The 66,927-nt window shown below is 33.7% G+C and overlaps 3 protein-coding genes and 1 pseudogene across 3 annotated transcripts; 1 reads left to right on the forward strand and 3 right to left on the reverse strand.

Annotated features, from left to right (window-relative positions):
• The first annotated feature begins 16,886 nt into the window (after nucleotides 1-16,886).
• Nucleotides 16,887-20,407, forward strand: LOC116114867 (disease resistance protein RPM1-like). Its single transcript, XM_031401006.1, has 2 exons — nucleotides 16,887-19,672; nucleotides 19,976-20,407. Exon 1 carries the CDS (start codon nucleotides 16,887-16,889, stop codon nucleotides 19,650-19,652), a length of 2,766 nt encoding a protein of 921 aa, XP_031256866.1. The 3' UTR covers nucleotides 19,653-19,672; nucleotides 19,976-20,407.
• Nucleotides 20,408-27,414: 7,007 nt separating this feature from the next.
• Nucleotides 27,415-31,528, reverse strand: LOC116114853 (nephrocystin-3-like). The gene is made up of 8 exons (XM_031400994.1): nucleotides 31,306-31,528; nucleotides 30,787-31,060; nucleotides 30,239-30,389; nucleotides 29,204-29,426; nucleotides 29,028-29,119; nucleotides 28,650-28,785; nucleotides 27,872-28,203; nucleotides 27,415-27,726 (listed from the first exon to the last, which is right to left on the reverse strand). The coding sequence occupies exons 1-8, from the start codon at nucleotides 31,422-31,424 to the stop codon at nucleotides 27,476-27,478; spliced, it is 1,578 nt and encodes a 525-aa protein (XP_031256854.1). The 5' UTR covers nucleotides 31,425-31,528; the 3' UTR covers nucleotides 27,415-27,475.
• Nucleotides 31,529-33,435: 1,907 nt separating this feature from the next.
• On the reverse strand, nucleotides 33,436-36,617 carry LOC116114885 (50S ribosomal protein L9-like). The gene is made up of 6 exons (XM_031401023.1): nucleotides 36,476-36,617; nucleotides 35,968-36,123; nucleotides 35,734-35,868; nucleotides 35,090-35,197; nucleotides 34,712-34,816; nucleotides 33,436-33,739 (listed from the first exon to the last, which is right to left on the reverse strand). Exons 2-6 carry the CDS (start codon nucleotides 36,100-36,102, stop codon nucleotides 33,575-33,577), a joined length of 648 nt encoding a protein of 215 aa, XP_031256883.1. The 5' UTR covers nucleotides 36,103-36,123; nucleotides 36,476-36,617; the 3' UTR covers nucleotides 33,436-33,574.
• Nucleotides 36,618-46,304: 9,687 nt separating this feature from the next.
• Nucleotides 46,305-49,542, reverse strand: LOC116114868 (annotated as a pseudogene).
• Between the last annotated feature and the right edge of the window lie 17,385 nt (nucleotides 49,543-66,927).

Genomic DNA, 66,927 nt, shown 5'->3' on the forward strand with positions numbered 1-66,927 from the left:
ACAGAGAGAAATCGTGAAAGAAGAAGAAAAAATTTGTATTATTTAGCTTAACAAAACAAGTACAGTAATGGCACTTTTATAGTGCTGAGATAACTGTAACTAACTATTAAAACAAACTGAAAGTGAACTGAAGTACACGGTAGATTAACTAACTCAACTCACTCTAATTCTTTACTAACATCCTCCCTTAAGCTGGACAGCTCTGACTCTTGCTCTTGACTCTTTTCCTAACATCCTCTCGTAAGCTGAGCTGAGGATTGAGAAATATTGTCACTTTGGTGAATCCTGTGAAGATGACAATCGGAGGCTTCAATTAAAAAAAATTGAAACTGATGCCTGATGCTGAAGCTGTTACAACAAAGTCAATCTGATGTTGATGCTACTTCAGCCAAACTGAAGCAAACTAAATCTAATGCTATTGTAGCCAAAAGCAAATTGAATCTGACTGGAACTACCGAGACTGAAACTGATGCTATTACAGCAAATTTAATCTTACTGGAACTACTGATACTAAAAATGATGCTAGTACAGCAAATTGAATCTAATTGGAACTATTGAAACTGAAACTGATGCTATTACAGCAAATTGAATCTGACTGGAACTACTGATACTGATACTAATGCTATTACAGCAAAGTGAATCGGACTGGAATTACTGAAACTGAAACCAATGCTATTACAGCAAATTAAATCTAACTAGAACTGATACTCATTTCATCAAGGTCAACTGTGATATTTCAGCAAGATTAATGCTGATAAGCTCGACCTGATACTACTGCAAAATCATCCTGATGCTCTAACACTTCACAAACTCAAGAACCTTTAGAAGAGGAAGATGCATTTTGTTCAGGAGAAGAAACTTTTACAGGAGATGGAACTACTGTAAGTTTTGCTCAAAGATACTCAAATCTGGAAGTGGACAGAGACTTGGTAAAAATGCCAACAGTCTGATGTTCTATAGGGACATATTAAACCTTTAAGTTGTTGACAGCAACTTGTTCTCAAATATAGTGGGCATCCAATTCAATGTGCTTGGTTCGAGCATGGTAGACTATATTGGATGCAAGAGAACCTGCACTCTGGTTATCACACTAGATGACAGGTATTTAGGAAGGTTCGAACCAATTTCAGAGAACAAGCTGCGGAAACAAGCAATTTCTGTAGCTCCCTAAGCAAGGGCTCTATACTCGGCCTCAGTAGATGACAAAGACACTTCTTTCTGCTTGTTAGAGCTCTATTGCAAAAGGTTGGGATTGAGGAATAAACAACACCCACTCGTCAATCGTCTGTCTTGGATGTTCCCTGCCCAATCAGCATCAATGAAACATTCAAGATGAAATCGCTGAATTTTAGTGAATTGAATTCCAAAATCAGTGGTGCCTTTAAGATAGCGCAGAAGTCTCTTACAAGCTTGCCAATGGAGTTGAGTGGGGGCTTTGAAAAATTGACTTAACTTGTTAACGGAGTAGGCAATATCAGGTCTTGATAGAATGAGATATTGCAGGGCACCAATTGTGCTTCTATAAAGAGAAGGTTTGTCAAACAATTCACTATCTTCAAATGTCAATTTTTTCCCTAGAGCCATAGGAGTAGAGCATGATTTGGAGTCACTCATACCAGTTTTTATTAGGAGATCCCCGAGCATATTTATCTTGGCTCATGTGAATGCTTGAATTTGTCCTATATACCTCAAAGCCTAAGAAGTACTTGAGAGAACTTAGAGTTTTCAATGCAAACTCAATATTTGGCTTGTGGACAATATCATGAACCAATTTGGCATCACTCCCAGTCAATAGAATGTCATCAACATAAACCACTACATACATGACTTGACCATTGTGTTTATAAATGAAAAGACTTGAATCAGCCACTGAAGAAATAAAGCCCCACTTGAGAAAAGCATTTTTAAGCTTCTCAAACCAAGCTGGAGGAGCTTGTTTGAGGCCATAGAGTGCCTTTATCAGTTTGCATACATGAAGGGGTTTTTTGCTATCAACAAAACCTTGGGGTTGTGCCATGGAGACTGTCTCGGTGAGCTGCCCATTTAGGAATGCGTTATTAACATCGACTTGCTAAATATCCCAGCCATAAGTGACAGCCAAGTTAAGTATAACTTGAATTGTGGATGATTTAATGACAAGACTAAATGTTTCAAGATAATCCACCCCAGGTGTTTGTTGAAAACCTTTAGCAATAAGCCTTGCTTTAGACCTTTGAATAGATCATCAAAATTATGTTTAATTCTAAGCACACCCTTTCACCCTACAATGTTCATGTGAGACTTAGCTGGTATAAGTTCCCACGTATGATTAGATATCAGTGCTTAAAATTCACTGTCCATGGCAGCCTTCCAACAAGGGTGAAAGGGAGCTTCAGCTACACTGACTGACTCATGGGCATCTAATGAAGAGGAAGGGCTGATAATGGTGGTCAATAGGGAGTTGTGATGTTTGGACTTTAACCGAGTGATCATAGGGTGAGTGTTTAGGGATTGTGAAGGGTCTATAAGGTGTTCTGAAGTAGGTTGACAACTAGAGGAAGATGCTGGCTCATACGACTCTGTTAAGGTAGTGTGAATGGATGAGTGTTTATCAAAAGGCAGCTCTACTACTAGATGAATAGACTCAAAGGAAGTTGGATATGGAGATTTAGGTGAGTAAGTGGGTTGTGATATTGAATTTGATGGTAGAGTATTCTGGTGAGAGGTGTGTGGAGTGGTTGTGCTTTGAGGGTTGGTAGGAGATAAGGTTGAGGAATCCGCTAATGGGGAGACAACAGTATAAGGTAAATGTGACTGAATTGTAGTATTAGGTGTGGAAGGTGATTGAGACAACTTTGTGTCTATTGAATTTTGCTGACCATTGGTAGGCAGAATAGGTGAAGAATGAGATATAGAAGTGGACACGGTAGAAGGATTGGAAGTGGGTGGTGATAATGAGATACAGGTAGGAGGAAGAGGAGTAAGCATTCAAGGAAAAGTTTCATCAGTAAATGAGGAATAAGGAGTATTCTTTCTGGAATTGAAATTTGTGTCAGTGGCAAAAGAAAACTTGGTTTCATCAAATTTTACACTTTGGTATATGTAAATTTTTCCTTTAGGATCCATGTATTTAAACCCTTTGTGATGCATGCTATACCCAACAAAAACACATGTTGTAGTATGGAAATCAAATTTGTGAGAGTTGTAAGGTCTTAGGAAAGGATAGGTAGCACATCCAAAGACTCTAATGTGGTTATATGCTAGAATTTGTTTAAAGAGAACTTGAAATAGTGAAAGACCAAACAAAACAGGTGTGGGCAACCTATTTGTGAGGTAGGTGGGTAGTATTGAACTTTTTTTCTGCCATGACATGAAACTGTTTGAATATGAGTTTCAGATTTGTTTTTCAAAGGAAAAAACCAAAGTGAATCTGTTGTAGTCATCTAGGAACCGAATGTAGTATTTAAAGCCTTCAAGGGATGGGATAGGATATGGGCCCTAGAGGTCTGAGTGAATTAATTCTAAAAGTTGAGAGGCTCTTGAATCTGTCTTAGGAAAGATGGATTGATGTAGCTTACCGAATTGGCATGCTGAGCAGAATTCAAAGGTGTGTGAGGTGGTGTGATGTAATTGTAAAAGATGTAAGATTTTGGCAAGAATTGATGTATTGGGATGACCCAAACGTGTGTGCCGTAGCATTCCACTAGTTTTAACAACAGAGAAGGATTGAACACTTGTATTATTATCAATATCAGCAGTGTTACAAGGAGAAACAAGTGCAAGAAAATTTGAAAACATATCATTATTCTTAGGACACAGCCAATATTGACATTATTCTTAATACAATCTTTCAGTACTGAAGAAAACAAAGGCTTTGTGGATTGTAGTGGACTAGGAAGTTGAGTTGAAGAATGAAAAGCTACGACATTGGATTGAGGAAAATCAGCAAGCAGGTTGGACTGTGGAGTGATTGGAATTGGAAGTTGATAAAGACCATCTTTAAGCTTTCCTTGAAGAAGAACCACTTTGGATTGTTTGTCCTTAACAGCACAATGGTCAGCAAAAAATTCAACAATTACATTGTTGTCTCTAGTGAATTTAGATATACTAAGCAGATTTTTGGTAATGTGGGGAACACATAAGACATTTTTAAGATAAAGAGACCTAGAATGACATGGTAAAGAGGTATAGTCAGTCTGAGATATAGTTAGAAGCTCACCATTCCCAACCTGAAGCTGCTCGCTGCCTGAGCAATTAGAGTTTCCAGTGAGCTGAGAGAGATCGGCTGTCACCTGATTTGTGGTGCCTAAATCCATATACCAAGAGGCATCTTGGATTATGAAGGGTGCTACAACATAATTAGCAGTGGGATTAGCATAATGTGATGGCTGATTTTGTGACAAAATCAGCTAATTATGAGGGTTTGGTGATGTGTTAGAATCATGAATCATTTGAGGTTGTCCAAAGACTACTGAATTAGATCTTGCTAAAGGACTGACTTGATTGACTTGAGTAGAGTTCTAGCCTCCAAGGTTATTGTAAAATGGTGCTCCAAAATAACCAATTGAGGTAGGCATTGGACTTAAGTGAAATCCAGCTAGTGAAGTCATTTATGCAAGATTGTAAGGAGGCTAGTGGGAATTTAGAAAGGAATACAACAATCTTGGAAAACCAATTGGTGGTCTGGTGGAGTAACCAGGAGTAAAATTAGATCACATCATAGAGTTGTTTCCTCCAGTAAAGCTTGTATCGAATCTATGATAACAATTTAGACCTAAATGCCATGTTTTACTGTAGACTTGGCAGATAAGCCTACCTCTTCCAGCTCCTCGCCCTCTTCCTCTATTTCCAACAAATTGAGGAGAGTAAAAGGTAGGATGTGGTGCTGGATTTACAAATTGACTGGGTACAACATTCACAAACTGACTTTTTGCTGAATTCACAAACTGATTAGAAGATGGATTTACAAGTTGGTTGTGGCTAAGTCCAAGAGTAGAGTTGTGCTGTGAAAAAATAGGAGATTGCATGGTTGAAGACTGAGGTTGCTCATTGTGATATTTCTTGTTACTATCACCAATTGTCAAGTTTACAAAATGAACAGAACCTCCTTGAAATTTAGTGTTCACGAGTGAGTTCAATCCAAAATTGGCTCTATCTAATCTCAATTCATATTTCTGTAAAATAACTTGTGCTTTTTGAACAGATAAATGATCAATTCTGGATTCTAACCTTGTGGTGATATTTACTACAGCGGCATCATACTCAGAACTGAGGCCATCAAGTATGTAATCCAATAGCTCTTCGTCGGTAACTAATGTTCCACTAGAATTCAGTATTTCAGACAAGTTTTTCATTTGTATGAAGTAATCATGCATGCTTAAATTGTCCTTTCTAGTGTTTTGCAACAGATTCTTGATATGGAGTGTTTTAGTCCTTGACTCATCGGGGAACTCCTTTTCTAATGTAATCCACATGTCGAAAGAAAATTGACATTTGAATACAATTGTAAACATTGACTCAAATATTGAACTAAGGAGCCAACTTACTAGAAGTTTATCTGTCTTTTTCCACTGATTATACACTGGATTAGGTTTCTTTTCTGCAATTTCTGCTTATCCTTCACTTTGAACTTTGATGAAAGCAGCTGGGCAAGATATCAAACCAGTAAGATGCTCTTCCAAGTCGAGTGAACACACAGCAAATAGAATCTATGATTTCCAGAATCTGTAATTATCCCTAGTTAGTTTAGGAGATATTATAGGTAGAGTAGAAGACGGCATTATTGGAGAACTTGCAGAATTGATGGTTTCATAGGTTAGTTTGTGATCTGAATTGTGTTAATTAGGAGAAAATTGAGAGAGATCGGCCATCTGTGACGTTTGTAAATCGGCTCTGATACCATGTGAGCTGTTAAGCTCTGGAACATAGAGAAATCGTGAAAGAAGAAGCAAAAATCCGTATTATTTAGCTTAACAGAACAGGTACAGTAATGGCACTTTTATAGTGCTGAGATAACAGTAACTAACTGTTAAAACAAACTAAAAGTGAACTGAAAATAAATGGTAGATTAACTAACTCAACTCACTCTAATTCTTTACTAACAGCCAAAAGTTGAAACTGAATGAAAGGATCAAAAGGAGGTAGTTAGAATTGCTTAACAAAATTGTGCAAAAAATTTAGAGAGAAGTTGTTTTTTCTTAAAAGGCAGAAAAAAGAATTACTTGACTCCAATAATAAGATACCATCTGCTATTGTCGAAGCTGAAAGAGATAGGAATGAAGCCTATGGTCTAATAACTAAAATGTTCTTCGCAACTCGAGAAGCTTGTGCTGAGGAATTTAAGTCAAGGTTTCCAAATGAAAATCCCGATTTCTTAGAGCAATTGCAATTGCAAAGAAAACAGACAAATCTTGTTGTTACTGATGCTTCCCTAGATGTTGATACTTGATCCATTGTATTTGATAAAATATGTACAAATACTGAACTTGTGTAATTTTTTTTTTTTTTTTTTTGTATTTTTGTAACAATGTTTATAATATATGTTAAAATGTTTTTCTTCTGGCTATAAGTAGTGTTAATATAGCTATTTTTTAAGCTTGATTGGTAGAGTTAATTACAATTATTCTCCATAAATCTATTTAAGTAAATAACAAACTTTTAACTGAAAAGAAATGGAGTTTGACAGACCATTTTTACATAAAAGTAAATTTAATGTAAGGATTTAATATTACTTGAAGACAGATACAAAACATTCAACATCAAAATGATTAGGGAAGATTGTTAAATAATTGTTATTTAATTTGCCTGTATAAGCATCCCTTCTTAATATCTGGCCATCTTCATGGCTTCCACTTTCAACGCCTATATCTCAAGCATCGGCATAATGTTAGAACACCTACCCCAAGATTGTATTTAAGACTCAACTCCACACAACACAACATTCATCCAAGCAAACACTTCAACATTTCATCATAGCTTCTGCTTTGTCTTCTTATTGCCATGATAATTTTGATGAGCAGATGTGTCATTTCCACTGTCATCTTCTTTTAGTTCATTTCGTTCTCCCTTTCGTACTGATATGTCTGTGTTGTCTAAAGTTGAATTGTCTATTGTTGTTTCCTGTTCATGACATTGTAAGCTTGATTCATTCTCTATTGACATGTTTTTGTTTGTTGGAGTAAATATTCCACATTTAGTAACATCTGCCATTGGTATCTGTAATTCATCGTCTTCCTCAGTTGTCTGGTCTGTTTCATCTTTTCCCCAAAGCATCTGTTGTTTAGTAAATCAGTTCATATTAGTTGAAACTGGACATATTAACTGATAAAGTGGATTTGGGTAGAACTCACTCCCAAAAGCTAGCTCAAGGGAGGAGGGAGCTCAATCACTTATATACACCATAACAGTCCACTATTAGGGCGATGTGGGATAAATTCAACTTCTAACACCCTCCCTCATGCTCAGGGTGCAAGGCCGGGGTCCAAACCCATCATCGCCGCAACCAAAGAGGAGAGAGAAACAAACGTGACTTTAATATCATGATAAAGTGGGCTTGGGTAAAACTCACTCTCAAAAGCTAGCTCAAGGCAGGAGGGAGTCCAATCACTTATATACACCATAACAGTCCACTATTAGGGCGATGTGGGACAAATTCAACTTCTAACATTAATAATTTCGGATTAAAGACTATACTAACCTTTTCCAATTCATGTAGCTTGTGCTTATTCTCCCGTTTATGATCGACTAGAAATACTTTTGCTACAGTATAATATTCAGAGCCTTCTTTCAGGTTGGAATCTCCCAACTTGATTTTGAAAACAAATGTCTGTCCACACAGTTCATACAAATGTTTTGGGATTGTTCCATGATCATTCCCTTGTTTGTTCAACAATTGAGGACATGATAGCCCAACTAATTTCTGGGCCACTACATGAAACAATATCAAAATTGCCTTTGCAGTTCCGTCTGTCACTTTCATATCTATCTGGTACCTGTTAGATCATTAACGATACAATATGGACAATCAATGATTTAAGTTGTGTGTATCAATGATTCCATTAACAATGAAATTGTAATCTATAATTTAGTTAAAGGGAAAAAATAATAATATACCTCATTTAAGGAAATTTCGATTCTTTTTTGCATTTCTGACAATAAAAATTACCATTATTGTCTTGAATTTTCTTCTTGCAAGAATTGCACAATAGGTAGCACCAGCTGAATGTACAATCAACTTCAATTAGTTTGGCCTTTATTGTTGTAATGACTTCTTTCTAATAGTATATTTTAGAATATATACAATAAAAACATACATACTTAGCATATGAAAATAGTTGGGCCCAAATTTGTTTCTTTACTTACAAAATATAATTCTTTACTTACAAAATATAATTCTTTACTTACAAAATATAATTCTTTACATATATCAAAATAACAAATATCAAAAACTTAGCAATTGTGGACAGTAATGCCAATCCTCTCTGCTTGTCGACGTCCTTCCGACCGCTGCTCCCCTATTTCCTACAAAAACATGGAAAAACAACGGGGTGAGCATAAAAATGCTCAGTAAGTAAATCCCTTAACTCTTCTCTTTCTTTGATTCTTTCCTTACTTAATTCTCTTCTTCTTTTCTTTCTCCATTTCTTTCTCTGTTTCTAACTCTCACTATTCTTTTCTTTCTCCATTTCTTTCTCTGTTTCTAACTCTCACTATTCTTTTCTTTCTTTCTACTTCTCTCTGTTCTTTCTTTCTTATTCTTTCTATTCTTCCTAACCATGATGAAATTCATTGCAATATGCATGAAGAAAATGCATATGCAATAATGCATAAAATGCTTTTTCTTTCTTATTTCTATTTTCTTGTTCTATTTCTTTTCTTTTCTTTCTTGTTTTTCTTTTCTTTTCTTTTCTTGGCTTGTTCAAGCCTTCTCATTCTTTCTTGTTCTTATTCTTATTCTTTCTCATTCTTTCTTATTCTTTTTTTTTTCTTTTCTTATTCTTTGCCAATCGGACTCGGTTGATGTATGGATTTGGAACCTTGGCCGTGTGAGTGAGTACAGTCCTTATCTACATGCACTCTTGCGGACCGTTCGAATTCTTCTTTCTTCTTTCTTCTGTCTTCTTAGGCCACTCAATTAAGGTGGCGTGCATGTAGGAAATTCTTCTTGGTACAACCCTCATCCACATACACTCTTACGGGTCGTACAATTCTTCTTCTTAAGGTGGTGTGTATGTGGGAATTTCTTCTTAACATTCACGGTTCCTCATCCCACCAACCTATTCTTTTCTCTTCTTTAACACTTTTTTCTTTTTTTAATTCTTTAATGCTTATTCTTTCTTTCTCTTTACTCTTAAAGTGTTTTATTCTAAAAATTCTTCATTCTTTCTTAAATTATTACACATATACAAATATATGCATATGGATGGCTCATGCTTAAAATTCTTACTTAAATGCACTCATGAAATGCAAATATGCAATGTTGCATAAAATTAAGGTTTCTACTCATATTCATGCTTCTCTTAGGCATTTCATCAAACAATAAATGTGCATATACAAAGCTTAATTTAATTATCATTCTCTTGATTTCTTAAACCATCCAAATTGAGAGAAAAACTCTCTTATATCATCACCATACCTACATGGCAAAAGCACTCCCAAAAAGTTTTCTCCAATTCTTCCAATTTCAACCCATCATCATACCATCACATACACTTCTCATACTCAAATATATCCAACAACAAACATAAATAATCATCAATCTCATCTCAATTTCTCAATAATCATAACATATGCATGCTTAAAAGAAATCTCTACTCATTTGATTTCTTAAACTTTAATTTAAGTTGGATTTTGAGTGGAATTTACTTACCTTATACTTGAGTAGTCTCTACTAAGCTCTCTACTCTTATTGGATTCAAACCTTCTCTTAACCCTAAGCATAAACTTCATAAAAACTCAACCTTTACACAAATAAATCATAGATAAAGAGCAAGAATTCTTATCTCTTGTTGTCTATGATCAAAACCCTATTAAAATCCACTCAAATGCCCTCAAAATCCTTGGAGAATTGAGAGAAAATGGAGAAGGAGAGTGGCGGTGGAATGAGAGAAATAAGGGTTTCAAACCCTTATCATTTTATTTTATAAACACATTTTCCCATTTTGCCCTTACTCTTTCTTAGAAATTTCATCTATGTCCCTTAGTCAATTATCATAATGCCCTCATTTTTATTGTATTCTCTATGAAATTCTCTCTTTTCACTCCCCACTTTTTCAACTAATTTTGAGTGAAAAGACCATTTTACCCTTAATGCAAGTTTAAGGCATTTTCTTCATATTCTCTTAAAATAGTTCTAACAAAAATTAACTAAGGGCTATAAAACATAATTTAAATCATGTACCTCCATGTTGGACATTATAATTGTGAAATCCATGGCCTATTCATATGTAATCCTTATGTAAAAAATAAAGTTAATATAATCAGTTTAATTGTATAATGAACATTGTACTTGATCATCATCGTTATACCGCATTAGACTGGTAATATGCTTCAACGATACTATATTCTGAAACATCTCCTTCTCTATCGAAATTTGTTCAAATTTCTCTTTTGCAATTGAACTACTAGCATATTTTCGCTACTGCAGTTATTAACAATGCATAAGACACCAATTTTATAATTATTTGACAACATATTATAAAATACAATTTCTTAATATCTTACATTTCTTGCAGAGAATGCAGCTCCTCAATATCAAGATTTAGATAAATTCTTGACGTCGAAGTTGTATTTAGAAATAATTGGCCTATATGTAAAAAAACATAAGTTAATTATCCATAATATATTAATTTTGTATAATATGTTTAAATTACCTTGGAACTCCTTCACATTGTTGGAGTTGTCGACTACTTCAGCAGTAATGGGTAACGGAGACGCACTCGGGGGTCCTGTTGACCGGTCAGCGGGCGGGTGCCCCGCTCCCCGGTGAGCGGGTGGGGGTCGCGGGAGCAGCGCCCCTGAGCCCGTAGGCGGTTTCGGGCTTTTCTATGTATAACCGCTGTAGGATTTCTTTTAAGTTATTAATTCCTTTTTGGGTTGGGCTTAGGAATAAGAATCCTTGTAAAACTAGGTTTAATCTCTTAAACCTAGTATATAAACATATTTTTCTCTTGTTATGAGTGTGAAAGCAATTCATTCATTGTAAACGAGAGAGGTGAGGCATATTGCAATAATATTGACTCAGCTGGACGTAGCCCACATTGGGTGAACCAGGGTAAATCGCGCGTATTATTTTCTTTGTTTACTGTTTATTTTGTTTTACTATTATTATTTTGTTCCTGTTGTTGTCTCTATTTCGTTCACACATTTGTTGATGTAACAATGATGACAATAACCTTGCTATTTTTCATCTACAAAGCTTCATTGATTTCTTCACAGATTTTTCCCCATAAAGATACGGTAATTGTTTCTCTGAAATTAATGGTGATGTAAGATATCTAAGTTGGTAGCAGGAGGTAAAGGTTTTGGAAGAAAAACTTACTGTTCAATCTGCAGCCTGACGTCTCTTTTTTTACTCTTTGTTGATATGATTTCTTGAGTCTTTCTTATTCCATTCAAAATGCCAACGACATCTGCAAATGGTATGGCGCTTACATTTTTTATGACATATATAGAACCTTCATGAATCTGGTTACTAAATTTAATAACCCTGTTTTTTGGTATTGTTCCATGTATCACATTGTTATGTAAAATCAATGGAAGTGAGAAACGTTAACAAACTTGTGTAATTTATAAATAAGAAAACTTTAAATTAATTTAATTATATTTTGTACCTATTCATCAATAAAAATCATGTCAATGCTAATCAGTTCATTATTCATTCTAAAATTAAGACATTCCCAAAATCTTATTACTCTAACAATGATTATCCAATCATCTACTGAATCGTTAAGATCTTTCAACGAACTATAAGACATTTTAATAGATTATCTGAAAAAAAAAAAAAAAAATAGAGGGGTAAACAATCAATTAATTAAGTGAAATTAACCCGAAAGATGGACTTCCAATTATAAATTTCATCATGTCACACAATATGTACTACATTTAATTCTCTTTTCCATCAAACAATTTTTAAATAAGAATAATTTGGGATGTAACTGTAATAATGATTAGGCGGTAAAATATGGTTCGGCACTGAAATTAACAACATAAATTCATTGATGTATTGCCACAATTATATAAATGTAACAGCATTAATAGTGCCGAACAATATATGGTTCAGCAATAAGAATATCAACATAAATAGGTTAATGCATTTCTACAATTATATCGCAGAAAAATGGTTCGGCATGGCTCGACACCTTGATTTGATGCGTATAATTCGATATGTCCAATATGGTTCGGCTTCTGACCCTTAAAATTCAGTATACAACATTATAGTTCAGCAAATAGATAACAGGACATTAAAGCACTTTTAGCAAGAACTACTACAATTAAAAAATCAAAACAGTTATTACCTTTAGTGGGATATATATTTCAACTGTGAGCAGCAGCTTTGTTTCTTCACAAATCGTATATACCTACATCAAATTCCAGGGAAAAAAAAATTATAATGAATCGGCATGGCTCGGCATGTGGATTTTATGTGACACAGTTGTGTATATGGTTCGGCTACTATCAAACATCCACGAAAAAAATATTTATAATGATAGAAATGGTTCGGCTACTGAACCTTAAAATGTAAAATAAAACAGTTGTGGGTATACTAATGATTCGATATGGTTCAGCTACAATCAAATTTCAGGCAAAAAATATTTATAATGAATCGGCATATACAACTATCAAGTGCAATTATTGTGGTGTCTCACAATAAAAAAATAAAAATAGTTATTACCTTTAACAGGATATATATTTCAACTATGAGCAGCACCTTTATTTCTCCCACAAATTGTATATACCTACATCAAATTTCAAGAAAAAAATATTGACAATAAAATGACATGAACATAAGATGTCAAATATATACAAATTTAATATGGAATACATATACCTCTTTTTCTTGCTAATAATAATGCACCAAACCATAAAAATATCTACAAATATATAGGATTCCAATCCATTTGAAATATACAACGTATCAATCCTTTCACATTCTCATTAATATCTCTAACCCTTTATATTGATTCCACATATACAGCCACACAAAACACAAACAATGTATCAAAAATAAAACTTATCAAACCCTTAATAGTCACATGAATATCTCTAACCCTTCACATTACATACAACATATAAATCCCTTTACATTCACATAAATTTATTTCTATATGAATGAAAATATTTAATGTGAAGGTGAAACATCAATGATTAAGGTTATTAAAATGTGTCATTAATAAGCCACATGTAACAAATAAACAACAACACATAAGATATACAATGTATCAAAAATAAAACTTATCAAACCCTTCATATTCACATGAATATCTCTAACCCTTACATTACACACAACGTATAGATCCTTTTCCATTCACATAAATTTATCTCTATATAAATGAAAATATTTAATGTGAATGTGAAACATCAATGGTTAAGGTTATTAATATGTGTCATTAATAAGCCATATGTAACAAAGAATCCAACTCATCTAAATCACCACCAATAACATACAACCAAATGTAAAAATGTCACATCATTACCAATTAAATAAGGCCACGTGTCTAACATTATTCTATCATATCAAAATAAAGAAATTCTAAAGCTTCAAAATGACAATCAGATAGTCTATACCTCAACTTTACATTAATATATAGATATTATAATCTAACATAAATTCAACCGATATATAATACAACTTACTGTAATATGTGGAGATACTATGAGATGATAAGAAATCCTAAATAAAATTTTGCCTTTTTTTATTAAATAAATCTAACTTAATGACTTTTTATATATCAGTATACTGCAACAACCGTAACAGAAATTTCCTTCTTTTATAATAAGAGTATTATAATTTTCAAGAGGTCCAGGAATGCATGTGCCAATTTGCAAGACTTGGAAGTTTTATTTATACAAGCGCAACTTGGATGATAAAGCCTCGTCTCTCATTTCGTGAATAATTAAATTCTTCAAATTGTATAAATAAATAGATGATAGCTAGTTCGTATGAAGTTTCTTACGGAAAAATATTTAAAAAAAGTCTTCCCTAAATATTGTATTATGTTTAAGTAATAAATCCATTAATTAGTCTATTCAACGTCCAATCTTTCTTAGAATGTGCCGGAAAGAACCCTAGTAAGTTTACCTAGTCTACCTCAAGAAATAAATTAATTATATAAACACAACAAAGTCGTCAAAAGAATATATTGATAATACCAATTCGACTTTTGGGAATCGTTCTGCACCACCCAATGGAAGAAATAAGAGAAAGAAACTTCTGGGGCTAATGCAAATGCCATGTAATGTAACAATTGGTGATGCAAAGAGAAAGAGAAACTGCTACTTACTAGTTTGTAAAAAGTCAAGGGTATGTGTTGCTAATAACTTAATTAATTAAATTAAAAATGGGATTATCATATATACTTGGACAGAAGGAATCTTATGTCTAATAATCGTACCAAAATGGTTAATGTATGAATTAAGTAATAATTAATCCAGAAACAAGTTGGAAGAACTAGTTCAAATTAAATTAAATGTATGATTTATTTATTTTTTTCAAGTTAGGAATTCGTAGACCATATCGATCAAGGTTGAAAACTTGAGTGCCAAAACAATTTTGGTATCTTAATGTAAGGTTTGAAGTTAAAAAAAAAAAAAAAAAAAAAAAGGAAGTCAAGATACTCTTCCTCTAGTCTAATAATACTTCCTTTTTTTTTTTTTTTTTTGGCTTTTTTAAAATTTACACTCAAACTTACAGTAATATTTGCAGATATTTTGAGTTGATAGTTAAGGAATAGTAAAACGTTGTCTTTTTTTGTTAAATATATTTTAAAAATAGACAAAAATTTATGAATTTTTATCAACAATATTATGCAACAACCAGGACTTTCCACTTTTAAAAGTATTATAGGCTCCATTTGGTTCATTATTATGATAGTTTTTAGAATAATCTTTTGAAAAAAAAAAAAAGGTTAAATTGGATGGATATTACGATGTAGGATTTGGAAATTAACAAAAATATCCCTTATGTTTGTTTATTTACTAAACACTCCTATAATAAAATATTAAAAGTTAATAAAAACACCCCCAATCCACCTATTAAATATGGACAACCGGCCACCACCGTCGGAGGGTGGTCGGAGTGTTTTTACAATTTCTAAAAAAAATATTTGGAGTTGTTTAATTAAATTAATAAATTTAGGAAGTTTAAACGAAATTAAAAAATATAAAATAATATTTTGTAAATAATGACATTTTACTGTTTAACTTTCTTGAAAATAGTATTCCCAAAAGCGAAACAAATGAAGCCATATTTTTTAAGGGGTCCATTCTTGCATGCGCCAATTTGCAAGACTCATAAAAGAATCGCATTGTCTTCGTCTCCAATGTTTTCTTTCTTTATTAATATTCTTTAAATTGTATTAAAATATAGCTCTTTCGTAAGAAGTTTCTCACAACAAAAAATAAATAAATAAATAATTATCATGTTAAGACACATTTATCCCTCTATCTATAAAGATATATATGTATATATACATTTTTAGCGATCGCAAATTAATATTTTCATTTTCATTTTTTATTTATATTTAATTGTTTGTTATTAAATTTACTATTTACATAATATATACATATTGAATTATGAAATGACCATAATATCACAAATTCTCTCGCTATTGTCATATAGTAAAATTATTAATTAAAAGAAATGTTAATGGTGGGTGATGGACCTTTTAGATTCTTTTTAATTGGCTATCCAACTTGGTGAATGCATGAATTAATTGATTAATCAAGTCTGATACAAGTTGGAAGGACAAGTTCAAATGTATATAGATTTTGTCATGTTAGAGTTCTATAGACCGTATCACTAGAGACAAGTATGAACTTTGATAGATATATGTGTGGTTTAGCTTTTGCATGCCAGCTATTTTACAGTTAAAAGAGAAAAAATAAATGTTATATCTCTTTTAAATTAAATGAACAATATAGATATACAATTTTTATACAAACTCATTTATATAAATTGATGTGACACAAAATAAATAAATAAATTTACATAAAAAATTAATTTTATAAATACTAGTTAATATAGATAAATAATATCACAATAAAAGAGTTGTAATACAAGAACTTGCATCAATTGTTTGTATACGTAACACTACTCAAATTAAAATTTTACCGGACGGACATAGTATAATCTTCATTATTTGTTTCTTAATTTTTCTCTCCGGACTTGTTAACTACACGCAATCTTGTCTCTTCAATTTCGAAAATGATCATATTCTTCAAATTTTATTACTAACTAATTAATTGTAGATCTTGCATATGAATTTTAGTACAGAAAAACATTCCAACAAATTAAACAAGAAAAGTCCCCTCTGGCCTCTGGGTACTGAATGATAAGATTAGGGGAAAATGTTTGATTATATACTTTGTTTTCAAGCTTGATAAACTTGTGTTTGTGATACTTTTCTCATGTCTAGACTTAAAATGGTTGAACTTTTCTTATTTTTAATGTTTTTAATTGCTGATGTTATCTAACCAATTTTGTAGGATAGAGCAGCGCGTGAACAGATATTCTTTGTCATTTATGAGAGTGGACTTCGTCGACCAGGGCAATTTCGCTGTGTTTTCTGACTTTCTCTTGAAGACTTGAACTGACTTTACAAAACAGAAATGCATACATGATTATTGTACCCCTGCCCAAAAAAAAAAAAAAAAAGGAACATCGTGAACCCTCAGAAAAATAAGCAAGAATGGCGGATATTGCTGTTTCAGCGGCGCTGGTTTTGGTCGAGAATGTCCTCCCCTTCATTGAAGGGAAAGTGAAGCTAAAAAAAGATGTGCGCGGTGATGTTGACCATGTCAAAAGTATGCTGAAAAATATAGAATCGTATATAAAAGACATGGATCGAAGAGAAGAAACAATGGAAGTGCTTAAAAATCAAATAAGCGAAGTTCGAGAATTAGCTTATGATATGGAGGATGTTGTTCTTGAGTTCAAGTATCATGTGTCCGATATATATTGCAGTAACAGATTATCCGAGTTTGCTCACAAAGTTGTTGATGGTGCCAAACGCCCACGAGAGCTCCACAAGATTTCCTCCACCATAGAAGGCATCAAGAGAAAGATGGAGATCGTTAGTGGAAACATGCGGATCAATACTAATATTCCCCATGAAGAAGGCACAAGTCATCACTCAGGGGTGGGAGATGGAGATCATGCGATTCACCAGATACATAGGGAGGATGAAATGATGGGCTTTGAGGAGGAAAAAAAACGTCTCCATCGGTTAATTTATGAAGATTCAAGTTGCATGATGAAGATTTCGGTGGTTGGGACTGGTGGCACAGGAAAGACTTTTCTTGTGAAAACTGTTTGCGAAAGCAAAAAAGTTCTTGCTTTCGGGAAATATGATTGCCATGCTTGGATTCACGTGTCTCAAACCTTCAAAATCGATGAAGTTCTAAGGAGTATGCTGAAACAATTTCGTGGGGGGAGGGAGAACCTATCCCTCCCTTCATCTGGAGAGGATTTAAGGGCGGAATTGACAAACATTTTGGAGAGAAAGAGTTATGTTGTTGTTTTAGATGATGTTTGGAGAGAAGATGATTATGAAGAAATTGTGAAGGCTTTGCCTGAAAGTCGCCTTCACCGTAGAATAATTGTTACTACTCGGAACCTGGATGTGGCAGCTTGCCGTAAATCTTCGGATCATAAGATTGAGCTGAAAGGATTAACGTCACCTTTTGACTGGCAGTTATTCTGTAAAAAGGCTTTCCAAGGAAGCGAATATCCCTCGGAGTTGAAGGATTGGTCGGAAAAGATCTTGAAGAAGTGTGAAGGGTTGCCCCTAGCAATTGCAGCCGTCGGTAGTTTACTAGCAAAGAAGAGGCAAACTCCTTACGAGTGGAAGACATTGCATGACAGTCTTGGCTCTGAAATTGCCCCTGACTCAGGTCTGGCAATAATAAGCAGAATATTGTGGCCAAGTTACAAGGATCTGTCAATCAATCACAAGAGTTGTTTCTTGTATTTTAGCATTTTTCCAGAGGAATACTCCATTCCTCGTGGGAGATTGATTCGCTCGTGGATAGCTGAAGGGTTTATAAAGAATACATCAGGCAAAACACCTGACAAGGTTGCAGAGGACTACCTCAACGAGCTCATTGGAAGGAATTTAGTTTCTGCAAGCGCATGGGATTTTGATGGACGAGTAAGTAGCTGCCGAGTACTAAACCTTGTCAGGGAATTCATAATTCAGATTTCTGAAAAAGAAAATTTTGTCACAGCACTCTCGGAACTAGGAGCAAGCTCAGGTGAAAAAATTCGACGCTTATCGATTAATCATTCTAAAATTAATTTGTCTCACTTGATGAAAGGTAAAAGCTCTGTTAGAACCTTGTTCGTGTTTGCATGGGGAAATTCAATTAGTCCCAGCATAGGAAAATTAATTCATCATTCCAGGTTGTTGAGGGTTCTGGATTTGCAGGGTATATGTTTTGAGGATTTTCCTGATAAAATTTTTGAACTCACCCTTCTAAGGTGTCTAAGTTTGAGGGAAACCAATATAGAAAAGATCCCAAAATATATAAGGAATCTAGCATTTCTTGAAACCTTAGATTTGAGACAAACTTGTGTAACTAAGCTTCCATTGGAGATCTTAGGACTCAAATTTTTGCGCCATCTTCTAGTTTACCGCTATAATGTAAGCAACTATGTGACTTTCAACTCAGTACAAGGAGTAGAGGTTCCTCCAAGTATTGGGAATTTATCTGCCTTAGAAAAGTTGTCATGTGTTAAGGCAAATAGTCGAAGTGGAGTTATAGAAGAGTTGAAAAAAATGAGTCAGCTGAGGAAGCTTGGAATAATAGATCTCAAAAGAAAAGACGGAAAGGCATTGTGTCAATCCATTGCAACAATGGAACACCTTTTGACTCTGGATGTTTGTTCAGCAAGTGAGGAAGAATACATTGATTTGGAATATGATGTGGTTATTCATCCTGATTGTGTTCTTCAACGACTATATCTAAAGGGGCGCTTAGAGAAGTTCCCTGGGTGGATTTCCTCGCTTAAAAGTTTGGTAAGACTTGGTTTGAAGTGGTCAAGATTGAAGGACAGCCCACTTGAGGCCCTTCAAGCTTTGCCAAATCTGTTGGAGCTCCACATGGTTGATTGTTACACGGGTGAGTTATTGGAATTCAAAGCTGCAACGTTCAGGAAATTGAAAATTCTGTATCTTGAACAATTTGAGCATTTACATACGGTGATAATGGAGGAAAAAGCGATGCCCGAGCTTGCAAAGCTAACCATTTGCAAGTGTGAGCAATTAACGATGCTTCCGTTGGGCATAAACCATCTCAGTCAGCTGGAAGAACTGTTGGTATTTGATATGAACAGCGAGTTTGTTGCAAGACTTAAAAAGAATAGTGAAGACCGTTTGATGGTTAGCCACGTACGAGATATTCGTTCTTTCACTCTTGCTAGCAACCATTCCTTTTCTTCACAAAATTTGACATGATTCTTTAAACGCCAGATCTGGTAAGCATTTAATCCTTGATTACTTTTCTTTTATTATCAGTAATTTCTAACCGGATAACACAAGTTTATTATATTACTTTTCATCTGTACGTTTATTTATAAATCTATCTATTAGATAGACGTATTGATAAGATGAGATGAGCCTTAACCTATCTTATTAAAGGCTTTCTTGCCCTTTTCTTCGCCACATACCACTTAAACGATTGGTGTATCACTAGATAAATTAATTATATAGTCTTCTTTAACTATATATGTTTACCGAGAATATAGAGGATTAATTTTCTTTATATTCGTTTCTTGCAGGTTATCATGGAAGATACAATACGCTGCCTCAGCATTTTGCATTCAGTCCTGGAAATGGAATAAAACATCATCAAAAGCTGCTTCTGCCATCTTTGATTTACAATTTGTTGTTGCTATCAAATATTTTTTCCAAGCTGGTTTTGTCTGGGTCGTCCGTCGACTAATGAACAGGAAACCCGCGCTGGTCGTAGGCCGGAATTTTGACATTTGAGGGACAAAGTGGGTTTATCATTGTCCGAATTCTGGGTAGCAAACGTGAGTCTAAAGATTGGGAGTGGTTTTCTTTTGTTCAAACTGTTTCATGTAAGTTGTTCTTGTATTAAGTGTTTCTAGATAAATTCAACCACAACATAAAAGCGAAGACAAATTCACTGGGTGATTTAAGCTGTATTAAGATTTCCAGATTTATTTCAAATTAAGTATTAACATCGATTGGTGCTTAAAAAAAGATTATGATTATGGTATGAATTGTTTTTCCCTCAAGGAAATTATATATGATTTTAAAAATAATTTTAGTTAAAGATAAAATTGTAATATTTCATAACAGGAGTGTTTATTAGATAAAAGAAACGGGGCCAAACACCAACACAATTTAAAAATAATTCTAGATTTATTTCTCATCACTAACAAGCACAATTACACCTATAAACATTTTTCTCATCATACAAACACACTCCATCACGAGCCTCACGCCCACCACCACCTTCACCTATTTCTCCTCTAATTGTAATCTTATAGAGTTTTCTAATCCTTAAAATATCAAGTCGTCCAAAGAAAATGAAGTAAAAAATCTATTGATTATACCAATTCAACTTCCAGCACCATCCAATAGAAGATTGCAGTGACTAATTAGGGTTTTCAACTATGCTGATCAAATCAATCAATGAGCTAACACAATCTTATCAATAAACATGCAATCAGTTCCAGAGATTAAGTAAAGCATGAAAGAACGGAATAGAAATTGACACAGGGGATTTATAGTGGTTCGGCTAAGGTAGCCTTCATCCACTCTTCAAGGCACACTATAGGGTATTTTATTAATCAAGGAAACCAAGATTACAGAGAGTATACAACCAGAGAAATAAAAGAAAGAACACACCCGATTAAGCCCTCTCACAACTCTGTTTTCTCTCGCACATATTGGTCTGATTTTATACAGATCAGGACTCCGTTGATCATCCTCCAGCTGTCCAATATGATCTACAATCAGTTGGAGAAGATGGGCACTAGAATCTTCTATCATGAACGAAGAGCTAGCGCTGAAATGGGACCAGAGAGAAAAAGAGATGAGCTGTGAATTCATTGCAACAGAATGGGTTTCGAGTGCCAAATAGGGCACTTAAGTTTGATAGCCAAAATGATGCCATCTTATTTTAAGTTGAATCTGATTTCTTTGACTGATGCTGACTCCACCGTGGCAATTTCAAGTCACATCATCATCACAATTCTCCACCTTGGCTTGTGAATTGACACCTTAAGTGGCCTTGGCAAAATTGAATTATGCTTGAACATGTAATAGGCTCATACAGAGCCTATGTTTATCTGCAGTTACTAGTTTGGTGAGCATCTCTGCAAGATTGTGAGTACCTCTTATCTTTTCAACCTTGACTTCTCCTTTTTCAATCATTTCTCTGATGAAATGCAATCTGACATCAATGTGTTTTGTCCTCTCGTGGAAGACTTGGTTCTTGGACAGATGTATTGCACTCTGACTGTCACTTTTGATCTCCACAGTTTTCTGTTCCAACTCCAGTTCATTCACAAACCCTTGAGCCATACAGCTTCCTTTGATGCTTCTGTCAGGGCTACATACTCAGATTATGTTGATGAGAGTGTAACCATATGCTAAAGCTTTGATTTCTAGCTAATCACATTTCCCCACAATGTAAAAACAAAACCTGAAGTGGACTTTGTCTTATCAAAGTCCCCTGCATAATCAGCATCAACATACCCCCTAATGCAGTATTTTTCTTCTTTGTTCTTACTGAATACTATGCCCACTGATTTTGATCCTTGTAAGTATCTTAAATCCATTTAAGTGCATACCAATGTAGTCTTCCCGGATTACTCATGAATCTACTTACTAAACTCACAGAATATGCCAGATCAGGCATGGTGCAAACCATTAGGTACATTAGGCTACCCAAGGCATTTGCATATGGAATGGTGGACATTTCCTTTTGCTCTTCTTCTGTTTTCGGGCACTGATCATGAAATAGTTTGATGTGTTGCCCTAGGGGAGTTTGGACAGCCTTAGCATACTGCATGTTGAACTTCTACAAAATTTTCTCTACATATTCTTCTTGAACCAGCTTAAAGCTTCCCTGCATTCTGTCTCTTATAATGGTAATACCAAGGATCTTTTGAGCCTGACCCAACTCCTTCATTTCAAACTTGGTGTTGAGGATTTTCTTCAATCGAGCAAGCTCAGTTCTGTCATGGCAAGCAACCAACATGTCGTCCACATAAAGCAACAAGTAAGTATGAGTCAAATCAGAATTTCTTTTAAAATAAAAAAAGCTATCAAACTGACATCTATTAAAGCCAATTTCAATCATAAAAGAATCAAATTTCTTGTACCACTATCGTGGTGATTGTTTTAGGCCATAAAGTGATTTTCTTAAGAGGCAAACTTTACCTGCTAGTCCTAAATATCCCTCTGGCTGTTCCATCAGAATATTCTCTTCCAAGTCACCATGTAAAAAGGTTGTTTTTATATCCAATTGCTCTAGTTCCAGGTTGAACTATACAACCAGAGAAATCAGAATTCTAATTGATGCATGCTTTACCATTGAGGAGAATATTTCATTATAGTCTATGCCTTCCACTTGAATGAATCCTTTTGCAACCAATCTAGCCTTGTACCTAGGTGAACCTTTTGAGGTTAGACCTAGTTTCCTTTTGAAGATCCACTTGCACTTAACCACCCTGCAGTTTTCTAGTTTATCTACTAAGGTCCAAGTATTGTTTTTCATTAAGGAATTGAATTCATCTTCGATTGCCCTTTTCCACTCAGTTTTATCAGATCTTAATATAGCTTCCTGAAATGTTTTAGGCTTATCATTCAGCTCTTCTTCTACTTGAAATGCATAAGCTACCAGGTCTGCATATCCTAGTCTGTTGGGAGGTTTAATGACTCTCCTGGTTCTATCCCTAGCTAGCTGATAGTTTATCAAGTCTGGCTCCTGTTCTCTTTGTTCTCCTTGCTCATCCAATTGATTTGTATTAGGATTTTCAGGATTCTCCTCTGTCTCATCAGCTCCACCTTGATGATTAGGAACTATATCCTGAATTTCCAGTTCTAGAAGATCTGATCCTGAGGCATTGTTAGCTGTTTTTCCAGGTTCACATTCTAGTCCAGGAAGAACCTCTTCCCTAAAAATCACATCCCTACTGATTATACACTTCTTGGTTTCTAGATTCTAGAACTTATAACCTTTTACTCCCTCTGGATATCCAAGAAACATGCCCTTTATAGCTCTAGGTTTCGGTTTATCATCCTTTACATGAACACAAGATAGACACCCGAAAACTCTTAAGTTGTCCAGCTTTATAGGATGTCCAGTCCATTTTTCTAAGGGCACCTTGAAACCTATGGCAGATGAGGGGGTTTTATTAATCAAGTACACCACAGTATGTGTAGCTTCTGCCCAGAATTTTACAGGTAGCTTAGAGTTTGACAGGATGCTCCTAACTTTGTCTAGGATTGTCCTATTCATTCTTTCATAGAGGCCATTCTGTTGTGGGGTATTTCTAACAGTTTTGTGCCTAACAATTCCATGGTTTTTGCAGAAACTATTGAATTCCTCATTCACAAACTCAAGACTATTATCAGTCCTAAGCCTTTTAAGTTTCTTCCCAGATTGAGTTTCAACCATTATTTTTCATTCCTTAAACCTAAGAAATGTCTCATCCTTAGTCTTCAGGAAGTATATCCAAACATGCCTAGAATAATCATCTTCAAAGCTAATGAAATACCTACAGCCCCCTAGTGAGTAGTGTCTAGCTGGCCCCCATACATTTGAGTGAACATATTCAAGTGGTGAGCTTGAGTAATGTTTACCAGATTCAAATTTCACCCTGCACATTTTGCCAAAAATACAGTGTTCACAGAAGGTTAAGTTTCCAGTTTTATCCCCTCCTAATAGATTCTGTTTACTCAACTCATCTAACCCTCTTTCACTAACATGTGCCAACCTTTGATGCCACAATAAGGTTTTGTCCTGTGTTACTAGAGACCCTACAACAGCTATGCCATAATTTGTCTTACCCTTTAACACATAGAAACCATTTTTCTTCTCACCTTTCATCACTACTAATGACCCTTTCATTACACTAAGACTTCCACTTGAAGATATGTAACTTAGTCCTATTGAGTCTAGGGTGCCTAGTGATATTAGATTCCTCTTGAGGTCAGGAATGTATCTTACATTGGTGAGAGTTTTGGTTAGGCCATTGTGAAGGCTTAGCTTAACAGTACCTATGCCCTTAATGCCACATACTACATTATTTCCTATCACAACTCTTCCACCATCTACAATTTGAAAAGAGCTAAACCAGTCCCTATTTGGTGTCATGTGGTAGGTACATCCTGTGTCTAATATCCATTCCTCACTATTTCTACCTTCAAAGATGACTAATACCTCTGAACTTTCATAACCTTCAGACACAACACCAGCACTGCCTTCTTCTTCCTCCTTTCCATACTTCTTCTTATTTTTTCTCTCAGGACAGTCTCTCCTAAGATGTCCTTCTTTGTGACAGAGGAAGCACTTCCATTTCCTGGTTTTGGACTTAGGTCTATTCCTATTTTGTCCCCCCTTTTTCTAGTTTCTCTTCTCTGATCTACCCCTTACCATGAGACCTTCCCCATCACTGCCTAATGTCATTCTGTTCTCTCTATCCTTAACAGTAATTGCTTGTACAACCTCTTCTAATTTTGGTGTCTGCCTACCATATTTTAATGTTTCTACGAAATTAGAGTAAGGTTTTGGTAGGGAATTTAGAAGAACTATAGCCTAATCTTCATTACCAACCTCTACTGATATGCTTTTTAAATCCTATATAAGTTTCAGAAAATCATACTTATTGTCTTTTAAAGATTTCTGCTCATCCATTTTAAACTCAAACAGTCTTTGTTTTAAATACAGTTTATTAGGAACAGCTTTAGATTGATACAGGGAGTCTAACCTATTCCAGATCTCAGCAGCAGTTTTCTCCTTCTTTACTTCTCGCAGGACTTTGTCACCTAGATCAAAGAGCTCTTAGCTTTGTTGAGTACACCCTGCTTCTCAGCTTTGGTCAAGGTGTCAGGCAGCTCAGATTCCCCTTTCAAAGCTAATGCTAGTTTAATCAGCATAGCTTCCATTTTCATCTTCCAGAGTCCAAAATCATTGTCCCCTGTAAACTTTTCGAGTTCAAATTTAGTGGACATGTTTTTGGAATAAGATTTGCAACGACAGAAAATAAATTTCAAATAACCCTAATTCAGATTTGAACTCAAGCTTTGATACCAATTTGTAGTGACTAATTAGGGTTTTCAACTATGCTGATCAAATCAATCGATGAGCTAACACAATCATGTCAATAAACATGCAATTAATTCCAAAGATTAAGTAAAGCATGAAAGAACAGAATAGAAATTGACACAGGAGATTTATAGTGGTTCACCTAAGGTAGCCTTCATCCACTCTTCAAGGCACATTATAGGGTATTTCATTAATCAAGGAAACCAAGATTACTGAGAGTATACAACCAAAGAAATACAAGAAAAAACACATCTAATTAAGCCCTCTCACAACTCTGTTTTCTCTCGCATATTGGTCTGATTTTATACAGATCAAGACTCTGTTGATCACCCTCCAGCTGTCCAGTATGATCTGCAATCGGTTGGAGAAGATGGGCACTAGAATCTTCTATCATGAACAAAGAGCTAGGGCTGAAATGGGACCAAAGAGAAAGAGAGATGAGTTGTGAATTTGTTGCAACAGAATGGGTTTCGAGTGCCAGATAAGGCACTTAAGTTTGATAATCAAAACGATGTCGTCTTAGTTTAAGTTGAATCTAATTTCTTTGACTAATGCTGCTCCATCGTGGCAATTTCAAGCCACATCATCATCACAAAGATAATAAGAGAGAAAAAACTGATGAGGCCAATTCAAGAAACTTCCGGTGAAAAGTCAAGGTGATGTGCATGTGTTAATATGGTAGCTTTAATAAATTAAATTAAAATGGGAGAATCTTATATCTAATACTAATAATGGTCCCGTCAGATTGTTTCAACTTGGTGAATGTATGAATTTAAATGTATTATTAAATCTTTGTCAAGCTAGGAATTGGTAGTGACAAATATCAACTTGCGCAATGGCTGTATTTACGTCAACTCAAAGTCCCCTACACCAAAGACAAATATTTATAAAAAATAATAAAGATAGATTGATAAACATTTCTCGTAACTTTTTCTCACAACACTGATATAGCAACTCGTAATTGATCAATTCACATTCAATCAAGCGAGACCCATTGTAAATTATACGAGCTAACATATTGCGTTTGTGAGAAAAAATTAGTAAAAATGATTTGTGAGTGTAATATTATTGTATGGAAAATGCACTAACTTCCAATGAAGAAGAAGTTTGATTCTCTTCCATGATAGTGATGCTTATGGATCAGAATCTTATTAAAAGAATTAAAATATAACTTATACAAATGATATCCAATCAAATTCCTAGTACCGAATCTTAAATATCATTGCTAGGTCTTCGCCAAATTATTCTCCTAGGTTCTGATTATCTTACCATCAGTGAGACAATTTTTTTTGTTTCATATTCGATTTGAATTATAAGATAAAACGTTATAGTGTTTAATATATATTACTTTTTGAAGTCTTCGCTTATACAATATTAAGATCATTAATTTTTCAACATAATACTAAGGCGTCTATTTGAATCCAATTCGCACACGAAAGTGTGTTAACACTAAAATATATGCATATATTATATTTTTAAGCATAACCAAGCTATTGGTATCTGAAAATATTTACGGAATTGACTCAAAAATATTTACGGAATTGACTCAACGTCTCGCATAACCTTCTCATCGGACATATACCAGAAGGACCACAATTCTATACATTTCCAGACAGCTCGTTCGATGCAAACCCAGGATCGTGTGGAAAATATGTATCAAGAAACTGTAATTCCGATTCTGAAGTGAGGCTCCAACTCCAAGAGAAGAAGATCAGGGCTCCAAGTCTCCATTTTCTATTAATCGACAAATGTTCATGATAGGGAATGCAGGCGTATTGATAACTGGAGTGCTACTTGGGCATACATTCACCACAAGAAAGCATGGATGGTTTGCTGAGAAGCAGCAATTGCAGGGAATTCGCTGTCTTTCATATTAGTATAATCTTTAGGATCTAAAGAGCGCAGATCAAATAATCAATCAAATCATTTTTTTTCCCCTAGAGAAGGTCATATAAAGAATAGAATTTTGCCCTTAATATGCAACTTTTTGTTTGTATTTCATCCTCAGAATGGACAATCTTTTCTGCAAGGGAAATTTCTCATCATTTCTACCTAGTTTGTTTAAATAGAACACAACTTTTTTCAGAGTTAACATAACCTCCTCACTATCATTACCAAATTCTTTTTCTTGAATTCTTAGAACCCTCTTCAGCATCTCCAGTAACTCGACCTCCTCCTTCCCTAATCTTGTCTGAATGATGACCAAACAGTCAAGAGCCTCGCCTGCCATATCAATTAAATAACATAAGATGGACACATGAACAGAGTTTGGCAAGTTGAGAATAAAATTATACCAAGACATGGCTGATCACAAATATATTCAGATCATAATACAGACAAAGCAAAATAAAAAACAGAAAAGGCATACCAACAGGAAGAGAATCTTTTCCAAAAGCCTTCTCACGGATGCACAGAACCTCCAGCACTAGCTTCTCAGCTTCTTCATCCCGATTCAACTGGTAGAGAGTGACTCCAAGCTGCAACATTGGAAAGGTGATGGACTGATCATCAGGCCCCACTGTCTTCATCATGATCTCCAAACTTGTCCTAAGTAGCCGCTCAGCCTCCACAAAATTCTTTGAATGTGAATAGGAGGTTGCAAGATTTATAAGGTGTGCAACTGAGCTGGGATGCTCTCTCCCTTTATAATTCTCAGTAATCAGCAAGCATTCCCCTAGTAGCTCTCGACCTTCTTTTCCTCTGAGAAGCAATCCAACAAGAGAAATACAATACTTATTCTCATAAGCTTAGCAGCATGCAATAGTATAAAACATAGCTGTATAACATAGCAGAATGCAATCTAGAGTTATGAGAGTAAAAAGACTTGCAAATGATAAGGTCAGCAAGAGTAACCACAGGTCATCAAACAATGAAGTTACAAGTTTAACTCCAAACTCAAAAAGTAAGTAGGGATATTCACCAAAAGATTCGACAAATTATCAATGAAAAACATCTACTGCATTGAGTCAGCCTACCAATTCCCAGTGGATAATGCCAATTGCCAAGACAGGCGATGTACATAACACAATATGAAGGCTGTTCCACTAAGAAATGAAAAAAATTATACAGCCTATGTGTGCTAATATTGGTCTGATCAGAGTGCATTCATGTTCCCTATAGAAATCCAATCTTGCATCAGACATTACCTTCCAACAGCATGAAGTAACTCCGCCAAATCAATCCTCATTTTCTCCATTATGCTGTCATCCAGAGCCATATATTTTGAATCCTTGATGACCTGGAGACCTTTCTTGTACAGATCAATGGCTTCATCTGTATTCCCTGCCAAATTTACACACAAAGCGATACTTGAGCTTCTGTAACATATAAACTTTCAGAGAGTGATAACACTAATTTATGAAACAGAAACTGTATAATGAACCTAAAATTCTAGAATAAAAGCTGTTACACTTACAAATATTGCTGAAATATATATAAACACATCAAACAAGTAAGTTCTGTCCAAAAGTAGGAAATCTGCCACGTATGGAGAGAGATAGAGAAAGAGAGCATAAAAAAGTTACCTTTTGCACACTTTGCATGGGCTAGAGAACACATAGCCATTCCAACTCTTCCATCATGTTCCCCATATTTCTTTGTATAAATCTTTTGAATTCTAAAAGGCAAACATAATAAAAAGGTGAATTATCAAATCCAAATTCTGCAAAACCCAAAAATACACATGAAAAAGAGATACAACCTTATTAAAGCACTTTCTGCAGCCACAGCTTTTCCTTCCTTAATCAAAAGATTGCCAAGACCAGATAAAGGTAGCACCAAATCCTCGCTTTCAGCACCTCTGTTTGTTTCCAAGATGGTAATCACCCGATGGTAGATTTCTACTGCTTTTGTGGCTCTTCCAACAGAGCCAAGAACTTTTGCTGTCCCCAATAATGGTGCGATAAGAAAAGTACTATTCTTCCCTAGAAGGAAAACATCATTTTGAGGAAAACATTGATTTCTGGTTTGCTGCTTTTAGTGAATTACAAAACAACAGAAGAAAACCCCAAAAATGCAACAGTAGTGATAAGACATTAAAATTGTAAAAGAATGACAAATCAGCAGAGCAGCTTAATGCTGGAAAGTGGAGGAAAAAACATATTACTTGTTCCAGTTTCTAGCCTATTTAAATATAGCATCTTAAGTAGCATAATTGCTAAAGTATTCTTTGTGAAATTGCAATTTTGTACCAAAAGCAATCAAAAGTCCCTATTTAACGAAAAAAATTATAGCTCCGAAAGATTTACAACCAGGTATGCGTGTTCCATCAAATGAAGGACAAATAGGCAATAACGTGACTTTCAATTTTTGAATTTGCAGTATAATTGTCAAGAATAAATAATACTCTAAGATCAAAGCAAGAAATTTCTTGTAGTTTTAACCATTAAAAAAAGAATGAATTTTGAGTTGGAAATTACAAAGAATTTAGAATTTCATGGCATACATTTCAAACTGTAAATGAAGGTTCTAGAAAACATCTTAAGAGTGCTTAATCCTAGTAAAAGGTTTATTTGACAAATAGCTTCTGCAGTACCTTTACCTTTAACAGAAATTACTAGAGATAACCAATGTAAAAATCTTAAATTGTAGCAATGCACAAAGAAGAAATATATTAGCCAACTTTATGTCAAAGAAATTGAAAGTCTGACAGCCAACAGAAGGCTAAGATTGAAGTTTTTATGCTACTCCAACAAGTAACAGAGACTGCACAGACTGGTTTCAAGGTTGTACTTACCATATCTGTTTTCCAAAATACTAATAACTCTTCGATAAACGAGCATGGATTTCTCAAACTTCCCCAACATTGAATACATACTTCCCATATGGATGAGTATTCCATCTAGAAGAGGTTCCTCATTCTTCAGACTATCAACAACTTCATTTATCTGACCATGAAGACAATGCAGCAATAAGAATGAGATGAAAAATAACATTGAGAATCTCAAAATCTACAAACCAAAAGCAACAAATATGTGACCTTTAATGTTAATGTAGGAAGTACTAAATGAATTGTAAGATGTACGCAGGTTTAAAAGAACCACTTTTTTTACACAAATCACAACACTATTTTTGAAACATTTGACTAAGGCACTTTCAATGGCTGACACTTAATGGAAAGTGCATAACTTATGCATCTTAGAAATGACACAATTTAGATGCAATCCAACCATATAAGTGCATTAATTTAACGGCTAAAAAATTGTGGTAAAACCTGTGTACAAAATATGGGACTCTTGAACCTAAAGTCTTTTTGGCATTACACACAGAGGAAAAGGAAGTTACCATATTCAAAAGAGACCCAACAAACTTCAAGTCTCCAATAGCCACATATCCCAAGGCTATGATGTCAAGAATTGCAGCTTCTTCTATGCCTTTAGTGCCTGCATTTATCTGTTCTTTTACAGCTTCATAATTTGCTTGAAGCAGGTCTATGGCATCATTTTTGTTTCCCTTCATAATCATAGTTTTCACTTCATCAAATAACTCTTGCAACTGTCTCTCAAAATCACTAATGCCATTCAAATGGTTACTTGAGTGGTCACGCAATGTTTTATACCTGTTAATTGCAGATTTCTGGTAGTAAATTTTCTAAGGGGATATTATGCAAATTAAAAATGCCCTCACATTTTCAAATAAACTAAACATACCAAAGCATTTATCTAGTGATAAAAATCAAATCTTAACAGCATACCCAGAGTCTTGATATGTCAAAATATGGATGTTTGAGGGATAAAAAAAAAAAAGCCAACATCAATAATTTCTAGAGAATGATACATTACTAGCACTTGAGAATGATCTCACCTCTGGAAGTCATCCGGATCACAAACACCAGAAGAAACATCTACATTGGTTTCTAATGAGCCAATTGAAGCAAACTGTCTTGACCAGCAGTGACGGGCAATGGCTTTACCAGGTATCATGTAAAGCTTAATATTACAGTTCTGCTTTTGGCGACAATTGTAGAAGAATGTAATGCAATTAAGACAATGTTCTGAATACAAACGCACACCCACTTGTGCCTTCCTGAAACCATATGAAAACATTAAGGCTTGTCAGCTAACAGTATATAGGAAAAGTGAATCTTCAAATAAGGTAATGACACCCTCAAAATTGATCTAAGCAGACGAAACTGTCTCAAACTAGAGCATCAAATTCGAGCAGATATTNAAAAAAAAAAAAGCCAACATCAATAATTTCTAGAGAATGATACATTACTAGCACTTGAGAATGATCTCACCTCTGGAAGTCATCCGGATCACAAACACCAGAAGAAACATCTACATTGGTTTCTAATGAGCCAATTGAAGCAAACTGTCTTGACCAGCAGTGACGGGCAATGGCTTTACCAGGTATCATGTAAAGCTTAATATTACAGTTCTGCTTTTGGCGACAATTGTAGAAGAATGTAATGCAATTAAGACAATGTTCTGAATACAAACGCACACCCACTTGTGCCTTCCTGAAACCATATGAAAACATTAAGGCTTGTCAGCTAACAGTATATAGGAAAAGTGAATCTTCAAATAAGGTAATGACACCCTCAAAATTGATCTAAGCAGACGAAACTGTCTCAAACTAGAGCATCAAATTCGAGCAGATATTCAATAGATGATCATAAAAGATCACGAAAGTAACAAGAGTAGCAAGCTGGCACTTTTCAAAGACCACTTAAAGAGTTGGAAAAATCAAGTAGTATTGTGCAGTACAAAGCGTGTCCAAAGACACTCAGAGAAACACAATCATACAGGTTACAAACTCCTCTTACAAATACTTTCTTTGTCCTCGACAAAATTTAACACACTTTAAAAAATAAAATAAGTAAAAACAAAAATAAACCGCTTCTCCATGCCATCACCGCAAAATTCATTGGAACTACACCAACCACAGACTCCAAACTAAGTTTTCTGCGATTCATTTCACATAATTCAATTTTTTTTTCTTTCGAATAGAATGTATAATTATTGAAAATGGTTGTCAAAGGTATAATGAAAGAAAGTGTAAGCATAAGCCCAAACCTAACAAGAATGTCCATAGTTCTAAGAGTAGCCACTTAAAACACACAAGAATATCATAATTCCGATTGTAGCAACAAGAAGAAACTCAAAACAAAAATCAATTTATATATACAAGAACTAACGGAACAATAGAGAGTTAAAAGTGTACATGAAACTGCTGAGAGAAGGAGAGGGGAGAAGGAAGGAGGCTGCCATGGGAGAGTTGCGAGGCAGAATCTGAGTACAAGCTCAATATTGCAGTGAGGGGCTAAGTGAGTCGACTCGGCTGGTCGCGGATTCTCCTTTTAAAAAGCCTCAACTCAAGAAACCCAATAAGGCAGAGGTACATAAGCTTATCCTAATTTTCCAATGAAATTTACAGTGTAGTCACACTCACAGCTCAATATTTTCTTAAACATAATATTACCAAAAAGCCCCTCGGATATTGGAAATTGCTCTACTGGAGGTCTTGAGGGGTGTTTTGAGATATATTACCAAAAAGCCCCTTGGATCCTCGTCTTTGTAACATAAAGCATCACCCTCATAATACATCTTCTTAACATGAAGCTTCATCCTTATAAGTTATAACATGTATGAGTACGAGAGCATTCATTGCTTAACGGCAAACTGTCGTACATGAAACGTCCCTCATAACATTTACAAAGAGTACTCATTGCTAAACTGCAAACATCCTTAATACCATTTACGAGGGTATGAAGTTCGATGTCTTCATTCTGCAAAAGTTTGGTTCCACTGATGTTACCTTCACAAGTAGTGTAACCAGAGCCAAATTATCTCAATCCCAATGGATTAAAGAAAAACTGTAGATCAAGGCTTTGGAATCAATTTATGTCAAGAGACAATTGCAGGAATGAAACTAACCACTAATAAGAAAAATAATTCATCATTACAAAAGGAATCATGGACATTACAACACTCCGTACCAACTTCTGAAGGTATCTATACTGTCACCGAAATTTTGAAGTATCTAGCTCATCATTTAGATTATTATCAATGAAATAAACAAAAACAAAAACAAAAATCCTCAGATGAAATTTGATTCCTCTCATCATTGTTTATTTGCCCCGGATTTTAAGTTTCAGCGTCCATTGAACTTTTCCTTCTGGTAAGGGGATGGACCTTGGCAACCGCAAAGGCAGCTCATACTCTCCATAAATTGATAAAGGAGATGGTAGATGAAGATTTTCAGGTTCAATAACTACCAATAGCTGCCTTGCCACCTGAAACATTATAAAATTGTATCAGCGCAGTAGAGGATAAAAGATAAAGAATAATGAACTTTTATCAACGGAATCTTGTGAGGTTCCAAGACCTAATCCTGAATTTTTATAGTTAACTACACATTCCTAATCTAAGGAAGAACAAAAGCTACACCTCAATGAAATACCAAGCAAATTCGAAGAAAATTGATAAAAAAATCATTAAAATTCAAACCACCATTATGTGATTCACAGGCCACAAATGACAACAAACACCATATTCTCTGAAGACAAACCAGATAAAATTACCATGAAACTCAAATTTTACTTGCACTTCCATATTGAATTTTCAAATTAGATATTCAAGAATTATACCTTCATAATGACTTTTAAAATCTGCAGCCCCATCGGTTTAATCATGATGCAGTAATGTTCTCTAATCACTAAACTATGCATCTTATCCACTTAAAACAAAATTGTTAAATCGTTTTTTCTAGTTTATGGATCAACACAGCAACTCTTTCTTCCTTATTTATAGTGCTCTGCATTCATCCACATACAACATACTTAAAAATTATGTTAAAATTTCAGTACACTGATCATATGCAATTTTCTCCAAACTTCACAAACATATGTTGAAACTTACCAAATATACTACATAGTAACCAGATTCCTATGACAAAATAGTTCAATTGTCTAAACTGGACAAAATTATCAGAAAAATAAAAGGGCAATCATTTCAATTATTGGCATGACCTTAACGGTTATCTACCTGACCTACATGTAAATGTGTGATCTATCCTAAGAATTATGTTTTCCTGTATCCTATATCAATGTTTAACAGCCATAAATAGAAATTACGAAAAACAGTTTCTTGGATTCAGGAGATCTCCAATTAAATGATTATTCATAGGTTGCACATGTCATTAGAACAAAGCTTGCTTTAGTATTCTATTAAAGAAAAAATTACAAACAAAGAAGAAAATATTACACCTCAGCCACAATCTCCTCTTTTGTCACAGGAGAGCGCACTTCTATTGGGTCATCTTTTGATGCACGAGAACATAATTTTTCAATATTGGGGAACCTCCTCAATACCTAGAAATGCAAACTTGATCAGATAGCTTTTACCTGAAATTTTTTTTGAAGAATAGCACCCCCAAGAATCACTAGTTACACCAATCACTATGTTCTATTATAACATCTTTATTTTTTTTTTTTTTTTTTAATGTTTGTAAAAGAAAACAAACCATATTGCTCCACCTCAAGCTTAAATTAGGGGAAGAAAATAAATTTCAAAAAGGCTGAAGATATGTAAGACCAAAGATTTATATGTCCAAATCTAAAAGATGTAAAAGAAAGGACACGAACCAGTCGAGTATTCTCTAGGCGTTTTGCTGCCTTTTCATATTCCTTCAACTTATCATCCTCAGTCTTTTTGACTACTTTAACCTCTTCCACTTCCTCAGGTTGGTAAATCTGATAAAAATAGATCACAAATTAGCAAGTTGCAATTAAAATTAAAAAGAAAGGATGACCTGGAAAGAAATAAAGATTATAACAAAAGTCAAATTTATAAAGAAGTTAAGTATGTATGCTTTTAAGTATCAGAAGAAACTGTGAAATTTTCTGCATAACTGAAATTAAGATCTCTAGACAATACGAGGTCATCTACAAATGGGAGAATGTCTATAAAAATAGTGTAAATAACTAACTCATGTACGATGCAGCTATGAAGATATTTGATATTTCCAAAGAGTAGTACAGCAGATAACATTTAAGAAATGGTATCACTTGCACCATAACCAGCACATAATTTGAAGCTACTGTCTAATAATGAAAATTCAACAACATTCTACCTAAGCCACAAGCTCAGGTTCTTTCCAAGCATCTTAAATACAGTTTCGTATTGCATTCCTCAAGATTATCTGTGGTCACACACATGCACATGCACATTTTGTAAGACAATAAGTGCTTGTTTGCACATTCAATATATTTAATAGATAAATGGATACCCTGCGTTGCTCTCTGATGAGATGAGCATACTTCTCAATGTTTGGGACTGCAAGCAATTTGGGCATCAAGTGATTGCGAAAATATCCAGGTGCAACCTTCACCATCTCTCCCGCATTTCCAAGCTTTTCTATTTTCTAAACATGTAAAACTAATCAACCAATTAGTTAAGAAAGCAAAATACAACTTAATATAAAAATAAAATAAAATCTTTGGTCGATTCAAAATTCACTCACCGTCGTAAGAATAACTTCTAATCGTCTATATCTGACTCCTTGACAAGCATACAATATGGGATGATGGAATGCACGACCAGCGCCCTCTTTAATAATCTGTCGGAGGGCATTTCTGCTGTGTTGAATATAAGCCATCCAATGCCTATTTCAAACTATCTACGTCAACAAAAAATTTCATAAATTAATCATTTAATCCAAACATTTGAACATCCGAAACATAACCACTAATTGATTAATTTTAATATCTTACGACAGCAAAATCAATTAACAATTTGTAAACATTCATCAAAATTTCTAGTCAAACTGATAAACCCACCTCAAAAATGATCTTTAATTTCTAAATATTCAATCAAATTTACTACTCACAGTATAAACGCTCATAAAAAATGTTAATTATAGTTTAAGAAAATTAAAAATTTTCTTCAAATAAAAAATCCAACATAAATCCCAAAAGAACAAATCATTTTAGACAAACGAAAAAAGCACAACCCCATTATAATAAACATACTTAATGGAGAAGAATATAAACCGGCAAGCAAAGCTCTTTCAATGGAGTGAAAAATTGAGTCTTTCTAGTGTTGTTGATGTGAGGTTTTCATTGATAGTGACACAAGGAGATTGAAGATGAGATTTGGAGAGGAGAGCTGTGACCGTGGAGTGTAGGTATTCGCCGCCGTGCTCCGTCGCCGGAGTGATGGGACAGTAAGAGGTGTAAGGCTTGTATGTTTGTTTGCGGCTGCTTGGGTTTTAGGTGAAATAAGAGATCGGCTGTAGGGTTTTTTTATTATAATATTAAAACATTTTTAAACAAATATTAATAAGAATATTTGTTTATTTTCGAGTAGAGATTATGAAACGTGGCTTATTTAACATATGATTTGATATTATAAAATAGAGATTTTATGAAAAGACTGTTAATTATTTATTTTAAAACATGTAAAAGAGTATTTTTGCTTAAATTATCTTTAAAAAGTTCTAATAATCTATAAAATATACGAATATTTTTTCTTTTTTTTTACATTCGAAAAGAGTTTATAGGTAACGATGGCAATTGAAGTGAAAATCGTCGCCTCATCCTCAAGTATTAAAAAGAGTTGTATTACTTTTCTCTAATATTTTATCTTATTAAACCTTAATTTTATGAAATTCTCATTAAAATTTCTAAAATTATTTAAATATCTAAATAAATCCCATATATTTTTAAAGTTACTATTCTTATTAATATTTAACTATTTATCTCATATATTATCAAACTTTTATTTTATATAGAATTTGATAACAACCATATTTTTTTTTTTTTTTTTTCATGAGATCTTGTTTTGATATTAAATCAGTTATAAGACAACTCTCAATCATTAAAAAATTATTGTAACTAATTTTATTTTATTTTCATGAGATCTTGTTTTGGAAGGTGCACTTGGTCAGCATGTAACCGTTGGTCGGTCATGTTAGGTGGTATCATAATCTAGGAGAAAAACTAGAACTTTTAGGTTAGAATTATTTTAGAGATGTTTAATTTCTTAAAGAGACTTGAAAGTAATAGTAGACAAAATGATAGTAGTAGTAGTAATGCTATTAAAATTAATAATCAACAACATATCTTAAACAATAATGAATAATTAATGAAATTAATTAACACTCAAGAGATTACTATGACAAAAATTGATCAACACTTATATAACTGGAACATACCACTAGTTAGGAAAGACACAACACAATATATCAAAAAAGTAATTTTGAATTCATGTCAGATTATTCTACTGAAACAACAATAGATATAATAATGATAGCTGAATAAAATGTTGAAGAAATTCAACTTTTTCTTAAGAAGCAATACATAAGCACAAACAAAACAATTATAAATTTTTACATATAGGATTAGTTCAAGTAGTAGTAAAACCATTATTTAGATTAGGATAAAACATTCCAATATTAATTATGTTAAGAGACACAAGAAATTTAAATTTTAATAACTCTTTATTAGCAGTATTAAATTCAAATTTAGATATTGAACTAGTTTATTTTGATTGTTATCCAAATTTTACAGTAGGATTATAGGATCTAACAATAATGTTGATATTAACTATTAATTTAAAAGCTTTTAATCTTACTTATAAAGATAAAGTCCAATAAGTAACATTAATATATAGGATTTATTACAAAATTATGAATACCACTATTAGTCGAAAAGTCATTACGATGTCTCCACCAGAACATACAGTTCTTATGGAAGCTGATAAAACAAAACATAAAACTTTCACACCAAAAAGATTAGCTTAGAATGAAATTATTAAACAAACATATTCAAAATTAGAAAAATTATGCTCTCCAAAACCTCTAAATGATCAAAGTGAATCTAAAATATAACAAATAATACAAAAACTTGATGGAACAATAAGATTAAAATTTATAGAAACTCCCTTAGAACAAAATCAACTCATTATTACTAATAAAAATTATCACAATACTAGGATTGAAGAAATCACTACACCTAGGCCTTCATCGGCAAGTTCTACAAGTAAATTAATAGGTGTAAATTACTCCCCTCCTGTATCAAAACATACTTATCAAAACACATCAACTCCACCTAGTTTACCAACACAATCAAAAGTATTAGGGAATTATAGTCAAACTAATACAATTACAATAACCTTTGAAATTATTAAAACAAGTAATAATTCTTACAAAACTATAATAAAGAAAAAATGCAAATTTTCTTTAAATTAATTCAAACCAAAAGAACAAAATCCTCTTAGATCCGAATGGTATAATATACAAGAAAAATTAAAACAAAATATATATTTCTTTAATTGGTCAGAAAATATAAAATATTATTAAGAATTAAGTGAAAAGAAAACTATTTTTGTAACAACTAATACTACAAAAAATTTGCAAACATCAACCAATAAAATTATTACATCTGTATATCCATCTCTCGAAGAAATAAAAATATAACATCAATAAGCAGAAATAATGGCATCACCCTTTAAAAGAATTAATAAAATTGATGATAATAAAAAAAACAAACTTTAAGAGATATTAAAAATATTCAACATCAAAATAATTACTCTAATCAATTTTTTCACACTATTAGTCAACAAATGGACAGGATAGAAGATAAAACTTTTCACTTAATCACAAAAATTTCAAAAACCTCGAGAAGGAGATAGTAGAAGTAGAAAATTCAAATTCAACACTTTTTTTATTAATCAAAATATGTTAAACCATTTTTTGAACCCTTTGATATTCCAAAAGAAGAAATAGTAAAATTCAATAATCATAACACTATTTTAGAAACTATTAGTAAAAAACTTAATGACTTATCACCCTCAAAATCAAATGTTAATGGCTGCGTTTGGTTGAAAATTTGGGGGTTTTGGGAAAAGTTTTTTGAAAAAAGTTAAAAAAAAGTTGAATTGGGCGGGTATTACGAGGTAAAATTTATAAATTAATAAAATCTCCTTTATGTTTGTTTTTTTTACAAAATACCCCCTATAATAAAACATTAAAAGTTAACAAAAATACCCCTAACCCACCCTCAAACACCCCCAGCCGGCGACCACCACCGGAGGTGGCCGGAGTCGCCGTATGGGCGCATGACCGGTTGGATCTTGCCGGTCATGCGTCGCTATGGCCTTTTCCGGCCAGATCCACGGTGGATCTGGCCGGAAAAGGCCAGATCTACGGTCAGATCTGGCCGTCAACGGCCAGATCTGGCCGTATTTACTCTCAACGACGGCCAACAAACGGTCGTCGTTGATGGTCAACGACGACCGTTTGTTGGCCGTCGTGACCGAGTGTTACGGCCAAAGATCTGGCCGTCAACGGCCAGATCTTTGGCCTTAGATCTGGCCTTTTCCGGCCAGATCCACCGTGGATCTGGCCGGAAAAGGCTAGATCGGCGCACTGCCGGCCAGATTCAGCCGGTAGTGCGCCATTCTACCAGATTCCGGCCATTTTCCGGTGGTGGTGGCCGGAATCTGGTAAATTTGGATTATTGGGGTGTTTTTGTAATTTTAAAAAAAATATTTAGGGGTATTTAATTAAATTATCAAATTTAAAGGGTTTAAAAAAAGTTGAATAATTTTGGGAGTAGTATTCCCAAAAATCTGAAATTTTGGGTAATTTACTGTTTAACTTTTTTGGGAATACTAAAAGTAGTATTCCCAAAAGTTTACCAAACGCAGCCAATGTCCTTTCAAAATCAACCCCAATTAAAGAACAAAATTATAAGAAAAGAAAACCCTCCTTTGATAAAAGTAAAACAATATCTAAAAAACCAATCACATGCTAGAAATGTAAGCAAGAATGACACTATACTTCTAAATGTCCTATGAAAAATCAAATTTAAAAATTAGAAATAGATACAAAATTAAAACAATAATTATTAAATATTATTCAAGCAGACTCTGAAGAAGAATCTAGTTATGACACAGATCACGTAGATATGATTTATCAAATTCAAGAAAACTCTTCTGAAACAATGAGTGAATCTTCACAAAGCTATGATGATTGTAATTGCATGGGTCTTTATTACTGTGCAATGAAATAAATAAAGATGATATCAACCTCTAGGTCATTAAATGTTATCACTAAATCAAAAGAATTTCTATTAGATATTATTGATAAAATTCAAGATGAAGATATTAAAAGTGAATATTTTTTAAAACTTAAAGAGTTAGTTTATACGAAGAAAAACGAAAAGAGATTCTTATAATTTAAAATATATATTAAAAAGATTTGAAAAACCCACTCAAGTTACTCTTAGTGACTTGTAGGAAAAAAACAAACATTCTTAAAAATAAAGTCAAAGAATGACAAAAAGATAATTTTGAAACTAAGACAGATTTATTATGTTTAAAAGCCTCTAAAGAAACTATAAGGCAGCCATCAACAGTAAAATTAGAATTAAAAATTGCTGAAGAAACTAAAGAATCATTTATTAATGAAATTTCTAGAATTCAATTTCAAAATGGCATATTTATGTTAGAATTAATATTAATCATGAATTAAATATTATTACACAAGTTTTAATAGACATAGCTATCAAAATTGTATGAGAGTGATTAATTCCGACAAAATATTATGAAAAAACAAAAGAAAGATTACATGAGCTAATGGCCAACAATTAAATATTAATTATAAATTATTTAATGCTCATGTATGTATAGAAAACTTTTGTATTAAAAATATTTTTATTCTAGCAAATGATTTAGATCAAGATGTTATATTAGGTACTCTTTTATTACTCAATTTTACCCTTTCGTAGTTAACAATAAAGGAATCACAACAAATATTTTAGGACAAGAAATAATACTTAAATTTGTTAATCCTCTATTAATTAATAAAAGACATTAATAATTTAAAAGACTTATCAATATCAAAAATAAATCTTATTAATAATAAAAAGAAAAAAAATTAATTTTTTAAAAGAAGAACTAAAGTATGAAAGAGTAAAGCAACAACTAGAAAATTCAAAAATTCAAGAAATTATTAAAAATTTAGAAAAAACGATTTTCACATGATATATGCTCAACATTTCCAAATGCTTCTTAAAAATGAAAACAACACATAGTTTGTCTTCCTTATATCAAAAATTTTGATGAGAAAAATATACCAATAAAAGCTAAGCCTATACAAATGAATAAAGAATTACTTGAACACTGTCATAAAGAAATTAAAGATTTACAAGATAAAAAATTAATTAGACCTAGTAAGTCTTTACGGAGTTGTTCTGCCTTCTATGTTAATAATGTTGTAGAAAAAGAAAGAGCAACTCCTAGATTAGTAATTAATTATAAACCATTAAATAAAGTACTACAATGGATTAGATATTCAGTCCCTAACAAAAAATGATTTAATTAATAGATTATATAGTGCAACAATATTCTCAAAATTTGATATGAAATCAGGATTTTGGTAAGTCCAAATAGATGAATTAGATAGATAGAAAACTGCATTTAATGTTCCATGTGGTCAGTATGAATGGAATCTTATACCCTTCGGATTCAAAAATGCCCCTTCAGAATTTCAAAATATTATGAATGATATATTTAACTCATATATACACTTTATAATAGTATATATTGATGATGTCTTAGTTTATTCAAAATCAATAGATCAACATTTAAAACATTTAAAAATATTTGAAGAAATTATTAAAAGAAATGGATTAGTTGTTTCAGCCATAAAAATGAAATTATTCCGAACAAAAATTAGATTTTTAGGTCATGAAATTCACAAAGGAACTATTAAATCAATTGATAGATCAATAGAATTTGCAAATAATTTTCCTGATGAATTAAGAGATAAAACACAATTATAAAGATTTTTAGAATGTCTAAACTATGTAGCAGATTTTTTCCAAGATCTTAGAAAGCTATGTGAACCATTATATCAAATGCCTAGAAAAAAATCCTCTTGCCTGGTCTAATTATCATACCCAAATAGTTAGAGAAATTAAATCCAAAATTAAATTTCTTCTTTGCCCCAATATATTAGATCCAACAGTCTACCCCTATTATAGAGACTAATGCCTATGACATAGGTTATGGTGGAATATTAAAACAAAAGTTAGACAGTAAAGAGAGTCATTTAGGTCCCATTCTGGAGTCTAGTTCAATATCCAAAATAATTATTCAACTATCAAAAAAGAGGTTTTATCAATTGTTTTATGCGTTACAAAGTTTCAAGATGATTTGATTAATAAAAGATTTTTAATTTGAACAAATTCTTTTGCATCAAAATTTATTTTTGAAAAAAGATGTCAAATTTTTGCCAGATGGAAGCAATACTTTATTGTTTTGATTTTGAAATTGAACACAATAAGGGACACAATAATTAATTACCTGATTATCTTTCCTGTGAAATTTTTATAGGGAAATAAAAAAGTTGAGTGAGAGAGAGAGAGAGAAAAAGGATGGGCACTCTCATAAAATGAATATTAGCTCTAGCAGTAATATTTTCAAAATTGTTCAAAATCGTCATCTTTCTCAAAAGAAAAATGGTCAGAGAAAATTATTAAAACATCTTCTTTCCAATAATATTCGCTAAGGATACTTTTCAATACCCATATTAATGATTTTCTGGAATTAAATAAGTATATTAAAAGTCCAACAGCAATACAATTAGTTGAAGCCTTTACCTCTTTCTTCAAAATCTGTTAACAAAATTATTCTTGAAACTGAAATTTGTGCCCATAAAGTCCTCATGAAATATGAGCAAGAAGTTTTAAAACAACCACAAGAATTATTCAGTAATTGGATTTCTAATTTTTATGCCAATAAATTTTCAGCATCAACATCCAAAGACAATAGTTATCTCAATCAATTAGCCGAAGCTGAAGAAGCTGCTGATTTAGTGGAAGCTGAAAATGATATATCAATTAATGATTCTCAAGTCCCAGACTTTTCCCAAATTTCTCAAAGCAATGATTCCTCCGACAACTTTCTTTCGGATGATTTTCAAGATTCTCAAAGTGAAGATTATTAAAGCATGACATAACACCATTTTTATCATGTGTTCAACACTTTTGGTTACTTTGGTGAATATTAAGATTTTTCATGATTCTCCTTATCAATAAGATCATTTGTTTGACAAGTATAAAGACAAGTTTTCAATAATTCAAGACAGCTCATCAACAATCTTTTATTTTTTCAATAATGTTATCTTTTGTAATCATCACAATGGATTCAAATGTATTTAAAGTCTGTTCCTTTTTTCATATAAACAGATGTAAGAATCAATGTGGAAGGCAGAGGAAAATCGAGTTAACTCTTCAAGCCTTCAAAAACTCTTTGTAAAATATTTTGAAGCAATAAACGTGTTCTTCATCAAATCTTCTTTGTAAGTATCATATTTCAATATTTTATGCATTTTTCACTTGTTTTCTTTTAAATTTATACTTGCACATTTTACTTTTATATTCATAATTTTATCATTTCATCAATTTACATGATCCTGCATATAATGGTATCAGAGTCATAGACATGTCTTTTAATACAGGCATTGCACCCAAGGGAACTCTCACTCATGACCTAATGCCAAAGTGAGGCTCTCTGCCCTTGAATGTTGAGTCGCCTTTAAGTGGTGATTCGGTGGTTCTGGGAGGTATCTTAACTGGGCGTAGCCATGAAGGTAGCAGTGGTCCAAGTTGTCCATTGGTCAACGACAATGTATCGTAAGACCGTGGTCCCATACTAGATCCATTGGTTAGTCGTTCACCCATGCTTAATCGGTGGGGATTCTGGTAATGGCAGATAATGTTATCAGAGCTAAGTCAACAAGTAGGTGTCATCATTTTCTTAGGATACTTTAGCAAACACTGTTCAGTAGCAATTTACTGTTCATAAGTAACACTATTCATTATTGTTTGTATTTTTTTGTTGATTATTAGTTCTAACTGCATTACCGCTACTATTACTATCATCTCACTTACTGCTACTTCCTAGTCTCCTCAAGAAATTAAACATCCCTAAAATAATTCTAACCTAAAAGTTCTAGTTTTTCTCCTAAATTATAGGACCACTTAACATGGTTGACCAACGGTTACAGGTTGACCAAAAGCACCCTCAAGCTGACCAAGCGCAACCTAAAATTAATTCTAGAGTTCTTCTAGATTAAAACCTTCTACATTTATCTAATTCTTAGTTTAACTAATAATAAACAGTAAACTGCTACAGTAAATAAACAGTTTGAACAGTAATAGTAAACAGTGACAAACAGTAATTTGCTACCGTATATTCCATAATAGAGTTTGGCTCGGTACTTCAAAATGTTTTTCATTATTTGAAAAAGAAATTTAATCAAATGTTTGCATTAAAACATTTTCTTTTACATTAAAATATATTTTCAACATTTTCAATGTTAAAAAAGACAAATGTTTTCTCTAATCTTTTTTCCTGTGAATTCTTACAATAAAAAAGACTTTTGAGAGAAAGTGAGAAGAAGATGGGTACTCCCATCAAGAAAAATAATTATCAAGGAGTGAAAAATTATCCTCAATCAAAACCATCTTATGCTATGATCCCCCAACAACCAATCACACCACTCTCAAAACCATTAAAAACCAACAAACAAAAGACTATTATTACCCAACCAAATCAATTCAATCTCTTGGATGAAGAATCTATTTCTTCATCTCCTTCCAAAAATTATCAACAAGCCTTAGCAGCACCGTCAATAAATTATGTAATCCCTTCATCAAAACCTCTTACTATCAACCAATCACCTCAATACATCGAAAAGGGTTCAACTCAACCCATTTAAATCTCTTTGTATCATTGACAAAAATAATAACACTTTCTTCTTTGTTTTACCAATAAAAAAAAAAAAGAAAAAGAAAAAAATTGAAGTAAAAACAGAGAAGGAAGAATTGAAAAATATTGATCTAAACTAAGGTTTTATGATTTAGAATGGAAATTAGGGTTTGTAATAATTACATATCTTGATTTTATTTATTACTTTTAATTTGTCTAATTTAATCATTTTACAAGAGGATATAACTAGAATTAAAAATTAAATAGCATCACTTTATTAAAAGGTAAGATTTCTTTTATTATCATTTTAGTTTTTATTTTTATCATTTTTTTTGGTAGTTTATCACAAAAATTTGCAATAATTGTTTCCTGTTTTTATTTTTTAGATTTCAGAAAATGATAATAAATCGTTTCAATTTTTTCTATGTTGCGTTATGATCAAATTCTATTTACAGTTGCTAGTATTTGTGTTAAATGAAACTCAAAACGGTGGCGTTTGAGGAATTAAAAGTTTTAATCTTGGCCTTTGCTTGTTAAAGAAATCTAATGGCTGCCATTTGTCCAAGAAAGTACGTCAAAATTTTCAGATTTGCATCCTTCCTCCCGCGCTCTCTTTATGAAAAAAAAAAAAAAAATAGTACTCTAGAAGGGTTTCTAATTGAATCTAATTTTCTTATAATCAATTTTAGATTTATGTAATCTTGAGTTGAAGGTCATAAAGAATCTAAGTTATGATTTCTCTTGTAATTAAAGGTTATAGTTAGAATTTAGGGATTAATTGAGTGTATAAAAATTTAGAGTTAATTTGTTCTTATAATCTATAACCTTCTAGTCTCTTAGTACAGTGAACCCTAAAAGTTCTTAAAACTCAACGTAAATATAACTTCTTCTCGGAATAAATGAATCACTAATAAAATCTTTGGTGTTCTTAATTGTGTGTTTTTGTTTATTGGGTGTATGATTTAGATTCTTCGAAATGTGTTAGATGTTTGTTTTGGTAGATTGAGTTCTGAATTTTAGCATAACAGTTTGTTTGATATATGATTCAAAGAACAGATTTTAAGACCAAAATTAGTGCAACTTAAACTCAATTATCTCATTTACGTATAAGAAAGCATTGTGATTTAGGAAGAAAAGTTTTCTTCTTTACAAATTACTTAATACACAAGCACAAACATATTTACATGAAGCCTCAAAATCCAGAGAAAACTCCAAAAGCTGATTAATTATTTATTGAATTTGAACATCAATGACCTTGCGTTCTACTTTCGTCTTAGGAATGTTTATATAGAGAACACCATTCTTCAGCTCTGCCTTGATCTTATCTTTCTCACAATTATCAGGAAGTTGAAGACGAGTATCGTAACTACTAACGCTTCTGCTCGACCACGAATCCTCTCCATCGCCGCCTTCCTCTGTCTTGCGCTCTCCTTTTATCAAAAGCACATCATCCTCCACGGAGATTTTCACATCTTCCTTCGAGAGTCCTGGCATGTCGAACCGCATCTTGATCTCGTCTTCCTCGTCCTTAATGTCCCAAGGCGCTCTCACCTCCCCTCCAGTCCGGTTCCTGCTGCCGGGGAGTGTCATGGCGTCCTCGAATAGACGGTCCATTGTATCCAACATTTGACGCATTGTCCTCATTGGAGATAAAGGATCCAGCAAACCTTCATGCACCAAAAATTTAAGAAAATTAGATCAACAAGATTTGAGAAAATTATAAATTGCCAATTTGAGTTTGAGCCAACATTTATTTAATGATAGATATGTGGTTGCTTGACCATCTGTATAGTTTAACAAGTTACTCTGAGTTCTTAGTAATTGATCGGTAACAAACAAGAAATTTGTTTCTAATAATTCAATTTAACACTTTAGTTTCAAATATCAAGAAAAAAAATTAGAATTTAACTAAAAGTTCAAAATTTAAATTACTAGTGAAGTAAATTGAGAAATCGGAAAAAATATAATACGACCCTTTAAAACTAAGTCTTAAACCTAAGTTGTTCTTTCTTTTTTTATTCAAAACATATTTATTTATTTATTATTTTTTTTAAAATGTGATTTAAAGCAAAACAGAATGTTAGATATTAGTAGAGAATGAGAGGAACAAAAAGTTGAATGATGGTAATTTTTTTTTCTTTATCTCGTAAATTTGTTGAGACTAATTCTAATATTTAAAGTTGTCCAATTCAAATAAAATCATACATTTCATTATAAAACATTTTTGTCCCAAAAGTTGTGGCAAATTAAAGCTGAAACTTACCAAAAGGTGAAATATCTCCGGCCAGTCTACGGGGCCGCCTCTCCCCAGAAGCCGTCCCTTGGTTTCTTGATTAACATGCACGTCCACAGCACTATCCTTGCCGTCCCCAGCGGCCTCGCCCTAACAATAGGCAACCGAGACGGCCTCCTCGACGGTAAAGCAACGCACGGCGCTGAGTTATTTCTTGTAAAATTTTGGGGTTGGTTGAGAGGAAAGGCGAGGCTGAAATAGACAGTGTTGAAGACATTGATTAATTTATATCAATGATACAAAACAAACTCAATCTGTGTGTAGTTAAGTTTAGATGGTTTTGAATTAAAAAGGGTAGAAGCATATTTATAGATATGTGAAAGAAAGTTGGGAAGCTTGAAGAGAAATCTTGAAGGTTTTGATTTGAGTTGAAATTTCTGGACCTACGTTTTGCTTTCTACTATTTTCTCGTTCTTTCGGGAAAACTCTCTACAGGTCATTATTTATCAATCTGGGTGGGACAAATGAATGTCTTTGCAAGTAGTCTGTATTTATGTTCTTTTTTATGTTTATAACGAAGTCTTCCAAGTGTACCATCACATTTTCTAGATTCTCTTGAATCGCATCATTCCCATTTACCTAAATCTGTGAAGGGAAAGAACAAGATCATAGGGTAAATAACATGTTGGTCCCTTATTTTGGTCGCTCATGACATCCACAAAATCATTCTTCAAGTTGAAAGACGTAGTGTGAAATTAACTTTCAAAGACACATTCGACTTACTTAACAAATTAAAAACCTTTTAAAATATAAAAACAACCTGACAATTTAAAATACAAGAAGAGTCAACATAATATCCTCACTAACCAAACTTTTTAATATAAAAAAGTTGATTATCATATAGTTTTCTAAACTTATCATCTGGATTATAATATTCACATTTTTTATGAAATGGACTCTCAAAATTTGAAAACTAACTAATACCCTTTTGCCTAACTTTGTTATGTTATGGTAAGTGCTAGAAGGATAAAATGGTAACTCTAATCTTATAAAAAGTGATGGGGTAAAATGGTAACTTTGATTTTCTAAGAAAGGGTTTTACAAGTTTATTGACAATGCAACCGAGTTAGGGTAAAGGTATCAGTAATAAAAATTTTAAACTTTGAGAGCCTATTTAAGTTAAGAGTAATGCTATAATTACCGAGAGTGTACACCAAATTTGTGCACCGAATGACGTGGTAAAATCTTGATTGTTTATTATTATAAGTTAATATTAATCAACTGTCAAGATTTGTCACATATTCAGTGTACAATTCGGTGTGTAACTTTCGGTAACCCTATCATTTTCCTTAAGTTAAAAGGGTATTCAATACAATTTGAAACTTTAAGGGTTATTAAAAGTGTAAAAGCTTATCTTCCGGTTGATAAATTAAAAACCTGGCTATGATATTTTCTCGAAATTAAAATTAAAAAATGAGAACAAAGAAATTAAAAAAAAAAATAAATAAATAAAAGAGGGAAAATTTGCAAGCCCACACGTCACACATAACTTCCAAATTAATACCTTTTTTTCCCCCCTTATCCAACCCCTTGAAAGATCGTAAAGTATAGCAGACCCATGATTATGAAAAGTATTAATAACCTCTAGGTGTCAATTAATGTTAGGTTTGATCCAAATATTTTTTTAATATTCAATTTCAAAATAAGAAAGTCTATTTTACCCTTATACACCCACTATCAATTAAAATATTAATTTATTTTCCTTTTTTTTTTCTTTCATTTTTTCTTATATCTTCTCAGGGAAAATCCCCCCTCTAACATTTCTGCATTCTCCTTCACATTTTTTTTTTTAAAATTTCGTCTCTAAACAAACATTTAACCCAAAAAAAAAAAAAAAAATTTATATTTTGCACAAACAGTTAACTAAAACGCAATATCAATTGAAACTCATTAAACAAAATTCATTTAACAAAATCATAAGGGAGACAAGTCCCACCCCGGCACGAACCTGGTATGGGCAGCACCACAAGGCACACATCTATATTTTTCCTTTTGCGGCCAGCCACCGTAACAATGCTTGGCCATTTTAATTCTTAGATACAAAATAAAAAGATTAAGGAAGAGGAAGAGAGAGGGGAGAGAAAGAAGAGGGAGAAAAAAAAAATTAGAAAAGCAATAGTAAGGAAAAAGATAAAAAAAAAAAATTAGGTTTTATTTCTCACATACAAAACGGAGAGAAGATTAGGGAGAAGAAGAGAAGGAAAATAAAGAGAAAAGAGAGAATGGAAAAAAAATATTTAAGGGAAAAAGAATAGAAAAAATTAATATATGAAACAAGAATGTCCTTCAACTGTTAGATATAATTGACAATAGGGGCCTATCAAATACTTTTCGCAAATCATGATTCTGCTTAGTACATTACAATCTCTCGAGGGAAGGATAATGGTACCCGCCTTCGTGGGCCAAGTTGCAACAGTTACTGATGCTAATGCCACCAACGGCCAATTAGCAACTGTTGGGCCTAGAACACGTTGGGGCTGCCGCAGCCAGGACCAAGTAGCGGCTACCGAGCAAGGGGCCATCATCCATCTCAACTGAATACAAAGATGTACCGAAACTCATAAAAAGTACACTTTGAATGAAAAAAACTTAAAAAAAAAAAAAAAAAAAAAACTTAGGAATCTAAGACATTAACAAAATATATTTTTTTATCAAACAATTAAATTATAGAAATTGTATAAAAAAATATAAATATAATTCTAATATTAATTAAAAAAATGAAATAAAAATCCAAAGCAATGTGGACAATTAACCCTAAAAGATAAAGAGAACGATAAGTAATCTTGTATTCAAACTTATTTGTCTTAGGTCAATAAGACATAAAATGGCTAATAAATAACAATACCATTAGAGTCCAATGAATGAATCAAAAGGAACAAATGAAATCGGTGAAAAGACCCCAAATCTTCTCCTAAGATCTCATCATCCTTAAATGATTACCTTCTCACATTAACTAATTTTCTTCCATCGAGTGTTGAGGTCGTAGCCTCAAATTCAATCTTAACTTCCTTTATGCAATTCTGCCAACATGAGACAAAAAGGGACTGGCAGCAATCAGGAGTCTGTCCTTCGTAAATAAGCTGCTTCTTATATGAGCATTGAAACAATTAATTAACCAATCTTTGTTATACAGAAAGAAGGGGGAAAATCTCACGATTTAATGATCAAAGTAAACAAAAGACCCTTATTAAAAGTCAGCAAAGACCTAATTCAAAATTCTAGCTTCAAATGTGTTAACAAGGTAAGTTCAATAATTTATTACATGAATTAAGTTGACAATCACATCAATAAGCCCTAAAGTACATTTTGTTGATTGTCTAATGACAAATACTCTGAAAAATCAAAATCTTCAACATTATAGAAAATTGGGTAGCGATATTCTATAAATACATGGTTTTCTCTAGTAATTGCAATGAATATCTACACCTTAGAATATATATATATATAGTTCTTCTCCAATGTAAACATCTTGAAATTTTTTAATATATGGATCAAAAGTGAGAATCTAGTCACTCACTTCAAAAACCCTACAATCAAAAGTGAGCGACTACGTGCTCACTTTTGGACCGATGTTAAAAATTTAAGGACCACATTGAAAATTTTTCATATATATATATAGAAAATTCTTCGAAAACTACAAGTAGAATAAAATTGACAAAAAGGAAAAGATTAAATCTTTTGAAAACCTAATGCAATAGTAAAATGGTGAATATCCGATGGGAAGAGCTCAATATAAAGAAAAGCACACTGAACAATGGTTTTCAAAGGATAAAATACACTACAGAAAATAAACTAAGCTTAACTATTACTTCTCAAGAAATATATTTTAACTTTCTAAAAATAACTTACTATTAATCAATTAGTTATTGCTCCCCAAGCAAGATCCCGAATCTGCCTAAAAGTGTGCTAATTTTGTTGAATTTTCAAAATCATATCATATTAATGACTCCTTACTTGGACAAAAAATGATGATACAATTGACTCCCGAGTGACTTAGTCAGGATATCTGCCCTTTGCTCACCACTAGGAACATATTTTGTTTGAAGTACACCAGCTTGAATCTTCTCCTGAACAATATGACAATCAATGTCAATATGATTGGTATGTTCATGAAACATCGGATTAGAAGCAATATGCAAGGCTTATTGGTTATCATAAAAAAGAGGGACAGGAGAAGAAAGAGGGTACCCAAGTTCTAAAAGCAAATGCACCAACCAAACAATTTCACAGACAACAGAGGCCATGACCCTGTATTCAGCCTCTAAAGAAGATTGAGACACTATGACTTGCTTTTTAGACTTCCAAGATATAATTAACTTCCCCAAGAACACTAAAAAACCAGTAACCGACCTCCTTGTTAGTAAACAAGAAGTCCAATCTAAATCACAATAAGCATTTAGCTAGACAGAATTTTCAGAGGAAAAAATAAGCCTAAACCAAGAGCATTTTTTTATGTATTTGACAATCTTCAAGGCTGTTTGCATATGAGACACTTTAGGAGCATGCATAAACTGACTTAACATATTGATTGAATAGCTCAAATTTGGACGTGTCATGCATAAGTAGAGAAGTTTACCTATAAGCTATTGATAAGGGGAAGCATCAGGTAACAAGGAATCTCCCAAAATGCCAAATTGGTTATCATAATCTGATGATGTAAACTTTACATGTTGATCAAGAGGGATAAGAGAAGGTTGGGTGCCAGCTAAACCAATAGTGGATATCAACTCCAAGGCATATTTGCGTTGACAAATAGAAATGCCCTTATTAGATCTTGCCACCTCTAAACCAAGAAAGTATCTTAGCAACCCCAAGTCTTTAAGTTTGAAATATGAGTGAAGTAATAGCTTAGTTTTAGCTATCAAGGCTGAACTACTACCCGTGAGGACTGTATCATCAACATAAACTAGAATAGCCACCATTTGATTACCATCCTTCTTTACAAATAAGGAATAATCTAATTTGGATTGAGAGAAACCACCTTGAACCAAGGCAGAAGTAAGCTTGAAATTCCAGGCCCTAGAGGCCTGTTTTAAACCATATAAAGATTGGTAAGCTTGCACACAATATGTTGTCCAAAGGGCTTAGGAAAACCTTGAGGTAAGGTCATGTAAATTTCCTCTGTTAAGTCTCCTTGCAAGAAAGTATTATCAACATCAAGATGATATAAGGGCCAATTGTTCATGGAAGCCAAAGACAAGATAGTCCTGACGGTTACCATTTTAACAGGAGAGGAAAATGTTTCCTCATAATCAATCCCTGCTTGTTGTGTGTAACCCTTTGCCACTAACCTAGCCTTATACCTCTCCAAGGTTCCATCGGCATTAAATTTCAGCTTGTACACCCATTTACATCCAATTGGATGTTTACCAGGAGGCAAGGGAACCAATGACCATGTATGATTTTCTTCTAAAGCTTTTATCTCTTTTGACATAGCCTCAACCCATTTAGGATCTTTGGAAGCTTAGGAGAAACTGACAGGTTCATTTAAGGAAGAAATTTTGCTAAGACAAACTTGGTATTTGGGTGAAATATGTGTATAAGAAATACAATCTGAAATTGGATATTTCACTAGATGACTTTGTGATGAAGGATAAAGTGTACGACAATGAAAATCGGTGATCCAAATGGGTGTTTTGGTAATTCTGGTGGATTTCTAGAAGGCTTAGGAGGAGGATCTCTTAAGGATTCAGGTTCAAAAGTACGAATAGGAACAATTGGTGGACAAGTAGGACCTGATATATGTGAGGAATTAGATATCACAGCTAGTTCTATTGTGGAATTAGTAAGGTGATCATGATGCAAAGGGGACTGACCCGAATGTGTTTGTTAATCAAATGTGTCAATATCTAAGAAGGAATCTAATGGAAAAGGAAGCAAAGTTGATGTATGCAATTTGAAAGGAAATACATGCTCATAGAATACAACATCCCTAATATTTTGGATAGTATGAGTTTGTAAATGATGTAATAAGTAACCTTTTTTATCCAAAGAATAGCCTACAAATACACATGGAGTAAAGTGGGGAGAAAATTTATCCTTAGGAGTAAGAATGGTAGAATAAGCTAAAAATCCAGTAACTCTCAAGTGTGCAAGTGAAGGGGGCTTGCCATAAACTTCTCAAATGGGGAAAGACCATTTAACACAGGTGTGGGACATCTTTTGATCAAGTAAAGAGCCGCATGAACACAATGACCCCAAAGATAATGTGGTAAATTTGATTGAAACTTTAAAGCCCTGGCCACTTGTAAAATATGTCTATGCTTTCTTTCCACAACACCATTTTGTTGTGGAAAGTAAGCACATGAACTTTGATGTTGAATGTCATACTTTTGGAATAACTCTTGACAATTTTTATTGAAAAATTCCAAACTATTGTCTGATCTAATGCATTTAGGTGTCAAACAATGTTGATTATTTATCATAGTCAAGAAATGCTTTATTAGTATTTAAAAAACATCAGATTTAAATTGCATAAAAAACAGTCATGTAACTCTTGTCCAATCATCCACAATTGTTAAAAAAAACCTAGTATTTCCATAAGTAGGTACCTTATAAGGTCCCCATACATCCAAATGCATATATAAGATCAATAGTATGACTTGAACTAGTTTAACTGGATGGAAAAGGTATTCTAGTTTGCCTTGCCAATGGACACACAGAATAGTGGGAAAAATTGTCAATTGGCAAAGTCTTTATCATTTGTTTAAAGACAGAATTTGGTATATGACCTAACCTTTGATGCCAAACATGAAAATTAGAATATGAACGAGAAGAAATAAACTTGGAGTTAAGACTCGACTTATTTACTATAGTATAGCAAACATCAATGGTGGAAAGTGTTTTAGCTAGTGCATAAATGTCAAGATTGGGTGAGGTTGATTGTGTAATAGGCACAAAGAAGTATAAGCCTTGGAAGTTTCTACCAATCCCCTTCAACTTGCCACTCTAGAGGTATTGGATTAAGCAATAATCAAGATAAAATGTAATAACACAATTATTGGATGAATTGAATTTTGAGACTGAAAACAGATGATACTTAAAATCTGGTAAATGTAACACATGATCAAGACTAAGATTTTCATCAAGTTTAACAAAACCAGTGTGTCAAATCCTAGTTTTTGTACCATTGGGTAGACCAATATAAGTGTTTAGGCTAGAGTCCATGTCAATAGGACAATTTAAGCTAGACAATCTATTGGTCATGTGATTTGTTGCTCATGAATCAATAATCCAATTTTCAGTTTCATTATAGCAATAGAAGATTGATGTTGCAATACTTGCACGTTGGCCAAAGCTTAAATGTTTTCTTTGCCAAGCAATTGGAGGAGCTGCGAGTATTGTTCAGTCGAGAGAATTGTTCCAAGTGAACTTTTTGATGAATCTCTTACAGAGTCAGACATAGAACGTGCTTGAGCATGGGATTGTGCTTGATTTGCTGATGATTTATCCTTGGATCCTGTCATCTTCCCTTTATAATCTGCTGGATATCCATGAATTTTATAACAAGTGTCTCTCTTGTGGCCTGGTAAATGGCAAAAATCACATTCTGTGTAGGGCTTCTTCCCTTTGTATTTAGGATTTTGATTTTGCCGTTTCTATGTATTTTGCACATATAGTGCAATAGTGACATTTGAACCAGCATTAGTTCCTGACAAAATCCTCTGACTTTCATCTTGATTAACAATGGAATAAGATTGCTTGACTGAAGGCAGTGGCGACATCAAGAGTATTTGGCTTCTTACTATGGAATAAGCATCGTTAAGGCCCATTAGGAACTGCAACAATCTTTGTTGATTCAGGTGAGCAAGATATGCTTTAGCTGACTCACTATCTGGTGGTGGTAAGCTGATCATGGAGCTCAACCCATCCCATAATGCTTTCAACTTGTTGTAATAAATTGCTACAGATATGGTAACTTGTGTGAGATTCACAATTTCCCGATGAATTCCATAGATTCTAGTTCCACTCACCTTATGATATTGCTTCTGTAAATCCTGCCATACTTGATGTGCACTAGTGGAGCAAACAATTCCATTAAAGATTTCCTTTGAGACAGTGTTAAAATTACAGGCCAGAACTACTGAATTGCATCTCTCCCATTGTGCACCGAAAGTTGAATCAGATGGCTTCTTGCATGTACCACTACAAATCCCAACTTATTCTTGGCTCAAAGTGAGACTATCAATGTTCTGAAACCCGGATCAGACCGGGCGATCGAACCGGTCCGACCGGGTTTCGCTCACATTTCCGGTTTGAAAAGAGTAAAAACTGGGATTTTGCTTCAAACCGCGGTTGGACCGCTTCACTGTAGCAAACCGGCAGTCCAACCGGTATGACAAGAAAATCCAGTCCATACCCAATCCGGTTTAATCATATGAAATATAATAAAAAAGTAAAAAGTAAAAACCACAAAGTCAAAGTGCCCCCAAATTTTTTAATATGAAAAATTGAAAATTTTCAATTTGCTTTTGCGCTGAGCTGTGTCTGCCACTTTTTTTTCTCCTTTTTCATTTTGGTTTGCTACTTTGCTTGTGTGGCTGTTTGCCATTCGCGATCTGCACTCTCTCCAATCCAGTCCTCCTCCTCCTGTCCTCCATCCGCGATCTCGGATCTCCTTCAAGCTTCAGCTTCAGCAGTTCAGCCTTTAAGTCTTCACTCTTCAAGTCTTCGGTCTGCTACTCTGTTTCAGTGCTTCTTCCTTGCCGTGGCTAGTCTGCTGCAAGACTTCATTCTTCAACTTCAAGTCTTCAACTTCAACCTCTTCAATCATCATCGTCGCCATCTAAAAGTCTGCTTCTTGCTTGCCATTGCTGGTCTGTCGGATTAGTCACTTCAGTTCAGATTTCAGCTGTTGGTGGATTTATATTTGCTATTACTTTGTAATACCTTTAATGATGTTTGAACTTTGAACTTTGAAACTTTAGAGTTTACTTTTAGAGTTTAGACTTGAGGATTGAATTTGTAAACGTAACTTTGATGGTTTTATTATTATTGTAGGGTTGGATTGATGGTTTTTAAATTTTAGTTAGATGAAATCGTGAAAAACTTGCATTTTTTTTCTTTTTTTTTTTTCGTTTTTACTGATGTCACCAGTTCGACCGGTCCAACCGTTCGAACCGGAAACCGGCCATTTGGCCGAGTCGACTTCCGGTCCGATTTTCAGAACATTGGAGACTATCATATCTCTACTCCAAATGCCATAATTTTCGGTGCCTATGAGTTGTTTTGTCACCAGTACTGATCCCGGTGTGTTCGATGAGTGGATATAGAGTGGTAATTTCGAATCTTTAAGATTCATTTGCGTTTCAAGACTTGTATTCGCCATTTTGTGTAATTGCTCTGTTATTCACAAAACTGAGCTTGAAAAGAAATAAAGAAGAGGCAAATTCGCGTCATCGAACCGAATTGATTTGTCGTCGAACAGATTGGCGTCTTCAAGCAAAACTAACGTCGAACTGCACTGATTCGCCATCAAACAAATTTGTGTTGTCAAGCAAAACTAAGCTAACCATTGTCGAGCAAAAATAAAGAAGAGGCGAATTCGCGTCTTCAAACTAAATTGATTTGCCATCGAACAGATTGGCATCTTCAAGCAAAACTAACATCAAACTACATTGATTCGCCGTCAAACAAATTTGCGTTGTCAAGCAAAACTAAGATAACCATTGTTGAGCAAATTGAACAAATTTAAAGACCAGAATCTTTGAACAAAAGATGAACAATTTCTAAGACTAGAATCTTTGAACAAAATTGAACGAATTGATGGCTTGAAACCAGAATCTTTGAACAAAAGACGAACAAAAGACTGAGCTTACTTGAGCTAATCATTGAACAAAGTTGAACGAATTGATGGCTGAATCAAACAATTTGATGAACGAATTGAACAAACTGAGCTTTTCTAAGCTTTTCTTCTTCTTACCGATTTGAAGAATGAAAAACCCTAATGCTCTGATACCATATTAGATTTTGTGCAGAGAGTGTAAAATGATAATTTTATTAATCGGGTAAAAGCTTACATACTGGAAAAATACAATGTGTTTAAGTATTAAAAGCTTAACTCAAGTTCCAGCTCTAGTAAACTCAACTAACACTTAACTAACTATAGTTACAATTCTATTGTTACATCAGTAACCAACTTAAAACTACTCTGCTGAAGTGTGTTGAGCTGATTGAAATGTGCTGAGCTACTGGAACTAATTATATCTCCAATAATATTATTTACAAATTACATCGAAATTCATTTATACTTTGGTTGTTCAGGGTTAAGAGGTTCTACTGTTCAAGGAAGCCTAGCTATTTTAACAAGAAAAGCATAAATATAGTAAAAGAAGTTGTTAATCTCATCGCAACTTGAATTCTCATAAAAGGAAAATATACAGTACCTGAAAAGAGAACTTGTGCGAGTGAAAATCACAGATCTTCACTTATACATCCTCTACGCGAGGTGAAATCTAGAGCAAACTGTCCACAAGTTATAGAAATGTAATATCCATAGATGAAGTCATTTCAAAGTGTAAACGCTAAGGTTCGCTTCAATTCTCCAGAGCCAATTATATTCTTCATAAAAGAAATTACTTCAAAAAAAAAAAAAAAAAAAAAAAAGTAAGTTACAGCTTCAACTTCAAAATTTATAATATGAAATTATATGAGAATCAATTGGTTACCGAACCAGACATACCTCACCGGATTTAGATTGCAAATTCGCTACTTCAGAAATTTGATAGAACTAGTTCAAATACTTGAGAAACCATTCCATATGAGTATTTCTGGAGTAGAAACAGAGATCAGTTTCTGACAGAGTTGAAGCATTTGAAGAGAAAGATATTATATCACCCGAATACTTAAACTACTAGTCTCAACCTTGAGTTCAACCAACTTCATCGAATAACTGATGAACAACCTCTTAAGATGGGGATTTGAAATCTTAATTCTCTCCAAGTAAATATGGTCCTCGGGAAGCAGTAACATTCATAACTTGCGCAAGCTGCACTTGTATACAGTGAAAGCAAAGAAAACAATGCAAAAAACAGTGGACGTATGATTTGCACCAAGTATCCGAATAATTTTTAAAATCTCTTTCTTGTGTTATTGTTGTGCTTTATTTCGCTCATTGATTCAGCATCACAATCATGGGTTTAATACAAACTCTTACATAGATTCCACCACGGATCCTGCGTACTTCCTATTGGTGTGAATTTTCACAATGTTCTAAAAACCGGACTAGGACTCGACCCAGCCAAAGGCCAAGTTTCTAGTTTTCATGATTGGACCGATCATGCTAACATCAGTGTTATGCTGACATTAGCATGATGTCATGCTAACGTCAACAGAAAAGAGAAAAAAATCCAGATTTTTTATATAACTAAAATTCATCACACAAACCCTACAATAATAAATTTCTAATAGCATTTTACTTTATGACAGCATGCAAATGAAAAAATTTATGTACTCATCATGTTACTCATGCTGGATTCTTGATTGCAGTTGACTTTTACAGTCGAAATGGGTAAATATTAATCTCAATAGCAAACAGTTTCTGGATAAATTTTACACTGAAAAAAAGCTATTGTAATGAGAGAAAAAATTTTTGTCCATTGTAAGTTCCTGATGTCACATTGAATGAAATTTATGTCCAACTGCAAGTTCAATCTTGAAAGGACAACGCATCAGTTATCTACCGGGGACAGCCGCTGTTCTAATTATCGACGCCACAATTAAATTAGCCATAGAGATAGAGTAGTACTGTATGCTCAAAATTAAAGATACAGTACCTCAAGATCCTCTGCATTTACCGATGCTATCTCAAGAGATTGTGAATCTATGTCTTATACAGGATTAAAGAAAAAAAAAATAAACAAAAATCGGTACAGAGATGAAAAATTGTACTCAATAGAAACATTTTCCGCAATTTGAAGGAAACTTTTCTGGAACAAATTCAGTTCAAAGAATCCACGAGGACAAGACGAAAGATAAAAAGACTTATAATTAGTTGTTGAGAAAGGATAGATTTGATATGATATTTGAGAACTAAAAGGAGCACGCGTAAAAGTAGGGGAAGAAAAATGTCTCACTCTGCACCCAAGAGAGCAGCTGCAAGCACCTAACGTACCACACCCGCAACCAAAATCAGCCACTAACTTATCGGTAACATCCCCAAAAGAATTCTCCGCCTGCTCCATGTTAAAACATGTCATTCATTGATTAAAAATTTAATCCTAAAACCAATCAAAGAGTGATAAATACAGTGTAAATTAGGCATGCGAGCAGCGATGTGGGGTCCCGTCGGATACTGCTCTAGTTCCACCTGCAGTAACAAATATAATCAGAATTCAGAGCCTCGCCGAAAGTGTTCGACTCATTCATAAAAGTGGTCAAGTGAGAGAGGAACCTTTGGATTGGAGAACTGTTCAAGGTTACCTAAGAGGCTTTCTAATTGCTTCAGCTTCATCTTTAGCCTTGGAGAATGAGAATCCACTCACAAGATTCTTCTCCTTGAAACCCTATTTTGGGATTTTAAAAGAAGTCTACAGGAGGTATTATTATTTCATTATTGGGGTTGAGAACAATGTTCTGAAAATCAGACGGAGAGTTGACTCGGCGAAATGGAAAGGTATCGGTTTTAAAAATTGGACCGGTCCGATCGACTAGTCGAATCGATGACATTAGCATGCTTCACGGTGCAAGCAACTTTCACAGTTTCACCATCAATTTCTAATTTCCTATAAGAAATTGACAGATTCAGTGATTCACATTTCACAATTTCACATCACAATAAATCAATAATACAATATCATGAATCAATTTAAAACCAAAAACAAGGGTCGAATTTACACAATCTACAAGTGTAAATTGTAAAATACGAAGGCTGGCCACATGAACAAACAAAAAAACAGAACCAAATCTCCAAAAAGTCTAAGCAAAATTACCAACATTATAAAACAAGCAGGCCACCTGGACAAACAACAAGAAGATAATAAAATCTACAAATTCTACACATCATAAATCCAAAAGCCAGCCACTAACATGGTTCATAAATCTGTACATAAAGCCATCAATACAAATATTCAATATCATGAATCATGATATGAAATAGAAGACAGAGAAAGATAGGATGACTCTTAGTCTTTTACAGTATTTTGTTACTTGGTCGACGGCAAACGGTAGCAGATGTGAAGGCTGAAATCTAAACTGAAGTGACTAATCCGGCAGACCAGCATCGGCAAGCAAGAAGCAGGCTTTTAGATGGCGACGGTGATGATTGAAGAGGTTGAACCGTTGAAGACTTGAAGTTGAAGAATGAAGACTTGCAGCAGAGCAGCCACGACAAGGAAGAAGCACTGAAGCAGAGTTGCAGACCGAAGACTTGAAGAGTGAAGACTTGAAGGCTGAACCACTAAAGCTGAAGTTTGAAAGAGATTCGAGATCGCAAATGGAGGACAGGATGAGGAGGACTGGACTGGAGAGTGGAGATCGCGAATGGCAAAGTAGCAAACCAAAATGAAAAAGGCAAAAAGGAAATTTTGAAAAAGTGGCAAACAGCTCAATAGCTGACAGCTCAACGCAAATTGAAAATGTATTAAAAAATTTGACATTTTGACTTTGTGTTTGTACCTTTGTGGTTTTTAATTTTTTATTTTATTTCATATGATTAAACCGGACTGGGTGTGGATCAGATTTCTTTGTTATACCAATTGGACCGTCGGTTTGCTACAGTGAAACGGTCCAACCGCGGTTTGAAACGGTCTGAAGCAAAATTTTGGTTTTTTACTCTTTTCAAACCGGAAATATAAGCGAAACCCGGTCGGACTGATTCGACTGCCCGGTTCGGTCCGGGTTTCAGAACATTGGTTAAGAATGGAGAAATTATATTAAACGGTATTATTTTAAGGGTGAAGATGAAAAGTAGCACTTTTTTTACTCATAAAATAACAAATGGTATTTTACAAAAATGTGAAGAATGAAGATGCCCATATTTGTAAATGAACCCTAATCATATTCACTCGTCTTCTTCGAAGCTAGATTAACCCTTATTTCTATTGAAGAATTTGAAAACCAATGTTATAAACTGATTCTTAATTTGATTTTGTGTGTAAGAAACATGTTAATTAGAGTTTTTGATGTAGATGAGTGGTTAATATTAGTTGCTTGAGTTAATTTTTAATTAAGGATGTTTCAAATTGAAGAATTTTCTTGTTTTTTATAAAACATGATATTGTTATCGGAGAGTAGGGGTATTGGTGGTATTCATCATTTTTCACTGTCCAAGGTTGAAGATGACAAAAAATGTTTGATACCATCCGATAAGGGTGTATTGGACGTTCGATAGGACTATAGGGGGGCATATAATTTTCACAGAGAGTATTTTGATTATGTCCGAAAGGACTATAGGGGTTTTATAATATTTATAGGTAAAATTACAATACACCCCTATATGTCCTATAGATGTCCAAATACATCTATTAGACGATAATTATAGTCTTATTAGACACTTTTTGTATCTTCAACCTTGGACTGAAAAAATAATCAATACCGCCAATACTCCCAGTTAGGTAGTTCAGATTTTGTCAAAAATATAAAAATCCTTCAATTTTCAACATCCCCATCTAAAAATTAACTCAAACAACCAATATTAACCATCCATTTACATAAATATTCTTCAATTTGGTAGCGATTGTAATTATGGAGAATGGGTCTTAAGAGTTTAAGAATAGGTTTTGGTTAAAAGTTTACGAATTTGTAAAGAAGGGTATTTCGTCTGTAAAAATAGTATATAATAACATTTTGCCGTATTATGGAAAACTTTTAAACAGGTGCTACTTTTCATCTCACACCTAAAATAGTGTCATTTAATAAAATTTCTGTTGCGAATGTGTGTGTACAATTTTTTTATAGGCGTTATTACACAAAACCCCCACAGGTTTACGAAAATTAAACACCCACAGGTACGGAAATTCTACCATAAACCCCTTTTTTGTTAGAGATTAAATAATTTTAACATAAATGAATTAAATGACTTTTTGACCCTTCAAAAAGTTTAAAAATTTTAATATTACCCACAACATTTAATTTCAAACCAAAAAATTAATAAAATGATTTTCTAAACATGTAAACCTTAAAATCTAGCAAATAAAACCCAAAAATTTCACAAAATCCAACCAAACAGAAGCCGCTTGAGGCTAGAAAAAGCTTCATGGCCGCCTTTCAAGGCCGCAAACAGCCTTGAGCAACTGTTGAGGCTGAGAATGGCCTTGGGCAATCACGGGGATGCCCGTTTCAGCCTCCTCAAGGCTTTCCAAGGTCGATTGGCCTCATTCCAACTACAGGAGCCCCCATATCTTTTACATAAGGGTAAATCATATAAAAAGAAATAATTTAATCTATTAAAGAAATTTAATGTATTAAAGAAAAACATGTTGGCTAGATGGGTCAACATCCTGTTGTGGTGGAGGTCGTGGGTCGAGTCACCTCGAACTGTAGGCGTAGGACTAATGAATTAAGGAAACAAGGTTGTATTTCTATTACGAGCTATCCCTTACAGATAAGTGTTGAGGGAGGGATCCAAGCTAGCAATAGTGAAAGCCAAGCTATAGTTTTTGGTTTAGTCATCCAAGTCATGTGTTACTTAATTAAAGGGTTGTTTCACTTGTAAGTCTATCAAGGCTTACTTCACTTGTAAGTTTACCAGTACCACGTGTCATTATATCTGAGGTTTACTTCACTTGTAAGTCTATCATTGTAACACAATATAAGCCTACTTTTTACCCTAATCAAAGAAGATTCATTCATAACTTGCGCAAGCTGCACTTGTATACAGTGAAAGCAAAGAAAACAATGCAAAAAACAGTGGACGTATGATTTGCACCAAGTATCCGAACAACTTTAAAAATCTCTTTCTTGTGTTATTGTTGTGCTTTATTTCGCTCATTGATTCAACATCAAAATCATGGGTTTAATTCAAACTCTTGCATAGATTCCACCACGGATCATGCATACATACTTCCTATTGGTATGAATTTTTGCAATGTTCTAAAAATCAGACCGGGACTCGACCCGGCCAAAGGCCCAGTTTTTGGTTTTTACGGTTGGACCAGTGAAGTCATCATGCTAACACTAGCATGATGTCATGCTAATGTACGCAAAAAAATCCAGCATATCAAACAAAATTAACATTACAGCAAAGCTTAATTCAAAGATTCACCCGATTCACATGTTCAGTTGCTGACAATCACTTTATACAGAACACCCACTAAAAAACAAACTACATTAAGTGTTAAAAGTAATATATGCCATGTCAAAGCACCATTTAAATTAGGATACTTCCAATTGCTACTAACTGAAGCAATTGTAAGATTATTTCATCGCTAGATTAATCTACTGGCATGATGAATATTTTTATTTTGCATTTCATAATAAGAAATCAATTTTAAGAGTTTCAGAAATTAATTGATAGATTCACATCACTTTTACAACAGTTTGTTTCTTGGTCGATGGCAGACAACAGCTCGCAAACGGCGGCAGATGTGAAGGCTAAAGTTCAGACTGAAGTTGAATTCAAGCATCCACGAATCTGCAGACTAGCCACGGCAAGGAAGAAGCAGACGATGGCGACGGTGATGATTGAACAACGGAAGAGAAGACTTTGAACGGAAACTGAAGTCACGACTGAGGAGTGACGACTGACGAAGAGGTTGAAGAGAAGACGACTTGAAGCTGAAGCTCACGACTTGAAGCTGAAGCTGAAGCTGAAGCCTGAAGGAGATCGTGAATGGAGAAGGACTGGACCGGAGCCACTAGCCCACAACAACTCGGCAAGGAAGAAGCAGAGTAGCAGACTTTTAGAAGAGGTTGAAGAGAAGACGACTTGAAGCTGAAGCCTGAAGGATATCGCGATTCGCGAATGGAGGAGGTCTACAGTGGCGGATCTAGAATTTTTGTTAGAGTGGGTCAAAATAAAAACTAATTACATATTAATATTTTTGTTAAGGTGAGAAAAATCTAGAAATTATATATATTAATATTTTTTAAATAAAATTGAGGGACCACCCAAAAGTGGGCTGGATCCGCCCCGGAGGAGGAGGACTGGATTGGAGCCAAACATAGTCTCCGCAAGTCTGAATCGCAAAATGCAAATGAAAATGGGTTAAAAAAATTGGGTTTAGTTTAGGGTTTTGTTAGTGGACCGGATTGGGTGTTGGATCGGATTTGGGTGTTGCACTGGTTGGACCGTCTGTTTGCTACAGTAAGACGATCCAATAACAGTTCAAAATGGTCTAACGTTAAATCCCAGTTTTTTACTCTTTTTGAACCGCTAATCTCGTCGAAACCCAGTCAGACCAGTCCGGTCTGGGTTTCAGAACATTGAATTTTTGCATCAACAGCATGGAACTAAATAAATTAATACCGTGATTATACAATTTTTTTATTTTTTTACGAAATCAGAACCTTCAAGTTCTTACAATCAACAAACACTCAAAAGATCTGTAGCCCAACCTAGCTTGGGTTATATAAACCATTCTCTGTGGATTGGGCTGTGGTGCTTCTTTGTGATTGAAAAAGTTAACTAAAGATGGGCCAAATTTTGTCTCTTTCTTCCTCTCAATACCCACGTTTGAATGGCCCAACAACAAACAAAAGAAGCTAGGTTTGGGCCCGCTTAAATCAGTAGCTTTAGAGTTTATTCATTATTGTATTAAAAACACATATTAAAATAAATAATATATATACGAAAATGATAGAGCCACCGAAGGTTGTACACCGAATAACGTGATAAAATCTTGATCGTTGATTAATATTAACTGATAATGAATCAACGGTCAGAATTTTGTCACGTCATTCGGTACGCAACCTTCGGTGGCTGTAGCATTACTCATATATATATATACGGAAACCCCACAATGACTACCGCAAAGCACATATCACGAGTTGGATTTTTTTTTTTTTTGTCTAAAACAGAGCATAGACTTCTTGCAGGTTGATCATGGAGGATTAACTATTTCGTCTATTGACCTCACTGAAGACTTTATTTATGGAAAACATAATTGGCAATTGCAATTCAAATTATATATTATATAAAAAAAGTTTATGATAACATAATTATGTCATCATCTTTAGTATAAAGTCTCTATATTTTTAATATTTAACCCTAAAGTAAAAGATGACTAATTTTTATTCTTTAAAAGCTATCAATTAACCATCCATCCCTCTTTTATTCTGTTTCCATTTTTCCAACGACATTATGCTTTTGTTGCAAGCTAGTCAAAAGATGATGATCAATATTCAAATATTTACGCTTTATATGTAATTAAAAATTAATAATCTAAATAGATTTGTAAATCTAATAGGGTTGAACATTACTATCATTTAGACTTTATTTTTGGAGCATTAATATTTAATAGTAATGGATATATATATATATATATATATATATATATATACCAACCCACTCCATATTTTTTGCAATAAATGATCCCGCATGGTTCATTATCATTTAAGGGCATACCATTCCATTTTGATTCATAAATTCCTTGATTAATTGCAAAGTTATTAAGAACTCTTCTTTATTTTCAAAATATTATTCTATTTTATTCAATTCTTTTCAAATTCCCTAGGTTTGTTAATTTAATTAAACATCCCCAATTTTTTTTTTTTTTTTTATAAATTGACAAAAACACCCCAGCAACCCACATTTGCCAGATTCCGGCCGCCACCTCTAGAATCTAGCTAGAATCTAGTATAATGGTGCACTACCGACTGGATCTGGTCGATCGGTATGCGTCAATCTAGCATTTTTCAGTCAGATCCATTATGGATATGGTCGGAAAAATGCCAAATCTACGGTCAAAGATCTGGCCGTAGCCAGTCGTCAACAACGGCTAAGATATGGTCATGTGACCAGATCTGATCGTCAATGGCTAGATGTAGCAGTAGATCTGACATTTTTCGGCTAAATCAACCATGGATATGGTCGAAAATGGTCATATTAGCACACGACCAGCCAAATCCAGCTGATCATGCACCGATACGTCGACTCTGGCCACCCTCCAGCGGTGGTGGCTGGCTGTCGGTACTTAATGGGTGGGTGCGGGTATTTTTGTTAATTTTTAAAATTTTATTATAAGGGTGTATAGTAAATAAACAAACCTATGGGGTATTTTTGTTAATTTCCAAATTTTACATCACAATAACCACCAAAATTTACTTTTTTAAAAATATTATGCTAAAGAGCATAGAAGAATAATGAACCAAGTGTACCCTCAATATCCTCAATAATATTGATTCTAGCTTTAAAAAAATGATATATTAATTCTCTCTAAGCAGGAGATGAAGTAGTTCTGAATGGAAGTGGTGCAGTTTAGTTCTGAATGGAATTGAATGGAATTGGTGCAGCTTGCATTGGAAGTGGTGCAG

Source organism: Pistacia vera, unplaced genomic scaffold, assembly GCF_008641045.1.
Source record: "Pistacia vera cultivar Batoury unplaced genomic scaffold, PisVer_v2 Contig724, whole genome shotgun sequence".
NCBI lineage: Eukaryota > Viridiplantae > Streptophyta > Magnoliopsida > Sapindales > Anacardiaceae > Pistacia > Pistacia vera.

Bases quoted from the DNA above. Each gene is read 5' to 3' on its own strand.
- LOC116114867 (XM_031401006.1), top strand. From the start codon at position 16,887: ATGGCGGATATTGCTGTTTCAGCGGCGCTGGTTTTGGTCGAGAATGTC.
- LOC116114853 (XM_031400994.1), bottom strand. From the start codon at position 31,424: ATGATACCTGGTAAAGCCATTGCCCGTCACTGCTGGTCAAGACAGTTT. The intron at 29,427-30,238 runs GTAAGTACAACC...TTTTCCTTCTAG, and splicing joins TATTTTGGAAAACAGATATG to GGAAGAATAGTACTTTTCTT. The intron at 29,120-29,203 runs GTTGTATCTCTT...TTTGCCTTTTAG, and splicing joins GCAGAAAGTGCTTTAATAAG to AATTCAAAAGATTTATACAA.
- LOC116114885 (XM_031401023.1), bottom strand. From the start codon at position 36,102: ATGGCTTATATTCAACACAGCAGAAATGCCCTCCGACAGATTATTAAA. The intron at 35,198-35,733 runs GTATCCATTTAT...TATTTTTATCAG, and splicing joins TCATCAGAGAGCAACGCAGG to ATTTACCAACCTGAGGAAGT. The intron at 33,740-34,711 runs GTGTAATATTTT...ATAATGTTTCAG, and splicing joins AAGAGGAGATTGTGGCTGAG to GTGGCAAGGCAGCTATTGGT.